The sequence below is a fragment of the Centruroides sculpturatus genome, unplaced genomic scaffold (genome assembly GCF_000671375.1).
Source record: "Centruroides sculpturatus isolate CEXI.00-Female unplaced genomic scaffold, Cexi_2.0 scaffold410, whole genome shotgun sequence".
Lineage (NCBI taxonomy): Eukaryota > Metazoa > Arthropoda > Arachnida > Scorpiones > Buthidae > Centruroides > Centruroides sculpturatus.
In genome coordinates, this window is record NW_019384648.1 from 164,238 (window position 1) to 236,326 (window position 72,089).

At 27.4% G+C, this 72,089-nt stretch overlaps 3 protein-coding genes across 7 annotated transcripts; 2 read left to right on the forward strand and 1 right to left on the reverse strand.

Annotated features, from left to right (window-relative positions):
- Positions 1-3,990: 3,990 nt before the first annotated feature.
- Positions 3,991-33,000, reverse strand: LOC111626245 (diuretic hormone receptor-like). The gene is made up of 13 exons (XM_023369554.1): positions 32,934-33,000; positions 25,143-25,370; positions 16,172-16,294; positions 15,265-15,362; positions 12,258-12,358; positions 9,522-9,642; positions 9,301-9,451; positions 6,170-6,257; positions 5,065-5,131; positions 4,902-4,987; positions 4,514-4,646; positions 4,395-4,436; positions 3,991-4,326 (listed from the first exon to the last, which is right to left on the reverse strand). The coding sequence occupies exons 2-13, from the start codon at positions 25,249-25,251 to the stop codon at positions 4,108-4,110; spliced, it is 1,338 nt and encodes a 445-aa protein (XP_023225322.1). The 5' UTR covers positions 25,252-25,370; positions 32,934-33,000; the 3' UTR covers positions 3,991-4,107.
- Positions 33,001-34,849: 1,849 nt separating this feature from the next.
- Positions 34,850-37,788, forward strand: LOC111626246 (sorting nexin-2-like). 3 transcript variants are annotated; one of them, XM_023369555.1, is made up of 6 exons: positions 34,850-34,972; positions 36,137-36,184; positions 36,271-36,502; positions 36,775-37,040; positions 37,110-37,203; positions 37,350-37,788. In XM_023369555.1, exons 2-6 carry the CDS (start codon positions 36,149-36,151, stop codon positions 37,568-37,570), a joined length of 849 nt encoding a protein of 282 aa, XP_023225323.1. In that variant the 5' UTR covers positions 34,850-34,972; positions 36,137-36,148; the 3' UTR covers positions 37,571-37,788. The 3 variants fall into 3 exon arrangements, with proteins under 3 accessions (XP_023225323.1, XP_023225325.1, XP_023225324.1); XM_023369557.1 differs by lacking the exon at positions 34,850-34,972 and adding an exon at positions 35,072-35,094; XM_023369556.1 differs by lacking the exon at positions 34,850-34,972 and adding an exon at positions 35,888-35,980.
- Positions 37,789-43,347: 5,559 nt separating this feature from the next.
- Positions 43,348-47,162, forward strand: LOC111626227 (sorting nexin-2-like). Of its 3 annotated transcripts, none has more exons than XM_023369530.1 (9): positions 43,348-43,470; positions 44,635-44,682; positions 44,769-45,000; positions 45,273-45,538; positions 45,608-45,701; positions 45,848-46,053; positions 46,458-46,604; positions 46,674-46,826; positions 46,965-47,162. In XM_023369530.1, exons 2-9 carry the CDS (start codon positions 44,647-44,649, stop codon positions 47,025-47,027), a joined length of 1,197 nt encoding a protein of 398 aa, XP_023225298.1. In that variant the 5' UTR covers positions 43,348-43,470; positions 44,635-44,646; the 3' UTR covers positions 47,028-47,162. The 3 variants fall into 3 exon arrangements, with proteins under 3 accessions (XP_023225298.1, XP_023225301.1, XP_023225300.1); XM_023369533.1 differs by lacking the exon at positions 43,348-43,470 and adding an exon at positions 43,573-43,592; XM_023369532.1 differs by lacking the exon at positions 43,348-43,470 and adding an exon at positions 44,389-44,478.
- The last annotated feature ends 24,927 nt before the right edge of the window (positions 47,163-72,089 follow it).

Sequence of the window (72,089 nt, forward strand, 5' to 3'; positions counted from 1 at the left end):
TGCAGTAGACATGTTGATTTTAGTACAAAATGTTATATTTATTCTATACGTTATCGTAGGAGAACATTACAAGACTTGGGAGTATTGCAGTAACATTACTATAGACAATCTTGTAAATTATTATTGAGATGCTGAACACGATTTCAATTCAGTAACTGTTATATATGCTATAGAAGTAAGCTATATAACTACAGTAGATGTTTATACTTCTGTAGTAACATAAAAATCTGTTTCAGAGTAGAATTTTTTATACATTTTATTACTTTATCTTATGGATATTTTATTTTTTAATTCATTGCCGGGGTCATTCTTGTATATTTGTATGTATTAAACTCTCTAGACTTACATTAGTGTTATAGAAGGAATACTTTATACTTTTATTTGGGATAAATTAGTAATATAGTAGCGTATATTAATGTTATAGAGCTATCGTGCTCTTTCTGCTTGCTATATTGTAGTGGAAATTTTCTACATTAATAGAAATTGAAACTTAAATAATACGAGCAATTATTTAATGTCGTATCGTCACAATGCCGGAATGAAATTATAATAATTTTTTAATTTTAAAAAATCACGTGATTTTCGATTTGGTCTGGACGTTCATATATAGTTGATCGGGTCTCTGGCCCCTAAACCTTCCGTATCTAGTCTGGATTTTAATGGTTTTACCCCTATACATCATACTTCTGATAACAATCCAGTTATGCCGGTCATTTATCTTACTCCATCTTTGAAAAAAATTTGAATTGAAATCCGGTCTAGTCTGGAAGTTAGTATGTATAGGCCTATAGTTAATCGGACCCTCCGTCCCCTAAGCCTATGTAATCTTGAAACGGAAAGCTGAGGACAGACAGAAAGACAATAGGAATGTACTGATCTGCAATTTGAAAATTTCAGCCAAATAATAATAAAACTCATATACTCTAAAATTTATTAGCCGTATAGTATATCCCATAAGCCACCCCTCAAACCCCAGCAGCTTCGTGTAGCGTAATGTAACAGATTTTTGATTCTTTGTGCGATAAGCGAGCCTATGAAAGACCTACACGTAGACAGACTTTCAACTTATTGTGTCCTTTGCGTATGAACAGATCCAGTCCTTATTTATTTGAAGAACGTAAGCATACAGACATTATATCAAAGTCAGGCCTTCACCCATGATATCTTTCGAGGTTGGATCACTCATGTGAATCTCTGTGTGCAACAGAATGGCAGTTGCATATATATGTTACCGCTAAAGCTCGAAAGTTGTTAATGTGTACATTACCTAGCTAATCTGCAGATTAACTAGGGGGATCCGTTAAAGTTGCTAAAATTGTTCTATTTCTCAAATTACCTAGGTAATGTGCAGATTATCTAGGTAATCTGCAAATTACCTACTACGCACTCGGTAAAGTGAAAATAAGATCTTTGCTGGAACAACAGCAACGTTTCTATACACTTAAATTAACATAATGTTCTTTATTTAATTTTCGATATCTAAAGAATCAAGTTAATACAATCAAACAATCAACAAATTAGTTGATAGAATCAATCATCAACCAATTAAAAAACGTACAAAAAATCAAACGGTTTAAAATATTAATACAATTAGGGGAATTATTATATAGATAACCACATATGGAATTTCGGGACTTTGAGTATCTATATGAACTGAGAGGACCGAGACGACTTCAACGATACCCTACTTTTGGATCGGAGACGAAAAATAATAAAGTTATCATACTTTTTCTGGTGATTGCATGATATAATTGTGCAGTTAATGCATTCTAATAAATTACCATAATTATTACCAACCAAATTATTAGAATAGGTTAGGTTAGGTTAGAATATGCGTCCCCACTGTTTCCTTTCTCATTTTACTCACCATAGGTAACATTATCCAATTGTGCTTACTTATTAGTGCAGTCTAAAGATTGGTGACACTTTGAATTTCGTAGCAATTGGTTTTTGCGACAAGCACACCTATTTGTGGTACATTTATTTGTGGCAAAGATCTTATTTTCACTTTACCTAATGTCTAGTAGGTAATGTGCGGATTACCTAGATACTCTGCATATTATCTAGGTAATTTGAGAAATGGAACAATTTTCACAACTTTAACGAATCACCCTAGTTAATCTGCAGATTAGCTAGGTAATGTACACATTAACGACTTTCGAGCTTTAGCGGTAACATATATATATTTCCTATGGTGAGTGGCACTTTATACCATTAAATTAATAAAATGTTTTTTCTATTATAGTAACATTGCAGTTAACACATAAATTATATAATAATAATGATAATATTCTGTAATATATTATTTAAAAAAACCCTTATAAAACAGTTGAATATAGAATGTCTCAACAGTTACAGATCAAAAGCAGAAGAATTTGACTAAAGGTAAATAAAACTTCAGATTGCTTTATACATTTGAATTGCATTCATTTGTTGGACTGCAATTTTTAAATTGCAGACATATAAATTCCCACTGTCTGTTTCTCTATCCTTCTTTAATCTCGAGGAGTTAGATAGTAATTAAGACCAGATATGGGAAACCTTAGGAGCAAGAGGTCTCGATTAACTATATACGAACTTCCAGTCGACATCTGAAGTCACATGACTTCAATTCAAAAATATTCTCCAGAACAGAGTTAGATAGATGAAAGGCATGCTCTTCTGTTAACAGGAAGATGTACAGTACAGGGGCAAGATACTACTAAACTCGAAAGCATATATTTTAAATAAAATAAAATAAATGTAATTAACAAACGACAAAACTAGTTTAGGCACTATCGCTCAATGATGCTATGCAGAAAGATTTAAAAAAAATTTTTTTTCCTTTACTTGTTAAACTTTATCAGCGCAAATAATGATGTAACTCCGACAAATATTTTCTTGTATTGCTACAAAAATATTTTGTTGCTCTATAAACAAGTATAAAACTAATAATANACAATTAAGGGAAGTCATTAAGTTTAGTCGATAGGACGGACAATCGTGTTTATCATTATTAGTAGATGAATTAATTAATAATTTTCCGTTTCTATACTGATAATAGAGACGTCAAAATTATATTTTATCTAAATTAAAATTAAATAAATTGCCGTATAAAACAATTTATTTATTTTTATTGATATTTTTTAATATTTACAAATAAAAATCAAAGAACAAATCATTAAAATAGTTTAGAATATTTCCAATCGTTATACTTCTCTGCAATTCTCTTAATAACTCATTTAAAATGCAATAAAAAATAAACAAAATTAGTCTCCATTCTTATTATCTTTAAAAATATAATTTTTTTTTTAAATTTCAGTGAATATTTTTATCAAAAACTCGCATAAATTTAAAGAATATATTCATTTGTAATTATCAGCATCTTCGTCTTTTTCGGATAAGTGATGCTGCATCTCTACTCTTCCGCATCGTTTAACACTAAAACTTTCGATTCGACGTTCATTATAAAGTGTAATATTCCATAAAATATTTCTAAAATTTAGTAAACGTTTATTATACAACAGAAATATTACTTATTTCTTCTGGGAATATGTCCTCTCATGAGTTTATCACATTTACACGAATTACGCGAGCAGTAATTAGTTTCTAATTTATAAATTATATAACTCTAACCTTGAAAACTTGTAAAAAAGAGTAATATTTTCAATATTTTGAATATTTGAGTTAATAATTCTATATTTGTAGAATATATAACTAAATCCTTCAAAGGTTATTGAAGGATTTATAGTGATGCTATGCACGTCGTGTGGTAATTTATCTTCTAAACAAACGTTGTAATGTCAAGGTTTGTTCGATTTATAATTACTCTAGAATATTCAAAATAGGAAAATCAGTTAAAGTTAATTATTCAAAATGTCTCAAACTGTTCGATTTTTAATTAATTTTTTTCCTTATAACTTAATGCTCTTCTCTTTTACTCATTCAGAAGATAAAGAGATGGTTAAAAATAAATAAATAAATCGATTTTTAAAGACTGTAGGAGGCAAAAATACTTTAATACAACGACATAATTTACATTTATAAAGATTACAGATGACAAAGGGACTTTGTTCATAAACGTGAGCAATTATCTTCAGAGAAAAATGGGATGAATCGAGATGATATTCAAATTTCTGGTAGGTATCTTTGACAATTACTGACACTTGTAGTTGTAGTGAAGCTGATACAGCTATCCCTGTTGTGTATAGCACGATTTCTGTATAGTTTCGTATTCTCGCTTCCGTAATGAGAAGAACGATATGTCATAGAATATCGTTGAGAGCCAGCTCTAGCAGAGTGTCCCGTCGTCCACTTTTTCCACAGATATCTAAGGGATTTCTGCACCTAGAAGTGAGACATATTTCATAACAAACGTGCAAACAATTTAATATTAAATATTAGCTTCGTGTTACCTCTCCATTCAAGAAACAATAAAGAACTGCCACAGTGAAACCCTGTTAGAAGAAATTATATAAATAAGATGTTATTGATAATTTGCGTGTTAATATATAAAAAGAAACCAGATAATTGCCTGGCTTGAAAGTAAAGCTGCTTGTATATAAGTGAAAACAACTCGTGCTGTTCTGTGGCTAGGTGTAACCAATACTAAAATATAGGTGACTCCAAGAAGGGGTATCAACACCAATAGTGCTTTAGCAGCCTTCCTATAAAATATACAGTTTCTACAGTTAAATTTTATAATAAAATAATAATAATTCTTTATATTTTATACCTCAAAACTAAGAATAAAAATTTTTTTCTACTGGTAAGTAGTAGAAATCAATACAACTCATCACAAATTCTAACAATTTTTTATGCAGATAATCATACTTAAATTTGTTTATATGATCTTTTCTGTTTACCTAAGCATTTTTTAAAGCCAACTTTCCTATATTCTTACTCATAAAATATAAAAATACCTGTACTGTTTTGACTCTGCAGACGTTGCAGATCTTAATTTAGTGATGAGAACCCACATAATTTGTCCCAAAAAGAAGACATTCACCTAGAAAAAAGAAGAAAAATTTAATTCAGAAGTGTATTAGGTAATTAGAAAAGTGTTTTTCTTATCATGTAACTTACCAGTAAAACGATAATTATGGGACAAACGAAGATATATTCGTAATTATCTCGCATCCTCCATGGACATCTGTAAATTAGAATATCAAATTGTACTACATTTTATACACTTAAAGCTCTTTATGGATAAATTTTATCTTTAATTTTTTATAATGTCCCATCTTAATTACTGTTTTTAATAGTTTTCATTATAGTTAAATGTTATTTTTCCCTGCAAACTAAGCATCTACAACAGCTTCTCATCCATCACTGGATCGATAAACCACAAGTATCGACACATTTTCTGCATGTTTTTTAATCTTAAAAATAGATTAAACTCTCTCTAAAACTCAATAAAATATGTTCAAGTTCACAAAATATATAAATTATTCAATGTAACTAAAGTTGGAAAAATTTTAAACCGTACAGAAGGGTAAAAAATACAAGTTGAAAGTGGAGAGTAAAACTTGTAACATGTCACTTTAATGTTGCTTAGATTAATATTTAAAGGTTGAAATTCGAGAAATTCTGTAGATTTTTTAAAGCTTTCGCTACTTTTTATGATGTGGAAGATAATTTATGTCCTTTCTGATAGAAAATATTATATATTTTCTGGAAAGAGTTCTAAAAAGGTATTACTTGAAATGATTTCTTAGCAATTAACATTAAATCTTACTGTAATATTAATAAATTAATTTAATTTTACGTTTTAATAACAGTTATAAAGTTAAAAACTGTAAAAATTTGAAGAATTTTCTGGCAAATTTATCAAATTTCGAACATTTTTATAAGAGTTTTTGTTATATTTTCACACGTTCTTATGTAGAATTTCTTTATGCTGTTTCCCTTATCACTGTTTACCAAAACTCGAGTTATTTTAAACATTTTTGTAAAGATATATTCAATGGAAACGGATAGATCTACACACTTGAAACGTAAATCGTTCAAGCTTCCATTATTGATACATCAAGCATGTTCGCAGAAAATGCCAAAAGGTATAGATTATATCTTAAAGGAATGCTGTAACATAGAATAATTTTTTGAATGTTGCTTAATATTTCAAAAACTTGATCGTTTCCAGGCATTTTCGATGGTTTCTAACATTAGGAAATATTGAAATTTTACTTACTCTTCCAAAATGAACATGTCTGGGTTATTATTTCCTGAAACGTAGGCTTTAACAGTGGCCCATATGGCCACAAACAAACCTGGTAGACCTGAATAAAGAAAGAAATATATATATATATATATATATATAATATTAATTACTTTTCTAGTAAATAATTTGTTATCAGATGTAATTTTATAGATTCTGCTCTTCACTTCAGTATAATTGGGAAATAGCCTACTCAAAAGTCTAGGAGGAAGAAAGGGAAAAGTGTGTGGAGATGAGAAAGAGGAGAGAAGTAGGGCCACCTTCCAAGAACGGTTACTACTAAACTTTTCAGGAAGGTTTCCTTTTGAAATTCTTTAAAAACCTCCAAACAATGGCCGTTTTTACGTGGCTGTTGTTCAGAGTAATGTAAAAAGCAAAAGCAATGATTGCTTCCCATTGAAAAATGAGATAAAAATCATCCTTGAAATATTGATTTTAAATCTAAGAATTAAATTATTTAAGCTATAAAATATGACGAAATATTTGATCAAACGTACTTTAAATAATAAAAATATACTTTCAGATATTAAATTTTAATATTTATTTACAAAAAAAGTTTTTGAAAAGTAAAGTTTAGCAAAAATCAATTATATAATAATCATAATTCAAAATAAATCTTATAATTTCTTATGTTCCTTAAAAATAAATATTTTTGTAAGATTTTTACTGATCTTTCATTGTATTTTAAGCAAAATTTATTCAATAAATATCTTTATTCTTTGTCTGATATATTATATAAATTATTTAAAAAATATATAAACCTAGAGAAACACCATCTTAACATTATTTATTATTAATATTATTTAATTTTATAAAATTTCATATATTTTTAATATATATTACTAAATTTAACATAAAATATTTTAATATTTTTCGTTAAACTTGATAAATTTGATAAATGAAACGAAGGATTATTAGAGGTTGAGAAGCTGATAAGTATAATGCAATTTATTATATTCTCAATGTATAGATCGCGAACCCTTAATTGTTTCCAACTGTTTTCTTTTGTTGTGTTTTTTAATATAATGTTATGACGAAATTAACAATTAAAACAATGTTGCAAAAGTCAGATTTACACAGCTAAAAAATAATATTTTCAGATAAAAAGCAACAACACATTGAAAAATTGAAAAATCTAGTTAATGTGTGCAGTGTATAAAGATAAGATACGAATGTTTATCGATTTTTATTTTTCAGCGATAATAAAGATTGTAAAGAGAATTTATTCGAGTCAGTCCCGTTTAAAATAGAAAAATATACCAAATCATTGTAAAGATGCTGCTTCACATTCTTATCTGACATCCAATATACTGATTCTATTCTCGACATTTGCATCTGAATATTTCAAAAACCTTAAAAATATCGAAGGATTTTTTCCCTTGTCAATAAAGTTTATTGAATTGTATAATAATGCAGCACGACATAAAGCGTACAAGATGTTTAAGAGGTCAAGGACCCAATTTTTGATGCATTTCCCACGCTTCCGCATCGATGTAGCAAGAGTGAAGCATCATTTTTTTATAAGGAAATTTGGGAAAACAGTTAAAATTCTGGTAGAATGATTTGAATTATGTAAGAAGGAAGTCTTATGTTGTAATTCTTTAACAGAAAGTACTCTTGCCATTTCTAAAAATGTAATAAAGAGAGTAGTTAGCCACATAAGTTTGTTTTTTTGTTGTGTTTTCAGTAAAATTCGTTGAACGAGAGTTTGAAAACTGTTAGAAAACAGAAGTAGAAAGTAGTAAATCGATAAGAGCAAGATATACAACGGCGATTTGAGTAGATGACAAATATTTGTATGGCAAACTGTTGGTAGTAAAGCATTCATTTTGTGCTTCGTGGTTGAAATGCCATGCAAAATGCTTTAGTTTAATGCGGTTTAAATTAACATTTCTCCTATTAATTATAATTTTACATTATATATTTTATAAATATATATTTCATATATTTTATAAATTTTTCTAAATTTATCTAAAAAGTGTTATATAATAACCAAAGAGAGACAATAAATCTTTAAGTTGTAACGTCATTCAAATAGCAAGTCATACTTTTCCTGATTTTCTCGTAAATTTTTACGTCCTCTTTCATTGGAGAGAGGCATTTTAAATCAATTTTATCATGGTTTCTTAAGAATAAATTGTACAAAATAAAGTTTTAGCCAGTGTAGATTCCATTGTAGAGGAGATAATTGGCAATTTCATTTCAAGAGTTATTCTCGAAAATGAAAGAAAACTATTCAACCAGTTGCCATATGTTAGAATTTAGAAGATAAACTAAAAAAGTATTCCCACAAAAATCAATCAAGTTTCCATTAAGAAGTATTTTTTACATATGTTTTAATATATTATTTATAACTAACTGCTTAAACGATTTCACAACGCTTCAAACATTTAACGACATTTCTATCTGCTTAGCGTTATTTAATTCTTATTATTTTACTTATCGATCTACAGGAAAGGTTCCATGATAATAAACAACGTTATAAAAAATTATATTAATTCTAAGATATTTTTGGCCATACATTAAGCTTTTTAATGATGGTTTTAAGAGTTAAATGCTAGATTTAAATATAATTAATTTTATACTTTTATCATTCTGATGAAAATTACTATATTTAACATCTTACTATAAAGAATCGATTAGAAAATTTTCAAGATTCCATTCCTAACGTTTTTTTTAATTAATATTCCTATTAATTTTTATAATATCAAGTCTTCAGAGCAATAACAGTCTTCATTAAGAAATATTTTATTATCATTTTTATAGAACTTGTAAATAAGAAGCATCAGGATGCTAAAGATGAGAATTTGATCCCTCAGCATCCGTTCGAATTGTATACACTTTTTGAGAGTTTAGAGTTAATGTTAACAATAAAAACTATCTTAAGACATTTTATCATAATTTTTGACAAAATCAGAAGTTATAACCTCATAATCAAGAGTTATAATCTCGACGATTATAAGCTCAGGATGCTGAAGATGAAAATCTGATCTCCAGCATCTCACTACAAAAATCATCTTAAAAATTAGTTTTACTTATCCTACACATATAATTTGATCCTTAGTTAATTTTATTTATCCTAGATAAATAAAAACCATACTTACCCCACCCTATAAATGCGTAAACGTGTATCCTGACTACTTCTATAGAAAATGTCTTCACAGCTAGAATATATAAATATAGACCCTCTACGAACATCCAGAAAAAGTTTGTTCCCAATAAATAAGTTAATAATAAGATGAGGATACAAGTTACCTAAGAATTATGAAATTTAATATTTAATTATATTTAAATTATGTGATTAATTTATAAGATAATTGTGTACCTCGTTAGCAGCATAGGAATGGCTACTTTGTATTGTTGCTGTTATAATCCAAGTAATATCAATCAGTAAGTAGGTGAGCATCAAATTTGTGTGAATGGCGTTACGAAGACATCTGAGATTCCTGAAATATTATGATTTAATCAAAATTCTAATCTATAAGAAATATATAAGTAAAAAAGGGATTCGAATCCACGCTTCGTCCTAAAAACTCGTTAAATTTAAAGTAATTTTGGATTTATGTAAGCAAGAAACGTTAAAAAATTCTTACAAATATAACTTAAATATATAAATTTCTCGAGCAATTTTCTTAAGTTTTAATCTCATTTTGCTCATTATTCAATCAAATTTTTTAAGGTTTTGAGAAATTTTACAGTCAGACGTGCAGAACAACAAGCAAATAACACGAATATAAAAATAACACATTTCTATAACGTTTAGTTTTCGAGAAATATTACGAACAGACACACAAACACACGAAACAAATACATAACAGTCATTTTTATTTAATAGAAATAGTTTTATAACTAATAAAGTATTTAATAATTATTGATAAAATAATTTTTTTAAATATTTTTATGATGTGAATAATAAAATATATACATACAAACATTATATTATATATATTTAATCCATATATGTAATATAATGTCTCTGTCTGTTTCCTATGCACTTCTAAACCCTTCATCGATCTTCACCAAATTTTTCAGCTACTCTTTAGGATCCTGAGGAAAATATAGGCTACCTTGAAACCTGGATACCCCGATTTCACCCCCTATAACTCCTAAATCCTTTGATTAATATTCGCCCAATCGTTCAAACATTCTCTGAGATCCTCCAGAAAATCTAGACTACCATAAAACCGTGAAACGCTGATTTTATTCCCCTATAACTCCTAAAATCTTTAACCAATCTTCACCAAATTTTTAACGTTTACTCTCTGAATTCCTGTACAAAATATAAGCTGCCATGAAACATCTATACCCCCATTATTCCCTATTTGTATGGCAAACTGTTGGTAGTAAAGCATTCATTTTGTGCTTCGTGGTTGAAATGCCATGCAAAATGCTTTAGTTTAATGCGGTTTAAATTAACATTTCTCCTATTAATTATAATTTTACATTATATATTTTATAAATATATATTTCATATATTTTATAAATTTTTCTAAATTTATCTAAAAAGTGTTATATAATAACCAAAGAGAGACAATAAATCTTTAAGTTGTAACGTCATTCAAATAGCAAGTCATACTTTTCCTGATTTTCTCGTAAATTTTTACGTCCTCTTTCATTGGAGAGAGGCATTTTAAATCAATTTTATCATGGTTTCTTAAGAATAAATTGTACAAAATAAAGTTTTAGCCAGTGTAGATTCCATTGTAGAGGAGATAATTGGCAATTTCATTTCAAGAGTTATTCTCGAAAATGAAAGAAAACTATTCAACCAGTTGCCATATGTTAGAATTTAGAAGATAAACTAAAAAAGTATTCCCACAAAAATCAATCAAGTTTCCATTAAGAAGTATTTTTTACATATGTTTTAATATATTATTTATAACTAACTGCTTAAACGATTTCACAACGCTTCAAACATTTAACGACATTTCTATCTGCTTAGCGTTATTTAATTCTTATTATTTTACTTATCGATCTACAGGAAAGGTTCCATGATAATAAACAACGTTATAAAAAATTATATTAATTCTAAGATATTTTTGGCCATACATTAAGCTTTTTAATGATGGTTTTAAGAGTTAAATGCTAGATTTAAATATAATTAATTTTATACTTTTATCATTCTGATGAAAATTACTATATTTAACATCTTACTATAAAGAATCGATTAGAAAATTTTCAAGATTCCATTCCTAACGTTTTTTTTAATTAATATTCCTATTAATTTTTATAATATCAAGTCTTCAGAGCAATAACAGTCTTCATTAAGAAATATTTTATTATCATTTTTATAGAACTTGTAAATAAGAAGCATCAGGATGCTAAAGATGAGAATTTGATCCCTCAGCATCCGTTCGAATTGTATACACTTTTTGAGAGTTTAGAGTTAATGTTAACAATAAAAACTATCTTAAGACATTTTATCATAATTTTTGACAAAATCAGAAGTTATAACCTCATAATCAAGAGTTATAATCTCGACGATTATAAGCTCAGGATGCTGAAGATGAAAATCTGATCTCCAGCATCTCACTACAAAAATCATCTTAAAAATTAGTTTTACTTATCCTACACATATAATTTGATCCTTAGTTAATTTTATTTATCCTAGATAAATAAAAACCATACTTACCCCACCCTATAAATGCGTAAACGTGTATCCTGACTACTTCTATAGAAAATGTCTTCACAGCTAGAATATATAAATATAGACCCTCTACGAACATCCAGAAAAAGTTTGTTCCCAATAAATAAGTTAATAATAAGATGAGGATACAAGTTACCTAAGAATTATGAAATTTAATATTTAATTATATTTAAATTANGTTTTAATTACAATTACCTTTCAGAAGAATTTTAATTAAATTATATTTAATTATCTTGAAAATAATTTACAATTTATCCAATATTTTACTTGATAAATCAATAATATCAACGGATATCACGCTGTAAAATTTGCATAAGAATGAAGGAAGATGCAAACACATTTATTCTTCCTTAATATAACTTAAATTAAATATATTTGAAGATTAATTAAACCTTCTATCATCATTCTACTTACTTAAAGTGAAGAAATATCCCAAGAGCTACAATAACAGCCAGAAGCGAGATGCTATAACCTACAAAATATATAGTGGATGCCTCTTTCACGTCCCACAATCCCTGAAAGATAATTAAGTACATAAATATAACAATAGTATTTTATTTTTATTGATTATCCTGGAGAAGCCAACGGCATAAATAAACTTTCTCTTACAAATATATCACATTTATTCTAACATAAATTATTTTATCGATTGATTTCTCCTGTGATCAACGATGCTCTTTGTGTGCCATTCTTTATCTTACACGATAATCCACCTTCATAAGAGAGATTATTTGAATTAAATATCGTTGATCTGAAGTGAATAAATAAGAAATTTACCTCCCAGTTTGATTAGATTTAAATAAATCTTTGTTTTATTTATATCAAAATGGCGATACGAGGCCCACATTTTCAGTTATTTAACAATATAATCCACCTCTTTTCACTTTTTGTGAGGTAATTGTCAATATCATTGTTCTATTTTTGTTATCCTTTCACGGAGACAAAGTATAGAGCATCAACAAAATCCATTATTTGTTAGAAAATCAATAACAGAAACTGTCTTTTGGATCTCAGCCTAGGGAATGTATTAAAAATATTAATTAACTGTGGATAAAAGAACAAAAAAAAAAGTTATGTCGCGTGTAAAGATGTGAACGTTTTTTATATGTAAATTAAGGCTTTTAGCTCATTTCTTTCCCTTTTTTCTTAATTTAATAACGTTTATTGTTTCTTGTTGTATAGATCGAGGTAAAGCAAGACATGTTGCTTCATTTTACCTCGATTTAAGTGTTTAGCTCTTTTTACCTCACTTTAAGAACGTCTTTGTTGCTTAGTTAACTCATTTTATTTCAATTGAAAAATATTTGTTTGATTTTACCTCAATTTAAAAATGTTTAAATCATTTTACCCCATTTTAAGAACGTTTTTTGTTTCTCTCACTTTACTTCAATTAAGGAACATTTATTTCATTTTACCTCGAATTAAGAACGTTTAACTGATTTTACCTCAATTTAAAAACGTTTTTGTAGTTTATTTACATCAATTTCCATTTAAAAATAACAAAATGTATTTCAATTATAGTAAATTAGTAACTGTAAATGATGTTTAAGAACCTTATCATGATGTAAAACAGACATTTTAATCTGCTACTACAACTATCTTCCTTAATAAATAATGAGGTCGAGTCAAATGCAGATTGATACTTCTCTTGATGGGTCTTTTATGGTTAATGATATGGAAGGGAGATTGAAAAATGTTAAATGATAGTTTTCAACTACAATTCTCCAACCTCCGAATAGCGGACACCATGGAGACAGCAGTTTATCCTCATTGATCTGTTAATGGAGGTTTCACTGTATTAAAATTCTTAAAAATTTATTACTTTTAAAGTAGTATTGTAAAATCTGTGTAAATCGACCGGTTTAGGCAGGTTTATTTTCTTTATTATTAAGCATTTTATGACTGTTAGACGTAATTTTCTATACGGATTATATGTTTTGGTTTACTGTTTTTTATGTTTGTTTGCGTTTATTTTAGTCATTACCATTAAATTACTTTGCTTGGTAAAATGTTTAGCACTACACTCGATTTAGTGCCAATATTAGACACAAACAAATGGTAACACTAAATCGAGGTAGACTGTAGTGACTTTACTACTTCATAATATACAAAATAGCAAGCTAAACTCTATTATATTTTGTTAATTAAAGCCAAAACTTTAATATTTTTATTTAAAAAATAATAATTCGGAATAATTTCACGTATGATAATGCTCAAATTTGAGCTATTGAGTAACGATAGGTACAGTACTTTAATTGTGTTTAAAATTTAATCATATATCTTAACAATGATTAAAAAATGAATTATTTTATTACGCTTAATTAATTAATATAAAAAATAATAAATTCTTCCAGTGATAACTGACTTGATTTTTATGGCGTAAACATCAAGCAGCAATTAAAAATCCATCGAATAAGTGATTACAATTAAGTCACTTGCAACTTTTAAAAAATTAAATTAGGCTTTAAATTATTAAAAATAATCGTTAATTAATTAATTATAATATTTTTTGCGCGATTTTAATTAAGTACACTTAAAGAACTCGTGCATTCAGAATGTTCTTCGTACAAGGATGTTACGAGCGTATTTACTGTTACGTAACTTTTCTCATTATCAAATTGCTTAATGCTTATACAAATATATGAATTTTGTACACGTAAAAGTATACTTTAACTTGCCATGTTTTACTAAATAGTAGATTTGAATGAGTAAATTGAAAAATCATCAAAGATTTAACAGTTTATCTGATGCAGATACCTCGATTATAATGTATTGTACATTTGTAAAGGTACTTAAATTCCTAAACATTTTACTTTATCTCTAGAACAACATTAAGTAGGAGGAGTAGATAAATATTTGATATGTACAGGATATTATTCTTTAATGTTCTTCTTAGATAAGTACAAGCTGAAAATTTAAAATTCTCTGCACGCCAAAATGCGTTTATCTGATGAGTGAATATTTACTTTAGGAGGAGGAGCACTTCACTAAACATATTATTAATGTAAAGAAATAAAAAGTAAATATCTACTAAAATTAAGAAAACAAAATAATCTCTTTTCTGTTAATTAGAATATATTTTATAAGTTATATTTATGAAAGTTTCGAGGATTCATTAATATCAAATTGAAAAATCTTTTCTATATTATCCAATTAAAGCTTATTCCCTTTTTTAATATATATAGAAGTTGATTAAGATAATTCTAGAGATAATAGAAAGTCTTGAGAGCGATTTCTTTAATTTTATTCCAGCTGAAGTGGAATTATCATCATCCGAATCATTCGGATGCTGCAGCATCCATTTATCTCATCTTTTGATGCGATCTCTAGAGGATGATTATAAAGTGCAATTTCCAAACAGAAAATAAGGATAAATGTTTAAAGAATAAGTTAAAAATGAATTATTTAATGATAAACTTACCTGAAAAATTCCTTCTTCTATCAGGAGAGGTATGCAACTAGAATAGTCGGATTTTTCTTCCCAAGTTCCATTACTATAACAACCTCTACTGGCATTTTCTGTGTAGAGAAATAGTAAAATATCCATGATTTTGATAAATATATACAGGATAAACATATAAAGTAAATTAAATTTATAAAAATTTATATAAAAATTATTTTAATTAGTTGCACTTATAAATGTTTAATACATTTCTAATCTACAAGTTTTGGTTTATATATTTTCTCTCTTGACAGGAAGATTAAATTAAGAAATTTTCCTTTTCATCTATTTTTCAAGATGATTTAAAAGCTTTATTTTCTTTTAAAAAAAGATTTATGATTCTTTTTAAAAGCTTTACTTTTATCCAAATGTAAATAAAAAAGTAAACATTAAATCTGAATTCATGTCTTGATTCTGCAAAGAACACGTTTGTAGAAAGCATCCCAATAATTTTATAAGATTTTCTAGGATCAAATTTTGGAGAAAACCTGAATGTAATTGTTTATTATCAATAAAAAATTCGACTTTCTTTTAGAAGAAAGAAGAATTTTCTGATATTCAATTGAATTTTAATCATTCATACTTTCTTCTAGAAGCATGGATGATACCAACTCTTTAATGATTTAATCAACTAGAAAAGAATTATACAGCTAAATTTGCATCACTGCAACACCATAATAAGAGAATATTTTATGGTAGTTACTCTCTTTTACCTCTATATCAAGAATTTTTCCATTAATGAAAAGATTCCATTGTCGATTTAGATCACTAGGAGATGTATCTTTTTTTTTTTTTTTTGCAACTCTCCTTAACTTAATTCCGTTGTTATTTATAGCTAAATTAAAAGATTATTATTAATATTTTTGTGTAATTAATGTATACTCACGTGTTGTATCGTATAAAACTCCATTTAGTTCAGGGAAACAAGATATAGTACTTATAGCATTAGCCGCTGTAGCTGGCCAACAGGAAAGTCCGTCCCAAGTAGCATTACAGAAATGATGTTGGTCTAGAAACATCCAAAAATTGAGGGTTAATAAAATTTTATACAATGTTTGTTATTTTTCTCCTATAAAATATAATGTAACGATTCTTTTGATAAGTTGAAGACGTATGGTAAGTTGATAGGAGAGAAGAAAAATGGTGTAAAAGTTGGCAATGAGCGGAGAGGACGAAGAAAATATTTTCTTTCGAAATGAACTTTGCCAATTCTTCACGAAAATAAAAAAAAGTATATTTTCGAAGCATGGATCTATAATAAATGTTATTCAATTTCTTGCAGTGGAAAGTGTCTGACAATCGAATATTGCAGTTGCATCTGTCTGTTCAATAAATTTACGAAGACAGATTTATCAGGAGTTCTATCTGATTGATGCACTTCAACTGCCAATCGGATAAAATTGAACATTTTTTAAAATATCTTTAATGGTTTGCACGGGAGAGAAATTACTATTTATTTATCAAATTTAGTGTTAATTATTTTAAGGAAATTTCTTTCAATAATAATATTAATTATAATTATGTATAAATGTGTTTGTGTATGCTTATGTTTCTATTTGTTTACGTGTTTGTGTTTAATGTTTATGTGATATTTACACGTGTTTTGTGCGCCGTTTATGTGCTATTTATGCATATTTTTTGAGTATTATTTCTATATTTACGTTTGTTTCGGTACAGGTCTGTAATTTTTCTTTTAAAAAATTAAATTAGCTACTAAACTTTTGTTAAAGATCATACGCTCACTAATAAAAAAACAACTTCAATGAATTTGTTAAAGTTTCTTATTATATCTTAAATATACAGCATTAATACTATGCATTTACTTTACTTTATTAAATCAATATTTACATAATTAATTCGAGGATTATTTTTATGGCACTTTATTTAGTTCTGAGAAGAAAAAAATGGCCAAAATGTTAAATTTCAGAACATTTTAAATAGGTTTATTAAATATACTCTAACAAATAATAAGAATAATCTCTACATAATAATTTGTCGTGATAAATTAGTTTACTGCTCTTCTCAAATTTTAAAATAATTTAAATATTTAAATTTTTTTATCCAATTTACTACAATTTCTCATTCATCTAATTATATTTATCTCCTAGAAATTTATTTATTTATTTATTTATTAACAAAACTATGCTTAAACTTCAAAATATATCATTAAAAATAATACATTGAAATATCCAACATTCTATATTTATAACAAACAATAAATGTGTAAATAAAATTAATAAAATATTGTAATTTTAAATATTATAAGAATAGTTTTATATAGCGCGAGAGTAAACTTATTTTTATTTATTTATTTCCGAAATTTTATTAATTCAAAGACTATACCATCATATTGACGCCATATTGATTACGTATGCAATAGTCATTGTATTTTCTTGAGTAGGTTGTAAATTTTATCAAAATTANAAAATGTGAGTATGGCAATCGGTCAAAACATGACCCCCCAAAATTTTCCCTTCCTTTTGTCGAAAATTTCTAAAATTTTGCAGGGAGGTTTATGTATTAGAGGTATTAATGCTAATAAATTTTGGTGGTTAAAGGTTGAGGGACTGGGGAGATAGAGGAGGTTACATGTCATATCTCCGGTGGGATCATAATCCAACTTTTTTCTTGTTATTAGCATTTACAATTTTTTTTATAAAACTTGTCTCTACCCTCAAAATGAAGCTTTTTGCTATGTTCTAATAATTAATAATATAAAAAGTTTTTGAATAAAATATCATAACAGATGGCGCCACACGCTATTTTAAATTTTTTTGCCAGAATGTTAATTAACTCATTGCTGGTTTAGAGACGGGATATACAATTTCGACCAATTTTTAAATTAATAATTACAGTTAATTTATTCTAAATATTAATTATTTACAAATTACATTTTTATAATGTTTATATATCCTGAAAATTACTAATTTATATTAAAATAATGATTTTATAATTATAAATCCTAACTCAATTAAAAGGTATTTATGTTATTTAAAATTCTTCATTGCGAACAAATTTAAGGCTAATGACAAAAATTTTTGCTCCTAATTACGTTATTAAATATATTTTTTAAAACTCTAATTTAATTTAATTTAAACGTCTGAACGTTTCTTTGTTCAAACATTGAAATATTTGAACGAAAGAGAACGTTCGAACCTTTGTACCCCTGAACGTTTGAATGTTTGAAGGCTTAACTGTATCAGAACGTTTGAACATTGAACCCAGAAGAATGTTTGAATGAAGAGCGTTTTGTAACGTTCTTACATATTACATACACAGGACATTGAATTATTAATTTATCTAATTTCTAAAATTAATTAAAAGTTGTAAAAGCGCGAGATTCTGCATCGTTTCATCCTTACGTAAATTCTTAACATAACTATTCCAATTATGGAAATTATTCTATTCACAAATTTAAATTGCTTTTGATCCGTATGAATTTCTTGATTGCTTCTGGTAATGTATTCATCTTTTTTCTATACAAATATCCCAGAAAAAACAAATAAAAATCTCATCAAACGTGTTTGAAATAATGCATCAAATGAAAAATAAATCTAGAATAATGTTTATATTTTTCAATCAAGATATAAATCTTCAACAAATACATCATTTTGCAATTTCCATAAGGAAACAATCCATTTTAAGAATTATATGTTTGATTTTTTTTTGTATTTTTACTTCTATTTTATATTCAAATATTAATGTTTGAAATTCATAATAGCAGTAAGTGTATAGAGTAATATAGGGTGGCACAAAAGTCAGTAAACCATTGTAAAGATTAAATTGCTGTTTTAATTACGTTTAATTACTGTTATAAAATATTGTTTACACCAATTTTATAACAAAAAAATACTTTGTTGTTAGGCGTAGTTTACTATTTATATTTACAAGTAAGGATACAACACTGAAATTAAATACAGTTAACAGACTTTTAGGCATCCTATATATCTATATATGCCTACGATTAACTGCCAACAGGTGTATCTATTTATGCATGCATATATGTATTGTGTATATATAAAGAGAGACCAAAAGTCAGTTACCCAAAGCAAAGACTAGTCACATAAAGTCAAACCTGTAAACGACGGCCAATTATGGGAAATTAAAAAATGTCCGTTGTTTGGAGATGGCCATTATTGGCGGAGATTCGATTGTTCTTATATTTTTTCAATTGTGTTTCCATCAATTTCGTAAAAGAAATGCGTTGTTTTAAAACTGAGTTTACGATTTACATTCCTAAATTTACTGTATATTGGAAGACATGACATGCGGTTAACTGACTTTTTAATCATCCTATATTTTTAAAAATGCATGTTATGTGCCTGTAATTTCATAATTATATCATAAACGTACAGAAAATCGATATATCAATTACTAATTGTGAAAATTTATTAATATTTGCGTATATTTAACCAAGATACATATAAAAACATACAGTAAAACCTGTCTAAAACGGAATCCGAATGAAAATGAAATCTGTCTAAACGGAAAAAATTCTTCGAAACAAAAGGTTTTTCTATGTTAAAAAAGAACCTGTTTAAAACGGTAACTTGACAAACCGGCAAAAAATTCGGTACTGTGAGATTCCGTTTTACACAGGTTTTATTGTAATTTTTAAATATAACTTATACTGTAATTTTATGAGTTATTAACATAGAATTAATCCTTAGTTTCGAATGGATTATTTTCTTACTAGTGTGTTTGTAATAAAGATTATGTCCAAAATATTGAGATATTTCGAGATCTATACATATTTATTTTATTTATTAACATCTTTATGAAGTGGAAATCATATTTACAACGAGTTATTTGTATATTTCACATAAGAATCAAAGAGAATTCATATCCTGATAATCATCGTTCATGTTTTATAAGTGATTTTTTCGTGTATATGCCATAATTAAATTAATAAAAAATTAATTATTCTTAAATATTGATTCAGCAATAGCTGTTGGAAGTATGGCTTAAACTTTTGATGCTTCTATTTTTTATAAAAATGTAAAAATAAATACTTCTTTCCACACGTCCCTTGCAGAATAGTAATGTAAACAATTTGTCATCTCGGTTATTCTGAAGAAATCCTTTCCACTTTCTACGTTATTTTTTTGAATTCAATCACGAAACTGTTGCATCTTTTTTCTATTTTTATACATTGAAAATTCAATTTAATGCTTACATGGAAAAAAGCTTAACGATGGATTCAATTATTTGAAGTCCCTTTAGCATAGAAAAGCATTTATCTTACTCTAAAAATATCATAAGTTAAACAATAAAATGAATAATATTTTCATAAATATTTTATTTTCCATCAAATTTTTATTGAACAAGTTACCTGATAAACTTGAACGTCAGAAAGATATTTGATACACATAAGAATTACTAAAGTTCGAATTTACATTGAAAGTAATTGGAAAAGTATGCTTAACGTTTGTTTATCTCATAAAAAGTATTTTCGTGAGCTAAAGCAGATATCAGATTTTCTTAATTCTATCCAAGACATTGTAACCTTCAATGGAGTATAGCATAAAAAGAGGGAGATGAAACGGAAACAATGCTTTGGCAGTTGAGGTTGATATCCATAAACATTTCAGACATCTTCTATTCTACTGAATTCTTTTGTATTTTTACATGCTATTAATGCCTAAACAAATACTTTTACAATTTTTTATCTTGATTTTATAAGATTTTTTACGTACTTTTTTTAGTTTTCTTGTTAAGCAAAGCTATCTCTGGAATGATATAAATTCGAATTTTTACATTTTACAAATTCACAGTTATTTGTAAGAAAAAAAATTATATATTTTTATATGAAAATAATTGGAATTTCTGCTTTTATGTCTCTTCCATTCGAACAGTTGTCATTTTAATTAAAGTCTTCGTGTCCATGACATCTATTCATCTTCATCTTCCCACTCCAAGAGAGAGAGTTTTTTTTTCTGTATGCCTTCAAACTATTTTGACAGCTGAGAGCAATACAAAGGCATTCAATAGAAGATATCTAAGTAGAAAAGTGTCGTGTAACTAAATCAAATATTTTAACAAAGAAGAAATAATATTAAATAATGTTTTCCCTGCAAAAAATAATAAAAAAAATAAAAAATTTTGTAGAAAACTGGATAGAAAAATGTACAGTTTTTCACATATCATCGCACTCAGATCCCGATTTTTCTCACTTAGTTCTTAAGATGTATTGAAGAAAAGTTAATTTTTTTTATTGTTATAACACAAAATATATTTTTCTCTTCAAATTTTAATTTTTTTTTTCAAAAATATTTTTCGTGTAAGATGTTAAATTTTAAAATAAGATTAAATTATTAATATGTACATTAAAATTTACAAAAGATTAATAAAATAAAAGTAATATTTTATTATAAAATAAAGATTAAATTTCAATAATTAGATTAATATGGGCTTAAAATTTCAAAAAGTTTTCATTTTCAAATATTCTAAACAAATCTTATTAAAATTCTTGATGAGTTTTTAATTAATAAAGTATATTCTTTATCAGATAATCTACTTTAATATAATTAATTTCTTCAATTTATAATATATTAATTGAGATTAAATTTTTTTCCTTCTTCTTCATTCTCCTCTACTTATCAATCTTCATCAACTCCTCTTACCATATTAAAAATATAATAAAATGATTGATGGCTGAGAGATCCACTCGAAAAATCTTTGCTATAAGTTAAAAAGATCCTTCTTAAAATTAATTATAATAAAGTGCACTCTTATAATTTCTTTATTAATCCAAATTTCTTAAAATAATTAAAGTTTTATCTTTCTTATTAAACATGGAAGTGTAAGGTTTATTTTTATGGAATATTTATTTTTTTGCTTATAATCTTAAGAAAGAATATTAAACTTTCTTTGTGCTTATTTAGTAACAAGATAGTTATTCCCTATGGAGCATCCTCAGTTTTTTTAATTTTTTAAAGTTTGTCAGAGATTGATGTTTGCTCACTTACTGCTCATTAAATAATTACATGTATTAAATTTCTATTTTGAATTTTGTTCAATACTTTTTCTGAACTTTCTTTTATTTATAATTGTAATTTAATTTTGTTTTTGATTTATTTTATATAGAAAATGTCCGCATCTCTTTCTTAAAATATCGATGTCTACAATACATTTTTATTTTCTACTACTTCCCATTTGTCAATTCTTATAAAATTCTGACTTGCTATATCACATTTGACCTCTTATTTCTTTATAAAATCTTTCTACAAGCTTTCGCTTCTTTTATTTTTATTTTTCTTCTTCTTCCTCTTCCATTTTGGGGAAAAAATTATATTACTTTCAATAAGCTTATTGTGCGATTTTTCTTCGATTTCGAATATAAAAGTGTAGATAATATTTAAAATATTTACTTAAAAATTTAATGATATAGACTTCTCTACAGTAGAGGTGTACGTTTGTCTGTTTGCTTCAATAATTATAAATTTTTTCATTAATTTATGAAATAATGGCGTCATTTTTAAAATTTCTCTGCAAATTAATGAATATAAACGTAAAAAATTAAATATGAATCAAAATCATGCTGATCTAAAGAAGAAATTACATAATTTATGGCGTTTAAATGCGGAAACGGTAGAATTTTACAATGAATGTCGGTCTCTAAAGGATTTTTTTTATAAATATCAAAATATTCTTATGTATTTTTTTATATTTTATAATGAAAAGCAATAATATAAAGGGGTTATTACGAACAATTTAGAGATGTCGCGTCGCATCGCATACGCCACGCGAAGCGATTTCATTAAAAATTAATATATAAATTTTTATTTTAAAGAACAAATTAAAACAATGTTTAGAATAATATACAGTATTTCATTAATAATAAACATATTAAGTTGTAATCAATTCTTGTTGTCTATCGAGTAATTTTGTTGTCATCTACAAGTGCGAAAGATTTTTTATATAACTGTAGAGGATATACGACTATCTATCAATACAACACGTTTCTAACAACTGTGGGAGTTTAGGAGCAAGCATTTATAAAACGTTTCTTATAATTGTGAAAAATATAAGATCGTTTGAAAAAAAATTTATTACATTTTTGGAAGATTTAGAGATCAAAATAATAATTTTTATAAACGTGGAAGAATCAGGATCACATTAAAATGATTTATTGTAACTGTGGACGGATCACATCGCCTATGAAAGATTTTCTTTATTTATTTGTCTGTCTGTCTAAACAAAGCAATTCAACTTTTATTCACTACCTAATTTTTTATTTACTTGAAACTGCATGCATGTGTATTCCCGATGACAATATACTTTTTCACATTTTGTAAATAATTTTAGCAATTAACAAAAAACTTAGCGAAAAATTAAAATTTGCAAATAAAATCTAATAACAGATAGAGCTACACGTAGCTATGCGGTGCTGTCTATATAAAACCTTGTAACTCAATTTTCATCCATTATCCAATTAAATATTAAATCAAGTGTTCCATATATAAAACTAAAAAGTAGAAAATAAAAATTATGTAAAAAAGTTTAAAGGAACGATTTTTATTTGTATAAAAATGGTAAAAATAATAATCGTTTTTATTTATAACTATGGAGGGGCACGTCGTCTAAAATAGGTTATTTTATAATTGTGAAAGAATCACGTCTACAAAAGGTTTCTTTTAACTAAAAGTATGGCGACTGCAACAGGTTTCTTACATTTATGGGAGATTTAGTCATGTACAAAACGTTATTTTTATAACTGTGAAAAGATTACAACTATGTACAGTACAAAAGGTTTGTTGTACTGTAGTTTTGAAGAAATACAACTATTTTCAATAGGTTCCTTACAATTATGAAAGATTTATGATCTACAAAAAGTTTTTTTATGGCTATGGATGGATCAGGGTCACTTAGAAAAGGTGTCTTACAAGTGTGAAAAATGTAGAATTATCTGTAATGGTCGTTTTACAATTATGGAATATTTATAATTATTTATAAAAAGTTTAACTGTAAAGAATAGAACCATATAAAACAGTAAATAGTTTATGGCCATTTACTGTTTTCCTACAACTATAGAAAGTTTAGGAGAATCTATAGAAAAGGTTTTTCCACTGTATAAAGCTATCTGTAGAAAGTTTCTGGGCTGCAATTTTCAAAATTGAAGACCTATATATTTCCACGGTTGTCCGTCTTTCTGTCTGTCCTTCGTTAATCTCGAGAACGGAGTTAGATAGATGAAATCAAGAACGGGATTTGAAAAGCTTAGAATTATGTACGAACTTCTGGTCTGGACCGAAGATCATGTGATTTTTTAAATTAAAATATAATTAAACATTGTAGATGAATTAATAAAGGCCATTGTTATTCTATAATTGCAGAGAAAATCATCTATAAAATTTCTTTACAACAATCTTCAGTCAATGACATTAATTTTAGACATAAATAAATAGAATATCTAATTATAAATAAATAATTATGTTTAATAACAAATATTATTTACAATCTAAGAGAGAATATTTGCAATTTAAGATAGAAAATATATTAATAATTAAATTATTTTATATCAAGTTTTATAAGCTTAAATAAAATTAAAATTATTTATATATAAAATGAGATACATTATATATTAATTATAATTAATCTATTAACTTTTATAAATTATTTTAAATTATTTAATTATTTAAAAATGTTTAATAATATTCAAATTGGCACTATTTAATTATAAAAATATCTAAAAATTAATTCATAAAAATTTTTATCGAAGATAATTAACTTTAAATAGCGTTGTAAAAATATATTTTTGTCATTATAAGCTTATTATTTAATTATTTTAGCCATTAAATGTGTTGCGAATTTGGTTTTATGAATCTTATGATATATAGAAAGAGTAGAAAACTAACCTTTAAAAAATGATCGATTGACTTCTCTTAGTGTGCATTCCAGTTCCGAAGATGTAGTGTTGGAAAATTTATCGTAAAAATGATTATAATTTTCAGAAATGAGAGTCATTACTAAAATTCAAAGTTTGTTCACAGTTATGAATTGAATATGGCGTCAGAAGTGTTGAAAGTAGTTAACTTCCTGGAGAAAATTGATGCTTCCTCCATCTTCCTTTCTTCGCATATATTCTATAAAATTAAACCTTGTTAAAGAAAATATTTTCATGTGAATTTGTGTTGATTTTGTTTTAATTTATTTCAAACTTTTTTATTAAATTTAGGCCTATACTTTAATTAGGAAATTGATTATCTCTGTTTCAAGGACCCACTAGTAGGCTTTGTGGCTAAAACTCTTGAATACTGTTTTTGGGTTCGTGCCTAACCAACAGGCTGGTCGCGTGTTTTCTGAGTTTTCTTCGCGTGTCTAAACACCTAAATAGGAACTAGTTTCACACAGAAAATCCTTTGGCAGATTGCCCATGTGTTGAGTTGCCTCATTCCATCAAGCTAATCCAATCCTACTGCATTAATGTGCATTGCTTATATAAATCTCAATGTTAAAATCTATTTTAGTAAAGATAAAAATGTAAATATGCAATTATACTTTCAAATTTATCAATGTTTTACGTTACTTTTCTTTTAGTTTCACTTAAATTTTCATCCTTTCATTCAAAAATATCACGGTCTTTATTGAAGGATTTAAATGTACTGTACAAATCCTTTCATAATGTTAAATTTAGAAACTTTTCCTCTAATTTCTTTTATCTTCTAATTGAGTATTAACAAAAAAGTTTATTTAAAATCTATTTAAAAATCATATTGGAAAATGTAAATTTGAGCAATCCATTTATAATATGTTAAAGAATAGGTTATAAGCAGTGGAAGAGTAAATTATACACTAATTAGTTTATATATAATCTCAGGATTATGTATAAATTAATTATTATTAAACTCGGGATTAAACATTATTTGAATATGCTGAGTAATAACAGTATAATTTTGAATCTAACCTGAGAATTTGCATTTACAAATATGAAAGGTTATGTAAAGATTTATAAGATAGTTTATGAAAATAGAATAAAAACAAAATAAAAATTCTATTTATCATTTATAAATTAAAAATTTATAAGTAAATTAATTAAAATTTTTATTTTCGTATTCTATTGCATTGTTATTATACAGTAAACCCGCTTTAGTGGCATAAGCGAATTCTGAAAAATCGACGTAAAGCGAACCGTCATTTTTCCATTATCTCAGTTACATAAATTGAGATTATGTTCTTAGAAATAGTTTTAATTATATAACATCACATTTAAATGACTTACAGACTGGTCCAAAAGTCAGATAACCACTTTTTATCTGTTTTAAATACATTTATAAAGGTATAATTAAGTATTTAAACTACAGGAATTTACGCTTTACATCAGTTAAATGACTTTTGGGACACTTCAATACCGCAGTCAATACAAAAATTAAATTAGTCGTAAATGCAGGAATCGTAAAACTAGCTGCCGTAAAGCAGAGGTTATGTACTTCATTCAGGTCCGGATTTGCACATAAACTAAACAGGTTGCAGCTTAGGACCTCGCATTATGTCTTCAGAATTGGAACTCCGAGCCTCACACTTTTTCATGTATTATTATTTGATACAGAAAAATGGATTATCTTATGTTATAGCTTAGTGCAACAACAAGCCTAACTATTAAGTCAAGTCCTAAATGCATTTTATAAGTTAAAAGAAGAAATTCTTTTAATAATGATCTTATCTCGTGAAATTGATCGATACCATAAAATCAAAGAAGAAATTCTAATATTGATTTATTCTTATTTGCTTATCACAAACTTTTGTATCAATATATAAAAATAAATTTACTCTAGAATAAATTATCGAATTTTAAATTTAAACCTTATCAGATTTAAGAAATTACAAAGTAAATAAATCAATATAAACCTTTAATCAATTCTTAAAAAAATAATTTTAAACTATTTTTTATGAGGTATTAATTAATCCAGTTTTTCCTTTATACAATCAGTGTCATGTACTGTACGTCATACTTTGAACGTCTTCACTATAAAATAATTCATTAAATTAATATAAATTTGTACGAATTTTTCAATTAATTAAGTCGCATTTTTACTTTATTTATTGCTGTTTAAATAAAAAATAAAATTTATTTAATAGACATTTTATATTTCTGTACAACTTTCAGGAAAGATCGATTTTTGTTTCTGTCTTATGTATTATTTTTACGTACATAAAATAAGATTCTAAAACTTAAAAATAAATTCTTCTGAAGACAAATTCGTAAATAAAACCTTAATATAAAATATGAAGCAAATGCAACATCATAAATTCTTATAAGAAATTCTGTTTATAGATCTATAAATTCTCCAAAAATACATTATTTTATATTTTTGTAATCAGTAAAATAATATTTAAAAAATAGATTTAAATTATGATATACGTATGTTTACATAACTTTTATTAAGTCTATTATTTGTTAAACATTCTTTAAATATAATTAAATAAATTCTATATAATAATTTTTCACTCCGAATTAAAGAATATGCAAGTTTATTCTTATTACCATAAGAGTGCACGCATTGGAGTTAGATTAATAAAGAGTAAACAATCAACTGCACTGTACATTCGCATTGTTTTTAATAATAACGAAATTATTTTAAATGCTTTTCGAAGTTTGTGAGTTTTTTATTATATAGACTTTACATGTGTATACAGTGTACGTATGCTCTTTTGCTTTAATTTTCTTCGAAAATCTTCAGAGAATATTAATGCAAAGGAAGAATTTTCAGAGTTTAACTAAAGATATTTCTGAAATTTACTTGGTACATGTCTTCAACTACGTCAATTACTTTTACAAGCATTTAGAATTCCCAGAAACATCGATTCTTTTCTTTTTCTTTTCCAAAGTACAACTAGAAGAGCAGAAGGAACAAATCTAGTAACATTACTACTTTTAGGAAGTTAGCAGTGCGATGTTAAATGTCAGAGAAGCTATAATTCACTCTTAAAACCGCCCATCTGTTGAATTATATTCTCTCTTTTACGCTACTGTTTTACTTAAACAAAAATTGAATTTCTTCAATGACAACTTTTTATATAATTGTATCATTTAGGAAACGATATTGCTTTATGATTTTTAAACAGATTATATTAATAATTTACAAAATAAATAAAAAAAAATTTCAGTAATAAAACCATTGCCAAACAACTACCCACCATCTGTTAGATAGGATCCATTGATCAAAAGGAAACAAAAGCAATTTTTTTTTTTTTTTGTAGAGAATCGTTTCTTTCTTTCCAGTCAGTGATGGATTATTTTTATTGCTAAAACTTCAAAAATTGTTCATGTAGTAGCTACAATATTGTAAATTTAAAATTTTTTATAATGTATCTTATAATATACTCAGGTAGGACACTAATAAACACTATGTTTTTTTAATCGAAAATAAACGAAAATAGCATTAAAAATTTATATAAATTATAAAATTATAAATATTATTTATTAAATATTGCATGTTATTCTTTTTATAACTTGTAGAAAAAAATGTAATCTATTATTTACTATTACAGAAATTGATCTAGAGGTTGCAAGATACTATCAATTGATTCCTGGAATTTTTGATATAGAAGCTATTTTTATTTAGATTTTTTCTTTAAATGAGTTTATTTTTCTATAAATATCAAAAACATCTTTTTAAAAACATTATTTTTCACTTTATCTGATCACTAAATCTAGTTTTATATCCAATATAGCTCTCTTGTTATTTACCTAGAATGCATCATTTTTTATGTATTTTTGGTAAGTTATACCTTAATAATTTTATTTCCGAATAAATACAGAATATGTAGATTATATAAGAAATATGTTTAAGTTTGTTAGCATTGTTCTAACGTTAAAAAATGCATTTAAAAAAATAACAAAGTTCAACTCCTGTAGATAATATAAACAGTTTTTCATTCATGCAGCTTCACTTTCTAGAGATTTGAAAGATTTTATAGAATTTTTGACTTTCAAAGAAACGTCCTATACAAATCTGGAAACTATATTTTGCAAAAAGAAATTTTTTTCATTCTGTTCGTATCTCTAGAGGTATGCACTGAATAAAATATCTCCATCCTCTTATTATACTGTATATTTTTTTACCTTAATAAAATTACAAGTAATAAAATTACAATTAAATATTTAGCATTAANAGAAACAACCTATTCAGAGGCATTCCCTATAGATTTGCTATAGAAAAGTAAATTCACCTTAAATCTTACAAGATGCGGAAGGAGGATTAACATAATTTTAGCTGATTTTGTTGGAAGAAATCCAGAAAAATAAAATAAATTTACTATTAAAGTTTAGCTTGATGAATATATTTAACATTAAAAAGTATAAGTTTTTTCTTTCTTTTGCTTGCTAAATTAAGCAATTTAAATATTATTTATAATCGGAATTATACATTACAATAACGCTCTCGCTGCCGTAAAAATATTTTTTGGGGGTGTAAAAAATAAAATAAAATATGAATTTGGAAATCTACCAATAAATGATCCTTGAAAAATTCTTCAACAATAAGAAAATAAAGATAAAAAATACATTTATTAGTAGTCGTTCGCTTCGTTTATAATTCAGGAAGCTATATAAAACAATATATATAACATTTTTAAAGTTGAATGAATTGTAATGTTTCTCTTAAAATAACTTTCTTTAAAGTTTTTATCATAGATAAAAAAAATATCGTATGATCATTAATATATAAATGTGCAGCTGACATCTCATATAGATATGCAACTGACTACTTACATACTCGTAGATATGCAATTGATGGAGATAAACAATTGAGTATGTACATATGAATCTGGCAAATATATCGATTATGTTATAGATTTTATAATCGTTATTCGTCATATATACTTGAATATTATAGTTTGATTCAATAATTTGTTAGATATTTATAAAAGCAAGTAACTGAAGGAAGCGTGGAAAACATATTGTATTGTCTCCTGTAATTCTATACATTTATACAATTTATTATATAATTTTAAACCTATAATCTAAGAAATATAATTCTGCAAGTTACAAACTTATAGTTTAGTCAGGAGTGAAAAGTTGAGATAGAGTACACCCTCTTCGAAAGCTTTAAAAATGTATAAATAAAATTAATATATCGTGTTTTTAATATTATAAACTTTAATTTATAACACTTTTATATTATGTTTTTTACATAAAAGACTAAATTATTTGTCAAATAACCCAGCTGATAACCCTTCATATTAGTTTGAGTGTAGAGATATATCTAGAAATGAAAACTTCATACTATAAATATATATATTTTTTCTTTGGTATCTCATTAATTTTAACGGATCTACATTAAAACAGAAGAAGAAATTAAAAATTCAATTCATTATACAGTATTATTAATCTAACAAAAAGAAATTAATTAACCGAACAGAAAAATTAAGCACCAGTTGATAAGAAAAAATTCAATTAAAAATTAAATTTCTGATAAATATAAATAAATTTGAGCTGAAGAAATGCAGACATATTAAAATATTCAATTAAAAAAAATATAAAAAATATAATTTCAAACATCCTAAATGATTATGATTAAAGCATTAAAAAATTACGATATACAAAGTATAAAATAAAAACTTTTTTGGTTAATTAGATGTATGATACTCAATTGATCCTCCTCGCCAAGAATATTGTACTTTAGGATGATGCCAGCCCTTAAAACAAAAAATTTACGTGGCTTACCATGATTAAAGCTATTGATTTCATTTGGTTAATACTTCTACTGATAAGAGTTGGTTAAGTTAAATTAATTCTAGTAAAAGTTTAATATATTGATCACTGTCTAAGCGATAATCACTCAGATTATTCTACTGATACATAATATCTACAGGAAAAAAACAAAGAATTTGGAGCAAAAAAATATTTTGTATTGAATTTACTCGAGATAATGTTTTATAATTTTATGTAAAAAAATGTTTACAAGCTCAAAAGTAGTTAGAAAAATATAAAAATTATTTTTTCTGAGAAGAGTTAGCCTATATGACTTTACTTACTGCTTTCATGTAAAGATAGTGAATAAAATATAAATATACATAAAAAGTTATATATTTTACGAGCTTAAAAGTATAAAAACAATAAATAAATTCTGTTTAAAAACCATTATTGTGAATATTTCTTTTATTTTCATTTTTTCTTGCATTTATAACTTGTTGAAAATAAATTTTGCTTATAAAATAACATGTCACAGCATTTGCATATAGTTCTATTTTTATCTTTATCTTAAAAGTTGTTATGTATTTATTGCTCTAACTTTTAATATTTAAATATTTAGAATATATACTTTATATTTTTCTTCTAAATTTATTCAAGATAATTTATATCATTTTTTAAAGTTTTAACTCTGTTAAATTAAGAAAATTACTTAAACACACATATAATTTAATATTAATAAGAATAGTCAATATTTACTAATTTATAAATTACAGGATTTTAGTCTATTTTAGAATATAAGTTTATTTTTTCTAAATAATAAGCGAGAATAAAACGATCTTATCTTTATAAATTGCCTTTGAAACCGTCCTATTCTAAATTTATATTAATATTTATTTATATAATATTATATTATAGAATATTAGCTATTTGTAATTCAGTAAATTATAAAAAAAATTCTATTATTAATTCTAAAAATAGATTACTTATGAAGGTAAGTAATTCCCTAGATCCGTTCTAACCACATTCAGTTAACAACCTCTGTCCATCTCTTGTCAGAATTGTTAAGATAAAAATTGGATTGGCTGACAGCAAATTAAATATAAATCTGCTTATCTTCTTCTCACTTCAATTTTTTATCCTAAAATTTCTATAAATGTAAGTAGTTTTGTGCAGTTATAAACTTTATTCTGTGCCCATGTTTTATGTAATGACAATTAGGAAAGATAGTCTATTGAGACGTTGAGTCTTTTTACGAAAATTGAAAGAAGATCTAAAATAATTCACTCAGTTTCTATAAAATCAAGTTAATTGATTACTCTTCGTCATTAACAGCATAAAATAATATAAGATAGCTATGAATTTAACAAAAGGAAAATTGATAAAAATATCCCTTATCCTGGAAGATAAACTTTTCATCATCTTTGTATATAAATAATATAAAATTCTACATCAAAAATTGATAAATTAAGTTCTAATTTTTTTCAAAATATATTAAATTATAAAAGTTTTAAGTTTTTTTTTTCTGAGTTTTCAGCAATTTTCCATCATTCAATATATTTAATAAAACATATTTTCATACTTGTAAACTTATAATAATTATTGACATGAAGATATTTTCATAAATTTAATATACATTTTTATAAATATAAACGAAGATAATCATCATTATCATCATCCCTAACAAAATTTTATAAGTTGAATTTAGGTTAACACAACTTGATTGACGTTAATAGCATTAAAACAGTTCCGCCAGATATTAAGGAAGGAAAATATCAATCACATTATCATTCTGGCGATTAATATCCTGTCTAATGAATTATTTATCGCGTAAACAATATTAGAAAATAAAATAATCTTAATATTATAACACCAAAGCGTTAACACGAAACGAAGAAGTGTATATACAATTTTTTTAATAGTAAAAAAATTTTTTTTCAATTTTAAACGGTTGAAAAATTCTCTTTTATACTTTGTTTGTCTTAATTTGTATATAGGAAGATGGAGATCTTACCTGATAAAGGAGAAGAGATCGGAGGAGGTTGTATCTTAGCAATCCTACTGCTACTGAAAGAGCTGCATTACCCTTTCCTCTGGAGGTGTCCTCTAACGGTGAATGATGCAAACGTTTATAAAACTTTGCAAACTTTTGCAAGAAAAAAAATATGATTTATTTATTTAATAAAAAATAAATGGTGAAATTAACACAATTTCTTATTAAATTCTACAAAAAATAATCCGTTATAAGCTTCTTCAAAAGTATATATAGGAAGAGTTTATTCAGCTGCGTTGTTGTTGGTGTGTGATATTTAATTTTAAATTCTTCCGTTTAATTTATCGAAAAATTTTCTTATACTTTCTCAAAAGTATTTGTAGATTAATTATCTGTAAAATTTTTTTAAATTATCATAAAATAAATTCAAGTCGTAAAAGACATATTGAATTTTAAGTGTTCATTACTCAAATCTTCTGCTGCCATCTAGTGGGTGTGATATAAATAAATATCTATAAATTTTACTATAATTTTTCTATAATTAATTGATTATCAAGATCACATTTTTAAAAATATTTACTTTATTAATGAAAATTTTTTTCACTATAAAAGAGAATATAAATTCACTTTTTTTCTTATATTTTTCCTTGTAACTTTTTTAAACAAAAAATACTTTTAAAGGGAAAATTCTATCAATAGATGTTTTTAATTTAATAATTTTTACATCTTTGCCAATAATTAGTTTATAAAGCAAATAATGTTTTGCTCTAACAAACTAATTAACATTAAAATTTTCTGTTCTTTAATTTGCGTGATAATCAACAGCCAATTTAATTTTTAAAAATGTTTACGTGTATTTTCAGTGCATATTTTTAGCGCAGAAAAGTTTTTATCTGCTTTATATTTATCTCAAAAATTCCTATCTAAACTTTTATGTACAACATAAAATTTAAAAAGCTTTTAAAATATACAAATTAATAAAAATTCTAACAACTTTTAACAAAATTTTTAGATTTAAATATTTAATTTCATATTTATAACAATTTTTTAAAAATTGTTTTATATAATTATAAATAAGAGCCGGAATTATATGCGTTTAAAATCGATATATGGGCATGCATATTCATATAAAAATGCCACATATATGCATTATGCATATTAAGTGTCAATAATAAACACTAAAATTTGTAGCTTGAAATGCATGTACTTTTCTGCCAGCAAATCTTACTAACGTCTATTACGTCACACTTTTTAGGAGGCAAGCACGCGACAATAGTGACAATCATGACGTCACAAAACACGTATTAGCATAATGTTTCGTGTAGGAGGTACGAAATCAAATTAATTACGAATAAAAATTACATGTTTAATAAAATTTTATAACTTTCTACGCTATCGATCATTATTGAATTAAATTTCAAATATTTAAATTTCGCGCGCTCATCTGTAATTGGAATTTTCTTACAGGAACTGCACATGCGCAAAAATGATTTACTGCGTAGATAATTTAAATATTGCATCATCTATGAATTTTAATGTGCTGTAAGAATGATTCTTTTTATTATGTTACATGATGATTTAGACCTTCAAAATTTCAAATATTTAAATTTCGCGCGCTCATCTGTAATTGGAATTTTCTTACAGGAACTGCACATGCGCAAAAATGATTTACTGCGTAGATAGAAGAAATGAGCTATAAATTATTTGAAAAAAATAGCACTTGCAATCCTGCAAACATGTTAAGAAGTTTATAAAACACTTATTTACTCCCGAAAATGATGCAAAATAAAATATACAGTAAAATAAATATAAAGTATGCTTTATCGGAATAATCCTTAATTTGATCTACTTGGACTCAAATCGTGTTTATATCGAGGTTTTAACATTTAAGGAAAACATGCACGTGCATACAAATCCTGCTTTTAATTATAAAATTACGTTTACGTATCCTGTCGCCATCTGTTGAATAAAATTTAAATTATTTATTTCAGCACGTGATCGATACATGATGAAAGTATAGTGTTACCGAAATCTATCTATATCTGTATACTTTAATACGGGTAGGTGTAGGAGTTTATATTCTCTTTAATATTATTATTATTATTATTATTTCTTTTCGTACTGTTAAGTGTTTGTATCTAAAGAATGTTTACTGTACTTCTTACGTGTTAATATTTGACAGGTGACTACGACGTTTTATTGTTTATACAAACTAAAAGTTTGCCCTCTTATTAAAGTTTGCTTTATTAACTTTGGTAAAGATAATTCTAAAGTAAAGTTTGCTTATAAAATTGAAGTAAATATTGTGTTTTTTGTGATTATTTAAGTCTTTTTTATGTACAGAATAACTTTTCACAGCTCATTTTAGTAAGTCAAATGTGTATACACCTTATTTACAGGTTAATTTTTAAGTAGTATTTTATATTCTTCACTGCTTTAGAATAAATTTTATATTTTTATTATATGTTTTCGTTTTTCTGTTCGTTTCCTGTTGAAGTAGACGTCCTTGAATGTAAGAGGAAACAAAAAATATTTTTATACAAAGTTTTTAATGACGATTAGGTACACAATTAAATGAATATTTTAAGTGGTATAACATACAAGTTTTATATATTAAACTTGCTTCTCATCTTTACTTTGACGTCAAACTGACAGTTAACATGACGTTTTCTCGTGATATATAAATAACACCCCCTTTTAAAATTATCCCTCTATCTAGAACTTATATCTTAAGATATAAAAATTAAATATTTAATCTATAGCGTATGAAAATTTAATTAAATTATTTATTTATTATGAAAGAGTAAATAGCGAGTATATAATTAAACATGGAACATCTACGTAATCATGTGACTATGTATTGTTTAATTAATAGAGATCAGAAATCCTGTTGCATGAGATTTGTTCAGCTTCACTAAGCAACAGAATGATAAAAAAAATAGAATAGAATAAATGACAAAATTTTATTCTATCTGTTTTTAGTTGCTAGGGTGACTTATCATAAACATTGAACTCTAGATATTATCATATACAAGTACTGTACTTCATGATCGATAAATCTTTATTGCGTATGTTTATTTACCTGTTTGTTATGCTTAATGTGTAGTTTATTATTTATTTTAAACTTTTAAATAAATAAACACTCATTTTAACTTTCAAATCCTTTAAAACGACGTTTTAAATTTATATATTTTTGTTGATGTTACGCCGTTTCTACTTTTCAGTATTGTGAAATTATGGAAGGTGACGTTTCTGCTAACGAAATCGATATTGTAAGTAACTATTATTATACTTGAAATGGTAATTTTAATGTCGATTTTTTTTATTATTATTAATAAAATTCAATTATGTGTCATAGAATACTTTTAACCATCCTGTGAGGATAACTGTAACCAATCCTCAGAAAATTGGATCTTTTATTACTTCTTATGTCACTTATCGCATCACTACTACATCAAATGTGAATAATAACCAAACCACTTCTGTGACTAGAAGATTTAACGATTTTATGCTACTTTATCAAAAATTACATTACAAATATGCTCACGTTGGACGTATAATCCCTCCTCCTCCAGAGAAAGATTTTGGTGGTAAGATTCGATTTTAAGTAATCGTATCGTCACTTAAATGCTGAAATCTTTAATGTACTAAATTAATGTAACTTTTCGACCATATAAATACTTTGTATCTTTTGTATTTTTCAAAATTCCTGAAAGTTGCAACTTGGGGCTTTCAACAATGATAGAAGTTAGTAGTATTGCAATATACCAACGCAGCTTTGTAGTTTTATCAATAGCATGTCGTAATAAGAAAAGAATGTCTTCACATAGCTGAGAAAATAATAATTATACTTATATTGCAGGTATGTTATCTGTTATGATCAAAAATGAAGCCGAGATATCACGAATGGAATTTATCGAAATTCGAAGAGCAGCATTAGAAAGATTTCTATTTCGTATTGCATCTCATTTGGTATTAAGAGATGATGTCTTCTTCAAGCTCTTCCTATACTCCAAAACAAATTACAAGAAAACAATAAGAAATATTCATAACAGAGATAATGTAGGACCAGCCATCCATGGACTTGGAAGAGGATTCTTCCTATCTGTAGTTGATAATGACGATACTGTGAGATTTATAATTCGTATATTTTTTAATTACTCATTGATACTAATAAGAATTTTTAATCTAATTTAGTGGTTCGAAAGAAAAGCTGATCATTTACAAACTTATCAAGACATGTTAAAGGTATTTTCAGAAGCACTGCACGAATTCGCTGTTAAAAAGAAAAGTAGGAATATATTTTTGCATCTATTAAGTAAATTAAATAAAACGAAATGTAATCGATTGGTTCATGTATATTTTTATAATAAGAGATAAGTTTATAATATAATTGATGAGAGTTATAGAAGATAACATTAATTTAATTTTCTAAAGATATAAGTGAAGCCATAGGATACCTAGCAAGAAGAGTCAGAGTGGTTAGCAGTTTAGAAGAAGATCAGCAATTTTCAAATTTGTTGTATAAAATAGCGGAAGGTCATAAAGATTTACAAAGTGTCTATGAGACTCAGTCAGAAAAGGAATGCGTGATGTTATCTGATGTCATTAGAGATTATATGAAGTTTACTATTCAAGCTGTGGTAAGATTCAAGTAAATTCAAGCAATTATGTTACTGCTCTATACTAGTTCTTTACAATCCATGTCAATAATGAATGGACATTGAATAGAATTAATCTTTCTTCATATCCTTTGGTCTACTGAATCCATTTTTCATTTTTCACTCTTTCTATCTAGCAAATAATAAGATGGCTTTATTTCCATGCCCATCGTGGGTTAGGCCAAGCCCATAATGGGTGAAAGTAAATGCTGAGATATGGGNAATTTATCTCAATGTAAAGAAGCTTAAAATATATATATAAAAAAATATAAAATAAATGAAATCTGTACCTTGTTTTAAATTACTGATCATCTGTATTTCTACAACTTGTAAAACTTTTTAAGTAAAGCACCGCGTGTTTAAAATTCAGTAAGTAAAAAAAGGACTATGTAAACCTCAATGTAATTTCTGAGAGGATAGAAACAACCTATTCAGAGGCATTCCCTATAGATTTGCTATAGAAAAGTAAATTCACCTTAAATCTTACAAGATGCGGAAGGAGGATTAACATAATTTTAGCTGATTTTGTTGGAAGAAATCCAGAAAAATAAAATAAAATAAAATAAATTTACTATTAAAGTTTAGCTTGATGAATATATTTAACATTAAAAAGTATAAGTTTTTTCTTTCTTTTGCTTGCTAAATTAAGCAATTTAAATATTATTTATAATCGGAATTATACATTACAATAACGCTCTCGCTGCCGTAAAAATATTTTTTGGGGGTGTAAAAAATAAAATAAAATATGAATTTGGAAATCTACCAATAAATGATCCTTGAAAAATTCTTCAACAATAAGAAAATAAAGATAAAAAATACATTTATTAGTAGTCGTTCGCTTCGTTTATAATTCAGGAAGCTATATAAAACAATATATATAACATTTTTAAAGTTGAATGAATTGTAATGTTTCTCTTAAAATAACTTTCTTTAAAGTTTTTATCATAGATAAAAAAAATATCGTATGATCATTAATATATAAATGTGCAGCTGACATCTCATATAGATATGCAACTGACTACTTACATACTCGTAGATATGCAATTGATGGAGATAAACAATTGAGTATGTACATATGAATCTGGCAAATATATCGATTATGTTATAGATTTTATAATCGTTATTCGTCATATATACTTGAATATTATAGTTTGATTCAATAATTTGTTAGATATTTATAAAAGCAAGTAACTGAAGGAAGCGTGGAAAACATATTGTATTGTCTCCTGTAATTCTATACATTTATACAATTTATTATATAATTTTAAACCTATAATCTAAGAAATATAATTCTGCAAGTTACAAACTTATAGTTTAGTCAGGAGTGAAAAGTTGAGATAGAGTACACCCTCTTCGAAAGCTTTAAAAATGTATAAATAAAATTAATATATCGTGTTTTTAATATTATAAACTTTAATTTATAACACTTTTATATTATGTTTTTTACATAAAAGACTAAATTATTTGTCAAATAACCCAGCTGATAACCCTTCATATTAGTTTGAGTGTAGAGATATATCTAGAAATGAAAACTTCATACTATAAATATATATATTTTTTCTTTGGTATCTCATTAATTTTAACGGATCTACATTAAAACAGAAGAAGAAATTAAAAATTCAATTCATTATACAGTATTATTAATCTAACAAAAAGAAATTAATTAACCGAACAGAAAAATTAAGCACCAGTTGATAAGAAAAAATTCAATTAAAAATTAAATTTCTGATAAATATAAATAAATTTGAGCTGAAGAAATGCAGACATATTAAAATATTCAATTAAAAAAAATATAAAAAATATAATTTCAAACATCCTAAATGATTATGATTAAAGCATTAAAAAATTACGATATACAAAGTATAAAATAAAAACTTTTTTGGTTAATTAGATGTATGATACTCAATTGATCCTCCTCGCCAAGAATATTGTACTTTAGGATGATGCCAGCCCTTAAAACAAAAAATTTACGTGGCTTACCATGATTAAAGCTATTGATTTCATTTGGTTAATACTTCTACTGATAAGAGTTGGTTAAGTTAAATTAATTCTAGTAAAAGTTTAATATATTGATCACTGTCTAAGCGATAATCACTCAGATTATTCTACTGATACATAATATCTACAGGAAAAAAACAAAGAATTTGGAGCAAAAAAATATTTTGTATTGAATTTACTCGAGATAATGTTTTATAATTTTATGTAAAAAAATGTTTACAAGCTCAAAAGTAGTTAGAAAAATATAAAAATTATTTTTTCTGAGAAGAGTTAGCCTATATGACTTTACTTACTGCTTTCATGTAAAGATAGTGAATAAAATATAAATATACATAAAAAGTTATATATTTTACGAGCTTAAAAGTATAAAAACAATAAATAAATTCTGTTTAAAAACCATTATTGTGAATATTTCTTTTATTTTCATTTTTTCTTGCATTTATAACTTGTTGAAAATAAATTTTGCTTATAAAATAACATGTCACAGCATTTGCATATAGTTCTATTTTTATCTTTATCTTAAAAGTTGTTATGTATTTATTGCTCTAACTTTTAATATTTAAATATTTAGAATATATACTTTATATTTTTCTTCTAAATTTATTCAAGATAATTTATATCATTTTTTAAAGTTTTAACTCTGTTAAATTAAGAAAATTACTTAAACACACATATAATTTAATATTAATAAGAATAGTCAATATTTACTAATTTATAAATTACAGGATTTTAGTCTATTTTAGAATATAAGTTTATTTTTTCTAAATAATAAGCGAGAATAAAACGATCTTATCTTTATAAATTGCCTTTGAAACCGTCCTATTCTAAATTTATATTAATATTTATTTATATAATATTATATTATAGAATATTAGCTATTTGTAATTCAGTAAATTATAAAAAAAATTCTATTATTAATTCTAAAAATAGATTACTTATGAAGGTAAGTAATTCCCTAGATCCGTTCTAACCACATTCAGTTAACAACCTCTGTCCATCTCTTGTCAGAATTGTTAAGATAAAAATTGGATTGGCTGACAGCAAATTAAATATAAATCTGCTTATCTTCTTCTCACTTCAATTTTTTATCCTAAAATTTCTATAAATGTAAGTAGTTTTGTGCAGTTATAAACTTTATTCTGTGCCCATGTTTTATGTAATGACAATTAGGAAAGATAGTCTATTGAGACGTTGAGTCTTTTTACGAAAATTGAAAGAAGATCTAAAATAATTCACTCAGTTTCTATAAAATCAAGTTAATTGATTACTCTTCGTCATTAACAGCATAAAATAATATAAGATAGCTATGAATTTAACAAAAGGAAAATTGATAAAAATATCCCTTATCCTGGAAGATAAACTTTTCATCATCTTTGTATATAAATAATATAAAATTCTACATCAAAAATTGATAAATTAAGTTCTAATTTTTTTCAAAATATATTAAATTATAAAAGTTTTAAGTTTTTTTTTTCTGAGTTTTCAGCAATTTTCCATCATTCAATATATTTAATAAAACATATTTTCATACTTGTAAACTTATAATAATTATTGACATGAAGATATTTTCATAAATTTAATATACATTTTTATAAATATAAACGAAGATAATCATCATTATCATCATCCCTAACAAAATTTTATAAGTTGAATTTAGGTTAACACAACTTGATTGACGTTAATAGCATTAAAACAGTTCCGCCAGATATTAAGGAAGGAAAATATCAATCACATTATCATTCTGGCGATTAATATCCTGTCTAATGAATTATTTATCGCGTAAACAATATTAGAAAATAAAATAATCTTAATATTATAACACCAAAGCGTTAACACGAAACGAAGAAGTGTATATACAATTTTTTTAATAGTAAAAAAATTTTTTTTCAATTTTAAACGGTTGAAAAATTCTCTTTTATACTTTGTTTGTCTTAATTTGTATATAGGAAGATGGAGATCTTACCTGATAAAGGAGAAGAGATCGGAGGAGGTTGTATCTTAGCAATCCTACTGCTACTGAAAGAGCTGCATTACCCTTTCCTCTGGAGGTGTCCTCTAACGGTGAATGATGCAAACGTTTATAAAACTTTGCAAACTTTTGCAAGAAAAAAAATATGATTTATTTATTTAATAAAAAATAAATGGTGAAATTAACACAATTTCTTATTAAATTCTACAAAAAATAATCCGTTATAAGCTTCTTCAAAAGTATATATAGGAAGAGTTTATTCAGCTGCGTTGTTGTTGGTGTGTGATATTTAATTTTAAATTCTTCCGTTTAATTTATCGAAAAATTTTCTTATACTTTCTCAAAAGTATTTGTAGATTAATTATCTGTAAAATTTTTTTAAATTATCATAAAATAAATTCAAGTCGTAAAAGACATATTGAATTTTAAGTGTTCATTACTCAAATCTTCTGCTGCCATCTAGTGGGTGTGATATAAATAAATATCTATAAATTTTACTATAATTTTTCTATAATTAATTGATTATCAAGATCACATTTTTAAAAATATTTACTTTATTAATGAAAATTTTTTTCACTATAAAAGAGAATATAAATTCACTTTTTTTCTTATATTTTTCCTTGTAACTTTTTTAAACAAAAAATACTTTTAAAGGGAAAATTCTATCAATAGATGTTTTTAATTTAATAATTTTTACATCTTTGCCAATAATTAGTTTATAAAGCAAATAATGTTTTGCTCTAACAAACTAATTAACATTAAAATTTTCTGTTCTTTAATTTGCGTGATAATCAACAGCCAATTTAATTTTTAAAAATGTTTACGTGTATTTTCAGTGCATATTTTTAGCGCAGAAAAGTTTTTATCTGCTTTATATTTATCTCAAAAATTCCTATCTAAACTTTTATGTACAACATAAAATTTAAAAAGCTTTTAAAATATACAAATTAATAAAAATTCTAACAACTTTTAACAAAATTTTTAGATTTAAATATTTAATTTCATATTTATAACAATTTTTTAAAAATTGTTTTATATAATTATAAATAAGAGCCGGAATTATATGCGTTTAAAATCGATATATGGGCATGCATATTCATATAAAAATGCCACATATATGCATTATGCATATTAAGTGTCAATAATAAACACTAAAATTTGTAGCTTGAAATGCATGTACTTTTCTGCCAGCAAATCTTACTAACGTCTATTACGTCACACTTTTTAGGAGGCAAGCACGCGAGAATAGTGACAATCATGACGTCACAAAACACGTATTAGCATAATGTTTCGTGTAGGAGGTACGAAATCAAATTAATTACGAATAAAAATTACATGTTTAATAAAATTTTATAACTTTCTACGCTATCGATCATTATTGAATTTAGTTATATATATATATATATATATATGCAATTGTTTACAAGATATTTGATGATGATTGTGATTTAGACCTTCAAAATTTCAAATATTTAAATTTCGCGCGCTCATCTGTAATTGGAATTTTCTTACAGGAACTGCACATGCGCAAAAATGATTTACTGCGTAGATAGAAGAAATGAGCTATAAATTATTTGAAAAAAATAGCACTTGCAATCCTGCAAACATGTTAAGAAGTTTATAAAACACTTATTTACTCCCGAAAATGATGCAAAATAAAATATACAGTAAAATAAATATAAAGTATGCTTTATCGGAATAATCCTTAATTTGATCTACTTGGACTCAAATCGTGTTTATATCGAGGTTTTAACATTTAAGGAAAACATGCACGTGCATACAAATCCTGCTTTTAATTATAAAATTACGTTTACGTATCCTGTCGCCATCTGTTGAATAAAATTTAAATTATTTATTTCAGCACGTGATCGATACATGATGAAAGTATAGTGTTACCGAAATCTATCTATATCTGTATACTTTAATACGGGTAGGTGTAGGAGTTTATATTCTCTTTAATATTATTATTATTATTATTATTTCTTTTCGTACTGTTAAGTGTTTGTATCTAAAGAATGTTTACTGTACTTCTTACGTGTTAATATTTGACAGGTGACTACGACGTTTTATTGTTTATACAAACTAAAAGTTTGCCCTCTTATTAAAGTTTGCTTTATTAACTTTGGTAAAGATAATTCTAAAGTAAAGTTTGCTTATAAAATTGAAGTAAATATTGTGTTTTTTGTGATTATTTAAGTCTTTTTTATGTACAGAATAACTTTTCACAGCTCATTTTAGTAAGTCAAATGTGTATACACCTTATTTACAGGTTAATTTTTAAGTAGTATTTTATATTCTTCACTGCTTTAGAATAAATTTTATATTTTTATTATATGTTTTCGTTTTTCTGTTCGTTTCCTGTTGAAGTAGACGTCCTTGAATGTAAGAGGAAACAAAAAATATTTTTATACAAAGTTTTTAATGACGATTAGGTACACAATTAAATGAATATTTTAAGTGGTATAACATACAAGTTTTATATATTAAACTTGCTTGTCATCTTTACTTTGACGTCAAACTGACAGTTAACATGACGTTTTCTCGTGATATATAAATAACACCCCCTTTTAAAATTATCCCTCTATCTAGAACTTATATCTTAAGATATAAAAATTAAATATTTAATCTATAGCGTATGAAAATTTAATTAAATTATTTATTTATTATGAAAGAGTAAATAGCGAGTATATAATTAAACATGGAACATCTACGTAATCATGTGACTATGTATTGTTTAATTAATAGAGATCAGAAATCCTGTTGCATGAGATTTGTTCAGCTTCACTAAGCAACAGAATGATAAAAAAAATAGAATAGAATAAATGACAAAATTTTATTCTATCTGTTTTTAGTTGCTAGGGTGACTTATCATAAACATTGAACTCTAGATATTATCATATACAAGTACTGTACTTCATGATCGATAAATCTTTATTGCGTATGTTTATTTACCTGTTTGTTATGCTTAATGTGTAGTTTATTATTTATTTTAAACTTTTAAATAAATAAACACTCATTTTAACTTTCAAATCCTTTAAAACGACGTTTTAAATTTATATATTTTTGTTGATGTTACGCCGTTTCTACTTTTCAGTATTGTGAAATTATGGAAGGTGACGTTTCTGCTAACGAAATCGATATTGTAAGTAACTATTATTATACTTGAAATGGTAATTTTAATGTCGATTTTTTTTATTATTATTAATAAAATTCAATTATGTGTCATAGAATACTTTTAACCATCCTGTGAGGATAACTGTAACCAATCCTCAGAAAATTGGATCTTTTATTACTTCTTATGTCACTTATCGCATCACTACTACATCAAATGTGAATAATAACCAAACCACTTCTGTGACTAGAAGATTTAACGATTTTATGCTACTTTATCAAAAATTACATTACAAATATGCTCACGTTGGACGTATAATCCCTCCTCCTCCAGAGAAAGATTTTGGTGGTAAGATTCGATTTTAAGTAATCGTATCGTCACTTAAATGCTGAAATCTTTAATGTACTAAATTAATGTAACTTTTCGACCATATAAATACTTTGTATCTTTTGTATTTTTCAAAATTCCTGAAAGTTGCAACTTGGGGCTTTCAACAATGATAGAAGTTAGTAGTATTGCAATATACCAACGCAGCTTTGTAGTTTTATCAATAGCATGTCGTAATAAGAAAAGAATGTCTTCACATAGCTGAGAAAATAATAATTATACTTATATTGCAGGTATGTTATCTGTTATGATCAAAAATGAAGCCGAGATATCACGAATGGAATTTATCGAAATTCGAAGAGCAGCATTAGAAAGATTTCTATTTCGTATTGCATCTCATTTGGTATTAAGAGATGATGTCTTCTTCAAGCTCTTCCTATACTCCAAAACAAATTACAAGAAAACAATAAGAAATATTCATAACAGAGATAATGTAGGACCAGCCATCCATGGACTTGGAAGAGGATTCTTCCTATCTGTAGTTGATAATGACGATACTGTGAGATTTATAATTCGTATATTTTTTAATTACTCATTGATACTAATAAGAATTTTTAATCTAATTTAGTGGTTCGAAAGAAAAGCTGATCATTTACAAACTTATCAAGACATGTTAAAGGTATTTTCAGAAGCACTGCACGAATTCGCTGTTAAAAAGAAAAGTAGGAATATATTTTTGCATCTATTAAGTAAATTAAATAAAACGAAATGTAATCGATTGGTTCATGTATATTTTTATAATAAGAGATAAGTTTATAATATAATTGATGAGAGTTATAGAAGATAACATTAATTTAATTTTCTAAAGATATAAGTGAAGCCATAGGATACCTAGCAAGAAGAGTCAGAGTGGTTAGCAGTTTAGAAGAAGATCAGCAATTTTCAAATTTGTTGTATAAAATAGCGGAAGGTCATAAAGATTTACAAAGTGTCTATGAGACTCAGTCAGAAAAGGAATGCGTGATGTTATCTGATGTCATTAGAGATTATATGAAGTTTACTATTCAAGCTGTGGTAAGATTCAAGTAAATTCAAGCAATTATGTTACTGCTCTATACTAGTTCTTTACAATCCATGTCAATAATGAATGGACATTGAATAGAATTAATCTTTCTTCATATCCTTTGGTCTACTGAATCCATTTTTCATTTTTCACTCTTTCTATCTAGCAAATAATAAGATGGCTTTATTTCCATGCCCATCGTGGGTTAGGCCAAGCCCATAATGGGTGAAAGTAAATGCTGAGATATGGGACTTGATAGGCCAACCAATGAAAAATTTCTAGGGTTGCTTGCCCGGATTCGATCCTGGTTTCTCAGAGCAGTGGGCTAACTGGCGCCTTAACTGCTTGGTACTGAAGTTTTGCCAAAATATCCAACAACGACAACAGTAACAGTAAACTCTTTTACATTTTTTAGGCAATTTTTGACGTGAGGATCAAAGCACGTAGAGATATCGAACAAATAGAAAAAGACTTAGAACATAAAAGACAGAGAGAAGTAGACATCATAAACAATAAGAAAAGTACTGCTACAATGAATAAATTCAGGAGTATAAGAGAACAGGTATTAAAGATGGTTTCGATGTGCAACAATAAGTTTAAACAAATTTAATTCATAAATCTTATTTTACAGGCTGAAGAACGTTTAGAAAGATATATGCAAATTTATACAGAAATTTCAAGAAATGTAATGGAAGAAGTTAAACACTTCGAACACCTAAGAGTGATTGAACTGAAAGCCGCCATTCGACAATGGATCTTCAATTCCCAGAACACTCATGAGCAGGTCTGTTATGTGCCGCCATCTAGGAATGGAGTTTGTTTAAATAAAATCAAATAATCATTTTTTTAAAATTTACTTTTAAAACTAAAATAAAATTATAGTTATAAGTACGTTCCTAATTTTATTCTTTCATTTTTACAGATAATAAATATATTCAAGGACTATTTAAGACAAGAAGAAGGCTCAAGTAATGCTTCAGTATAATTAATTAATTATATTTTTAAAGCATTCATATTTAAGAAAAGTAATAATTTTTTAAAGTTTAATAAACTTTTATAATGAATATATAAGTGTTTTGAAAGGGTTATCAAAAGATGGCGCCACACTTATAACGTTACATGTGTATTTTTTATACGTGTCGAAAAAGTTAAAATATAAATATTTTCTATATAATTTCATGTAGTTATAGCCAATAATTAATATTTGATAATTTTGATTTGATCGATAGTAACGTCGCTTCATCCATGTAATGCGGTAATTAATTTTCGCGATGATTCTATTTCGGGTCACGTGACATTCGTACCGATGCCAATTAAGCAAGCATAAATCCCTTCAACGTATCAGCAATTCTATAAATGTCACGCTAGATTAAATTTTAAGAAGCTTAAAACGTGTATAGCATAATTATTACTTCATTAATCGATTAATAAGGTTATTCGCTTCATAAAATATCATTTTCTACATTTTCTTACATACTGGAAATAGTAAAATATGTAAATGAATTTAGCATCTAATTTTATGAAAATTATTTATTCAAGAATTTGGTTTCTCTTCCATATTACAGAAGATTTTCGCTAAAATTTATTCAATTTTTATATATTTTTTCTTTTTAGATAGTTTTCTGAAGTTTAAAAACGTGATCAAACTGGTCGCCATTTTGAAAATGGGTTTTTTGAGATTATTTTCAAATTTGCATATTGTATTTTTTATTGTTACAGTAAATTTTGACGAAAATCTAGTTACAGAATACAATTTTATGGACACACAATAAACTACGCCTGCATCAATCAAAATAGCGACCTGTTTGGACGCCATTTTGAGTATCGTGTATTTTTGGCTTCAGGAAACGCTTTTAATTAAAAATACAGTAAATTTTTTATTTTAAAATTTGCAATCGTTTCTTGAAGCCAGAAAAATGTTGTCAAGAAAAAATGCAGATATTATTTTGAAAATTTATTTATTTATTTATTTATTTATTTTAAGATATTTTAGTTTTCTGAAATCTGTAAATGGTCAAACGCCATTTTGATAGCAGATTATTGCACGATCATCTTCAAATTTGCACATTGTTTTCTTTACTGTTATGTTAACTAGTCGAATATATAAAGGTATACATTTCCAATATAATATAAATGTTTCACTTAATTCAGGAAATATTTCATAGAATGAAAATAATATCCATTTGTCAAAATGTCAGAATTGTCAAAATGCAAAATGAATAACGGCTAAGCACCATGAGAATTTCGTAGAGCACTTAATGTATTCTGCTTTACGTGTTGAGAGAATTCAATATAACTGAAGGGAAAATTCTTTTACCAAATATAGTAGTCACTACTTTGTAAACTCATTCATCACGTTAATATATATATATTTTTTCATTAATTTGGAATTGTTTTTTATTTAAACTATTTAACTTTTAGTTACATAAATCTGACATATACAGTATATCAGATTCATGAAATTCAGTAATAGCTTTATTTATTCGGTAAATATTTACGTTTATTTATATATAAAATAATGATGTTTACATATAGTGAATAAAGGATTTTAATCAAAAGCATTTTGAATTTAAATCAAAGAAAATAGTAGATGTGAATATAAAGATTATAGTCAAATAAGTCATTGCTATGACATATATGTGTTTATTTATTTGCAATTGGCTTTTCGAGTCCTCTTTGATTTAGGTAACTTTTTCCATTTCTCACTCTGTCCTGTGGATGTAGAGAGACTTTTTTCAACCCATCGCGGGTTCGGCCTGTCCACAATGGGGACGGTTGTATGGTAAGAGCCGTGGGATGATATATCTGGTAAAGACCTCTCATGAAAATTTGTGGTTGCTCGTTCGAATTCGATTTCAAATTCCCAGAGCGACAGGCTGACTTTTTTACCGCCATGCCATTCGGCTGTCGATTTAGGTTACCTACATTAATCATTTTATCCTTCCCCCATGTTTTATTTTAACAACCTTTTTTTGAGCTTTTTTGTACTTTTATACTCGAATCCTCTTCATTAGGAGCAGATCCTGTCGTAATTCAATATGACAATGCCATCTAAATTTATGTCCTTGCATATTCTGTTTAATGTTAACGTTCAACTTCCTTAAGATTTTAAGATGGGATTGGTGGGATAAGATAATGCAACACGCGCGATATACGAAGGGGATGCCATCCGGGAGGACCTCCTATGGGAACTGGTCATATTTAGGCCGCTTGGAGTTTTCTGTGTCTATGTAAGACACGTGAAGAAAATCAAAAAACTTTACGTGGCCAGCCCGTTGACGAAGCGCGAACCCACGACCAACCAGAGTTCACTTTGCCAATGTAACTAAAATTCGGATAACATTTAAATTACTTAAACAGATAAAAGATTCAGTTTAAAAACTAGTAATTTTTTCTTCTGTTGTCTTTCAAGCTTAATCTTTGATCTGTTTAAGATACATTTTACTAAAATGTTAATTTCTCCTGGAATATATCAGAAATTTGAATGTTAAGATCAAATAGAAAAATCATATGTTTAGATAGCTGAATTATACTGAATTATGGCAAGGCTTAGTTTTAACGAAGAGGATAAAAACGGCTGAGAATTGTTTTAAAGAAAAAGAAAAATAAATAAATAAATAAATCCAAAAGGATAAACTAAACTAAAACACGGAGGAGGATAGAATATTTTTCTAATTTCAATATTTTACAGCGGAATTTATTCAATACGGTTACGTACAGTACAGTACTTTCTCGACATTAACGTAACTAGAACCCAATTTTAGGGGGATACGAATTACAACGAGCAAACCTATATTCACCCTAGTACCATTTTGGATGTAACCACTAGCGCTATGACTCACTAGTGGCGAGATGAAACCACCGAACACTACTAGTTAGTGGTGGGTTCGCGCATGGCCAAAGGGCTGACCACATGGAGTTTTCCGCGTTTTCTTCACATTTGTAAATACCTAAATTCCGAGTGGCATTTCCCTTCGTATAACGTTGCCGTAACCAAATAAACCAACCAACTAAAGTCATGGATGAAGAATAAATTCTTAGATATTGTGTGTACATCGTATAAGTGCGTTCATTACATTTTAAATCTTTTCCCTGTACGTATACAGGGAAATTTTTTCTGAATTTATATATTTGCAAAGATTTGCACTCCTTGATTACACTACTCATTCACGAATACAGGCATCCAAACAATGTAAGATACAAAGACACTGTTTTCATACTACACCGGAAGTTTCATAATTACGCATTCACAAAATTTTCTAAAATAGTTTCAAGTATTTCAGTAGTAATTTGTATGCGTGTCAAAAATAGTCGAAAATCGAATTTAAAACAAAATTAACATTAACATTTGATTCTTGAAGCATTAAGCCCTTTAAGAACTGAAAGATTTCCTTTTTCAAAGGTGTAAAGACTTCAAAAAAAGAAAATCTTGTGTACGTCTGCTGCATAGAAATCTTTTCTTGTGTTTCATTCTTTAGTTGAACTGTATAAAGGAAAGACTTCCCGAAGGAATAGCTACAGTAAAGGCGAGAAGGGGAGATTTACACAGTGACGCTTTTTCTATAGTCATTAAACCATTGGAAGATGATCGTTAAAGTACTAACGTTCGACATTACAACAGTGTACGTCTTCTTACGTTGACTGAGGAACACTTGGCCAACCGATTTAATAGCCGCATACGTATGCAATAAAGTGTAGTGCAAGGACGTGTTCGCAATTTCTCGGACGGTTAAATAAGCCCTTAGTTCGCTTGATTTCCCCGACACTAGATGGCGACACCTAAACAATAAGGGATTACCATCGAATAATATTAATAAATTTTAATAAAAGTAAATTTTTAAGTGCTAATAAAATTTAATTCGGGCATACATATATATAATTTCTTAGAATTCATTTTATATTTAGAAATTTTAATATTTAATTTTAATATGGATCTCGATTAACATTAACTCCGTAAATAGCCGGTGTAACTGATGAGTTTGGTATTTATAATTCTCGATAATATCTTAGGTTTTACACTTCATACTTTTGCTAATTTAATCGCGGTTATAGATGAATGGCGTCTTAAATAGCGAGGCAACGTTAATTTAACGGGATTAAAGAACGTGACATAATAAAATATTTTCCATCCTCTTTATTATTTTTCCCATTATAAATTAATTTGTAGAGTTAATCTCATTATAAACCGAGCTAAACTCTTTAAATAAAAAAGAAAAAAAATACGCTAATTATCCTCTCTTCTTTGCATTTTTCTATCGAATTTACATTCAAAAATATTGTAAATTTAGAAAAAAAAATTAATAATAATAAATAGAAAAACATGGGGAATGGTTTTAAATGTTATTTAAACCTTTCTTATTTTCTCGTTTACTTGTGATCAGTTGAATTGAAATGCAAACGAAGCTAAATGCTGAGTGTAAAATGCTATTTTGCATTTAAATTTGAAGCTTACTCTAACTTCAATAGTTGGATTTTTATTTAAAAATAAATCAATTCAAAGAAGACGACAGGGAAAGAAGAAAAAAATTGAGACAGGAAGGAGGAGGAGAAGGAGGGAAAAACAGAAAATAATAATATTGTTGTTTTATAAAACTATTAAAAAAATACACAGTTTAAATGAAATTTTCAACAAAATAATTATGAAAATTGTACATCATTTGGGAATTGTCATAAATATTTAAATCTCTTTATTAAAAAATAATGCTGATCAATTTAATAAATACACATCTTTCATCCCGTTTCCTGTTATAGATGTTCGCTTAATAGAGCATTAAATTATTCGAAATTTTTAATAAATAATAATTTTTAAGTTATTTTTAAAAATAAATATTGCACTTTTAATTTCAGATAAGAGTGTGAAGGCTTCTTGTATATTGCATAGCTTGTTTTCTACTGCAGATATTCACTTAACACTGTAAACTGTAGAAAATAAAAATTATTTATTGTAATAAATAGTTTAAAAATTGTAATTTTTTCAATAAAATGTTATAGTTTTAATTTTAGTAAAATACAGCAAAGTTTTAAGGTAAGGAATTGATTAAAATCTAGAAATGTATCTTGTTTCCTATTATAGATTTTACATAATAATGCATTAAATTACAGGAAATGAAATTATTTGCTGTAAAAAAATAATAATAAATATTTTAAAAATATATTTTTAAATAAAAATTAAAGTTTTAATTCTAGAAAAGATCAGTGAAGCTTTTAATTGTATTTTTCTAAAAAGAAATAATTAAATTCTAGAAATAAACAATGAGATTCTTAAATGTATATTTCACTAGAAATGCCTTTAAATTCTAAAAAATATAATAATAAATTTATCGAATGTATATTTCATTACAGAAAAAACATAATCAATGTTCTAGAGTAGAAGCAATAAAATTTTTAAATTTACATTTTATTGTAACAGTCACAGTTTTATTTTCTATTTTTTGTTTATTTTTATATCTAGAAAAGATTGCTTTACTATCCTTTTTTTATTATAAAGGAAATACTGCATGAAGTTGTATTTCTTATAATAAAGTGCACATTCAATAAGCTTTGTTGTCGTCTTTTATTATAAAAATAGCTCAAATAAAAGTCAAGTGCACTATTAATGGAACTTAACTTTTTTTTGGAGGAAGCTTAAGATGAATTCTGGAAGATGGCAATAAAAAGTTAGTGAATATTCATTTTTTTGGAGAGAGGAATATTGCTACAGAAAATAATGAAAGCTTTATTAGTGATTAATGTAAAAATAGATGAAAAAAATATTGATTATAACAACATATTCATGAAGAAACTTCAATTAATCTCTATATTTTTATTATTTTTATCATAAAAATATTACAGTAACAGTGAATTTTCTAGTAAATGCTTAGAATTTCTTTATGGATTATATATATATAAGTAAATATAATTTATTAGAGCTAAAAAAAGAAGTTTAAAATATGTTTTTATTGTATAAAATTGGAAAAAGTGACAAAATTAAATTAAATTTCTATAGATGATTGGCATTTATTAGAAAATTGTGGAGTGGAATATGAGGTTATACATGGATCTTCGTAAAGAATTAAACGGAGAACATTAGCAAACTGAGTAGAAAATATTGTTTATTACACGCATCATTCGACGATAAAAATGTAATTCGCAATAAGAAAAACACATTCAATCACAGTTGTAATACAGCATTCGATCTAAGAAGTTAAGCAGCGATTGCACTTTGCTGTATTTTGTCAGCCAGAGTGTCACATGTGTCTGTCACATCTTTTGACACGGTGGTTCACGTCGACCCCGTTAATGTTGCGTGAAATTATTTGTGACGTCTTATCTCCTCATGTGGAACCATTTTCTACACGTTGCATCACGTGATTAGCAGCCCTTAATAATAATTCTGTCGGATCGAAAAGTACTTTAAAGTAATTATATTTAAAATCCTTTTATATAATACAATTCAAATGACTACATCAAGTATAAGATCTATTATTAGAGTCGATATATCAATTCTCTAATTGTCCTCTACATTTTGCGTGCATTATCATTCATGTGAACTGTCACCATTTGACAGTTCATTCACTCTATAATTATTCTCATTGGAATATTAAGATGGAAGAAATTTTCGTATAACTTCATTCGATACTTTAATCTTCCAAGTTATGTTTCCTAGAGAACGAAAGGAGAATAGGAGAAAAGTTTTTCATACAAGGGTTATAAATGAGCCAAGCGAATCGATGCATCACTTCATTATCAACGCTAAAGAGAACGAATTTGATTTTTAGCGAACTCCTTGGGTTATTTAGCATATCCAATTCTTAAATGCAAAATATTCTCCTTGTAGCAGCATGACATTACTGTCGTTATTCCCTAATATAACAAATGCTGTACTTCGTTAATGGACTCCTTTAATGAATAACAGTTATCTCTCTCTACCGATTGTCTCTCTCGAATTAATTTTCTAATTTCTGCACCTATTACTTATTAAAGTTCTATAATAGCTTACAGGATCGTTAATATAAATTTCATAATTTTCATTCGAAAATTTTCTTGGTTAAATTTTAATTCCATATTACATCTTTTAATGTTTGAGTTAGCGTTTTAGAATCTTACTACAAATTTGATCCGCATCATTTAAAAAGGAAATTTTCGAATTTTAAAAGATAGTCCAACTCCCATTCTAAGTTTCCTTTCCTTTAGCATCTAATTTTGATGCCTTAAATTAAAATTAATTATTAAGACAAAGTTAAATATTGTTACACAACCCAGCCCATCTATATCAAGCTCCTCGACCTATCTAAATAGCGATAGCCATGCAAATAGGTTTACAATTCATTAATTCTCGCAAATGCTACAAAATTTTCATTCCCCTTTTCTAGATTATCCGCATCTAGTCTCTATTAACACTTAGCAATGAAGTCGGCGATAACACATTGAGATAACGTTATCGCCGTGTTTAATATTCAGTGAAGCAAAGGTGTGCGCAGATATTACGATTATATTTCTCCGTCTGACCTACTTTACCCCGTTCTCTTATTAATCTTGATTGCTTCTAGTCGTTAATGTTCTTCTGTTTTACTACAACAGCCTATTTCTATGAGCTTCACCTTAATTCATTGTTTTAAAAAGAGTCATTCGGTCTTTTCTAAATTGGAGCCATGCAGTGAAGCCCACCTTGCAAAATTTTCAACAATGTTTCTCTTTATATTCTTTCCATAACAGAATAAAAAAAGGAAGAAAATCTTTACTCTAATAGAATAGGATTGTGTTGTTGTCTTTCAAAACTAAGTTTTTCTACTCATAAACTCATAACTCTTCGTCCTTTAATGTGTTTTATGACTGAATTGTTCTTAAGTGTCTACCTGCGTGGTATATGTGTATTTTTTTAAAAAATTCATTATCTTCCCTTCTAAAAATTTTATAGTTTACATTATGCCTGAATACATAAACAAAACTTTCTTTACAAAAATCAAATTTTAAGATTTTATTTCTCTTTTAGGAATTTTTAAACTACATTAACGCGCGTAAACAGTGTTATAATGTAAGCTACTGTATTAAAAAAAGAGAGGAGAGAGAGAGAGAGAGAAAAGAGAGGACAGGACAGAATCAGTTTAATTAATTTTCCGACCAGTTCCTTCACATAAGCATATGGTCTCTATTCACCTTCTCAAATGAAATATTATTTTACTCGATACGAAACTTGTTTTATCTTCTTCCGCCGTACTTTTTAAATTAAAAAAAGTCTTCTGTAAACATAATATATTTACTCAAGTATTACAGACAAGACGTTTAGCATACACAATGGTTGAACTGTTTGCTTTATACAGTGTTTTGACAGTGGGAATCTAATAAAGCTGCCATGCATACTGATAGAATATTTAGGCCACATCTGGAAGTGGCACCAGCTGATGCCGACAGCATGACGAAGGAACGACGTTTTGTTCGAGCCAATTGATCAATGATCGAAGTCAGTCGTGGCCGATTGTGGCTTGCCCGAGGGAGAAAGCAAAGCAGTTTGCTGTTGACAGTCTCCAAAATCGAGTAGACCGATACCAAATCGGTCCTGTTGCTCGCGATTTAATGATCGATTTTTCTTATTATTAATTACTTCTAACACTAATTTATTATAAGTATACACTAGCTGAAAGATAATATTTCACTATACACTTTAAAATTTTCGAATAAGTTAAAAATTTAATGATTTATCTACGTAAAATCACCGCCAGTAGATCGTTAAGTGTCGTCGTAGTCGCTGCGTTATTTTACTTCCTGTTGCGATATGTCTTTATAATGCTTTCTGTAAATAACAGAGTTTATCAGCAATATGATTTTATTAATGTTAAAGAGATATCTTTATACTAAACTCGGTTACGTACAGTACAATGAATAAAGATGATCACGATAGATCACTGATGATAATTTCTGATATTTTCCTACAAGACTTACAATTTATTTTGGTTTCTGAAGGGATATAAGTCTACCCGCATTAAGATTTATTAACATTCAGATTACATCACACTCGAAAATGTCGATATAGTAATAAGGAGAGATGAAGAAAGATAGTAGGATAGGACATAGCAGAGAAGGACTTCTCAATTAAAGTATAGTGCAGAGAGCTTAGATTTATGTTTAAGCAAACCCTTGATTGGTATATAAGATAGATCTCTTCTTCCTCTTGGGCGATTATAGAAGACAGGACTCTTTACAACCTCGTTGGATTAAAAGGCCGATTGGGGAGAGAGAAAGAGAAGAAACGAATAGGTCTCCACTTGTCAAACTGAGACAAGAGTGAAAAATGATGTTCAGTACTGTCAAATTGCCCCCGAGGTGGTGGCAACACTGTTCGATAACCCGTAAACTTTGTCTTTGGAAGTTGATTCGACAGCATTTTTAGAAACTGAGAAGACCAGGATAAAGAAAAAGGATGAAGAAGGGAGGAAGGGAAAGAAATAACGTAGAGAGAATGCGGCATTGTTTAACTGTAATAGTATATTATGCCAACAAATTTCTTTATAAATAAATTTTACAAGATATAAAAGCAATGTAATTGTTAATATTTACATGAAGACTTATGTAAACAAAACTGTGAATGTGTAAATTTAAAGAGATAAGGAGGGAAAGCGTGTTTTACTATCTGTAAACAATGACGGACGGAATTAATTGAAACTTAAATTAAATTACTTCCTTATAAATAACGCTCAGAGAATTTGTTTTCCTTTCTTTTTTTATATTCTAGTAAAATACTGTACGATAAATTAACTATTTATCTCATTTTTTTCTGCGTTACAGCTGATATATTTGTTATTATTTCGGTAATAGCATTTTCGCGTATTACAAAAGAGTAAAATTTAAAAAAAGTACGATTATAAAGGAGAAAAATTAAATAAATTTTGCAACATTTATCGTTGCAAAATTTACTTTATTAAATATTAAAATAAAGAAAAATATACGCGTGTAGAAAGGCATAAAATTCGCTTGAAAAAAATGTATATATATATATATAATAAAACTATTAATAAGTCACTCCACTTATTTGATAATTTCTCGCTACTCGATGAACAAAACATCATCCCCATTGTGAATAAATATTTAAACTAAATGCACTCCTTATCTCCTACCGAAAATTACGTTTTATTTTATTTTTTAAAAAAGGAAAGAAAGGCGAAATTTTTTATACAATCAAAGTGGGGGAGATCAAGCAAATGGGAGTACGTAAGTCGTCTCAATTCTCAACAGTCCAAAAACCATTCATCTTCAATTCTCCCTGAGAATATATAGAATGTGCATCTTTTTCTTATTCGCTTTTCAGACACATAAATGGCGTGGAGTAACTGGGATGGGATTTTTTTTTCTCCTCCTCCTCCTTGCTTAAAAACACTGATAAGGAGCTAAGTGGGAGCATGTTGATGACCACTTATCTGAGTGGCAAGACAATCGGAAAACGTAAGAGACGACAATATAGCTAAGGTAATGCAATTTAGACTTGATCCATCCTATCCCTTGAGTACTACTCCGTGCCTTTTCCGACTCGGTGTATCCCCCGGGCCCCACTAGGCCTACGTGCTAACAGCGATAAGGCGATGACACACTTTATTTATGGCCCTTCTCAGTCCTCTGTTGCTTTTTTCTACTTCTGATACTTTACGTGCCAACTGCCGAGCATTTCCTGCCGTGATCAGAATACTTATACATCCGGGAAAAAAGTGGATAAAAAAAAGAGAAAACAAATAAATTTCTCTTCCTTTATCTATAAGAGATTTTTGTAATTTTATCGTCTAATTAAGTTCATGGACAGATTTTTCATCTCGTTCTAATTCGTTTCAGCAAGAAGAAATTATATAGAACGAGCAAAAATTATCGTGACATCGTCACAATGCCAAGCTGCAATTTTGATCATATTTTCAATCTGTTTAATATAAAATATATGCTCTCGATCTCAAACTAATAGTGTCTTGCCACTATATTCATACTTTTCCTGTTAGCAGGAAATCGGTAAATAACGTGACTTCCTGTGTAAATCGAAAATTCATATATAGTTAATCGGGGCCTCCTGCTCCTAAACTTTTCATATCTGGTCTCGACTTTAATCTGTCTAATACCTTCTCGACATTAAGGAAGGGCAAACAGTGGAAATTTATGTCTACAATTTTTTTTCAAATTGCAGCCCAATCATTTGTAAACGCTCTTATAATATTTTTTCCTTGCTTTAGTATACAGAAAACTGCCGATTAGGCCTATAAACTGAATATAAGGCATGGAAAGAATTTTACATGTAAAATTATTAAAATTAGTGAGAATTTTGGCATATATAAATTCGTGAAAAATCTAAAATTAAGCAAGCAGCAACTCCTTCCTCGTTAACTGTGAGCTATTATTATCGTCTTAAAAATAAATGTTGTGAGCTAAATTTTAAATTACTTAGCTTCTAAATAGAATTATAAGAATTTAAAATGTAATATTTATACGTAAATATTGAATTTATATAACATATATTTTTTTGAAAACCGCAAACTTTTATGGAAATTATAAGCATTGTTTTAATGAAAACTGCTTTAAATTTGTCAAAATTAATAGCCACGTGCCTGTAAATTGAAGAAAATTTGATGCAAAAAGTGAATTGGATTGATAAGATGACCATAATAGCAACACAAAACAGTAGCGCGTTACAGCTTCCTGGGACCCAAGCAAATTTGAATTAGGGAACCCCCATATACTGTACAGTGTTGACTTTAGGCATTATTCAGGGAAATTTTTTGGATGAAATATTTTCTTATTAAAGATTGGTTTGGGACCCCCTGCTGATGGGGGTCCCAGGCAATTGCCCTTTTTGCCCATAGGTTAACGCGCCACTGACACAAAATAAGTTACATACCCGTGTAATAGTTGATATAAAAGAAGCTAAAATCGATAAGAGAAACTAATTAAACCGTAAAAAATTTATTTTAAAATGTTTAAATTTAATTATATCTTTTCTAAAATACAAAATTGCTACAATTTGTAAATGTATTCTCGATATATTTACTTACAAAACCAGAATACAAGAGAAAGCTTGCTACTCCACTCCATTATTCTTTGTAGATGGGAGGAAAAGTTTAAAAAAAAGCAAACTAAAACTATGAAAAAATACCATTTCTTTTGAATTTATCAGCCAGGTTTTGTACAAAGAAAAAAAGAAATAACGACAGAAATTTTAATTTAGAAAAATGAATAATTGCACCAAGTGTCACGTAAATTGGAATCTTATTAAATCGAGCGACTTCAAAAATATTTTAAGATTAATCATCTTTTAAGCATTCTTCCTCTCGTTTATCTTTTAAGAGAAGAAGGAGACTCGAAAAATATACTAATCAGTTATACGTACAGAATATTTCTGTAATGTTTTATTTTTGAAGGAATCATGTCAGCTGGTCCGGTCAGTCAATGGATAAGGACACTAATTACGTCGACCCTATCCTAAGTTTGAACATTTATCACTTCTTAATGTGACATTGTCGTCAGAGACAGGGAAAAACTTTGTCAAAACGAAATTCTAAAGATAATGGATACGATCTCCACTACACGGACTAGTTATTATTAAATCTATAGACCACTTGATGTGAGTAACATGTTGCCAGACATCAAATATACGTAGAGCGCATCGATAGTTTTATCAAAGTTCTGTAACCCCCTCGAGTTTCGGATTTTAAGTTGATAGATCGAAGTTTAACAAAAGTTCCTGTGAGAATTTTAAATCCTGGCGGGTTGATAAAATTGATGAAGAGTGGTAGGATTTCTCGCTTAATTTATCAAACCCATACTGTATCCTCTGATTAAGTAATTGGATATTAAATCCCCTTGGAAGTATATAAGCCATAAAGAGTATTATCGAAAGTACTTGACGTTTAACTACTACGTTTATGGGGATATTTCCAGACGTGTCACTCGATAATGGCATTCTCACACCCAAACTAAAAATTCTCAATAAAGTACAAAACTCTGTCCTAATAGTTGGAAAGAGAAAAAATTAATACCAGGCTCGGTTATTGAGAGAGAGCAATAGTGATTCTGAGAAATGTAGCCAAGTTGATAGCCCATATAAACCGAGTATCAAAGACCACCCTTCTTTAGCACCCTTTCTCGGTGGTTTTGATCTGGACGTGTGCAGTGGGAAGTGGCAGATTGCCAAAAATCTGGCCGTTCCAATATACTTTCACTCGCTTGAGTTATGTCGCCGGTCGAAAGAGGTTTCCAAAGGTGCAGTAACCTGTTATCAACCGGTTCGGGGTTATTTCGAAGTTGTCACACGTGATCAATGCATCCATTGATAATAATACTCGACTTACATTAACGAGAGGCAGCAGCACTCTTGATGATTTTTATAAAGTTTAAAAGGGATGCTTTTACTTTATTTAGTTCCTTAGGCTACCCCCTTCTCTAAAAGCTGGCGTGAATGTGAATTATATGATAAAAATCCGATACGCTCCGTAGAGATTCTTTTAAAACTCCCCTAGAGACTCTCTTATTCTATGGTTGTTGTATAACAAGTAATTTGCATAACAGTGCACTCGTTCTATCGAACTGTTGCACATGACTAATTCTTCTTCGATCATTCAGCTACGCCATTATCTCCAGCTGATCCTCTTCGTTCATTATCGGCCCCTTTAATCGCCTTTAGACAGTTAGGGGGTCATAAGGTCTCTCGAGAGACGTCAATCTTAAACCTAGATTAGTTTCTGAAATGTGTAACGATTAGCCCTACTAATTATACATCAGAATGACATTCCACTTCGTAAAATAAATGGAAGGAGTTTTGAATTACTAGAAAAGAACTTTAATCCTTTATAACAGATATTTTTCTACTGAAAAATAATTTTAAATTTAATGAATTTTTTCATTGTTTCGATTATGTAAACAACAATTAATTCACGGCAATTTTTTTATTTTAGTTTTTATTTTTTACTTTTTAAATTATTTTTTCCTCTTCCATTCCCAACGGTATCATTCAAAAAGTCATGAAGTAAAAGATAATTAATTCTACAAAAGTTTCATTTACTTTGTAAATTAATTTATGACTTAGAATATTATCTAAAGATTAAAAAAAATGTTAAGAAGAGGGGAAAAAAGAATTAAATTAAACTTGATTGATAAATAAAATACGCTTTTTGATATTTTTTGATTTATAGTTCTGTCTGAAATGAAAGAAAGTACAAGAAGAATGTTATTTCACGAACAAGTGGATGATTTATTGTAAAATTTTTGTAATTTTTCTGTATATGCATGCGGGATAAACAACGAAATGAGTTCTATTTATGTTTGTTCTTCTCCTTTATATATATTTTGGCTACATGCCCTGAGGTTAGTAACTTCTCTTTTTGACATAATATTCCAAAAGGAATAGGAGTAAATTTAGTGAAATAATGAAAATGTTCTATTCTCCTATAGGATATAAAAATAAATTTATATTACAAGAGACGATAGAAAGAAAATTAATCACGTCTATGATACTAAATTAGCTATCGTAAACAGCGTATTGCACTTATAAAAAGACTGCTTAACCACAAATCATAGCCTTTAATAAATATATTGTCTAGTTTAGATTATTTAGATTCATCTAGAGCACTTTATTAAGCATTTTTTTATATAAATTTGTCAACATTTCTACTAATTTTTTACTCTTCTTCTTTTTCCTCCACTTTTTCTTCTGTTACACTTCTAAAAATATTTATTCCGGTTACTCTCTGAAGTCTCTCAAAACTTTGTATTCCCTTTGGCAAGTTTACAAGAATAAAAAAGATGAATTCTGTCATGAATAGGAAATATAGAGAGTAGAATATAACAGGATAAATATTTGAAAATATCATCTAACATATAGTTTTTATGTATGCTTGTTTGAAGGGGGAAAAAACAGAATTATTCAAAATGCAGGATGCTCCAAAAACTACATTTATGCAAGATGACAATTTAATATTTTTAATGGTTAACTGATATTTGGACCAACTTATATCGTATTCATATACTGGGTTGACCAAAAGTCAGTTAATTATAAATCTAAACACACTAATAAAATTAATAACTTGTAAGTTTTTCTTTAATTTGATCATTTTAAAATTTAGATTTTAATTTTACATGATAAAATTATCGAATTACTACAGTGGGTGTAAGTTACTCTGGAACATCCTCTCTGTATATATTGTGGATTTCCTGGTGTTTTTAACTAAAAACTCCTAATTTAAAGCTCGAAAATTTGAAGTTAATATGTTAAAGAAACTTATAAATTATTAAAGAAAAAAATATTTACTCTTACAACAATCAAAACACGTTTCAATGTTTAATTCTATCAAGGCACACTTCATTAATTAAATTGGTATCAAGCACTTCTGCAAAAGTCAATTGCTTTCCGATTAAATGATACATTGTATTAAGTTGATTGTTGTTCTCTGTGCCTGTCACTTCCCTTTCGACTTTTTTCCTCTTCTTGTCACAGCCTACTTTCTTCACTTGCTGTTGTTACAGAAGAAAGCCAAGAGAAATTGGATCAAATCATTAACTATCGGGTTTACTGTATAAACGTCATTTTTTATAAATTTATCCGTAGTATTAATAAAGAATTTGATCTTTCTTTTCACTAAACATGATTAAGTTTCCTTTATGTTTTTATCCACTAGAAAATAAAGTTAATTTTAATTCAGCGAGTCAGGCGAAGCATTTTAAATGCTCTTATGTAAATTAAGTTTATAGAGAGCAAGAAATGAAAATTTATAAATATCAGTTTTTGTTATTTTTTTTATATTCTTCTTTACTGTTTCATGAAAAATTCAATAATATTTATTAAATTATATTTTAGTTTTAAAATGCGTTATTTATTCTAATATATATATTTTTAATTAAAATTTTTCATGTCTGTCCGTTGAATTTATTATTAAAAAATTTTTATAATTCTTTAAGAATAATGTTTTATTCAAATAATGAAATATAATTATACATGCATTTAAATATAGAGTAACAATATTTAATCATAATAAATTATGTAAATATATTTAAATATTTTTATTTTATACATTCGAACGTAAGTATCAGATTTATATTCTGTTTTTTTTTTTTCCTTTTCTTTTTTCTTTTTCTTCTAAACTTTATTGAATCAACTTTTTGTTTTTATTTTAGACGAAATTCTAAATTAACCCCTTTGTACTCCACAAAATTTCAATCAATTCTTCTTACCCAAACACCGGATAATGATACCTTAAATATTCAGTTTCTATAATGGAAAAGTTTTAATCTGAACTTAAAGTTGTAATACTTAAACATTCAATTTCATTAATGAAAAAGATCTAAATTAAAACATTATAAATTTCGTAACTAAACAATCGAATTGTTTGCAGAAAGTCTTACGTTCTAAAACCACAGAAACGGGGATTCTCCTAAGGCAAAAAGAGCACTTTTGTACGTTATTGTCATATCACCAAAGAGGAAAAGAAGAAAAAAAAAATAATGTAGATTATTCCTCTAGTAACTTTATACCCTTTTTCCCACTTCTAATAGTAATATCTTTTGCCTGTATCATTCCCAAAGGGCGCGTCAGTCAATCCAAGCATGACATACAGTAAGCTGTAATTTTAACTGTACCTCGTTAGATTTAGCTACCTTTTACTCTAGGGACAGCACATCCTTCAAATTGTCAACCAGTATGTAGAGAACTATAATCGTTTAATCATAGGTATAAATCTCTCTTTGAGAATCGCACGCCTTCACTTAATTAATTAGCTAGCTCGTTAAGAAAACATCCCTCTCTTATGAGAAATGAATGCGAAAATGAACAAATTTGAACTTGTGCAGATGTAGGATTCTTCATCAGATTAACTCCGCTGAAAGGGCGTTGAGAGAATTACGCTAGCATCTTTCTCGGCTGTCTATCATACCAGAGATTTTCTTTAACAGTCCCTGATGGTTCCACTTCAATAAAACTAACACAGCTGTAAGTTTATACATGTATAAATAAAATTCTAAAATTGCATATGTAATACTTACATACTTGATTACATTCTTTAAAAATTGTTTTTTGAGGTAATTTTCAACATTATATCGATTTAGTTCAACCGTATTATAACAGGTTCAAATTTTTCCTATTATCTTTAACTGTATTCCATTCGGCGTATTAAATGGAAGGACGTTTTAATTTTCTTACTAATTACAAAGAAAATGATAAATTAAATTAAAATATAAATATACTTAGTCCAGATTCACACTTCTATTATAACTCTAATCAATTTTATTTAACGGAATATCGACTAATAATGTTTAACTTCTTGGATTCGACAACGAAAAAAAAAAATTTAAATTAATTTTAAAATATTAAAATTCTTATTTTCTACAATTGTATAATTATCTAAATCAATTAATAATATTAAATTACTTAATTTCAATAATGGAAAATAATTAAGCCAACCGGTATTATATGTGCTCGATTTCAATAATAAATTATTTAAATGATTTTGTAATAAAGTGCTCGGTTTCAACAATAAAAAAAATTAAACTAAACAATAACATAAAACTGTTCATTTCTATAATGTGATTTAAACCAACCAATAATATTAGTGTTCATTTTCAACAATGAGAAAGGCTAAGCTAACCAATTATATTAAAGCACCATGGAAACTAATTAAAATAAGTAATAAATGCTTATTATTTATTGTGGCATTATCACAATGCCGGGCTGCAATTTTTAATTATTTTTAAATTTATTTAATTTAAAATATATGCTTTCCATCTCAAATTAGTAGTGACTTGCCCATGTACTGCAGTACAGTACATCAAGCTTTTTCCGTTATCAATAGAGTCGTGCCGGTCATTTAACATATTCAGGGGAATATTTTGAATTAAAATAACGTAACGTTTCGGTTTTCGAAGTTCGTATATAATTAATCAGGGCCGTTTATCCCTGCGAATTCCATGTCTGGTCTCAGGTTTCATGTATCTAACGCCGTTATCGAGATTAAGGAAAGACAGACAGACGGAATAGAGTGGGAATTTATAGATCTACGATCTTTTTAAATTGCAGCCCAATTACATAAAAATACTCGATTTACATAATGTATTATTTAAACTAACCAATAATAATAACGAAGCGTTCAGTTTTAACAATGAAACGATTTAAATCAACCAATTACATAAAATTCTCAACTTAACGATTAAAAAAAATATATTTGAATTAACCAATAAAATAAAAGTGCTTAAATTTGCCAATTTCTGTGTAACAACTTTAAAAATATATATTAAATCACATCACATTCTAATTATTAATATTTAAAATACAATCGTTTGTTTAAAGAAAATTGCATGTTTTAAAAACAGGCTTTCTTCGAAACAAAAATGCAATTTTTCACGTTTATTTACTAGAATTAAATTTATGAAACGAAAAACGAATTTATATATATATATATATATCAAAGTTTGTATTTTTAAATCAGATTTTTTACATCTTAAACAAGTAAAAGCAATATTGAAAATATTATATATATAGTAAAATATACATGTATATGTATATAAATATAAAAAATTTCTATAGATAAAATAAAACAAAAATAAAGAAGAGAAAGAAGTGCAGAGTTGAAGCACAAACCTAGTTGATTTGTGAAATTTCTTACTCTATACTTTCAGTGAGAAATATGATTCTTTCTACGTCAATTTTTCACCAGTTGCGATTATAAATCAGGAAGCATTAGCATTTCTGTTCGAAATTCCTGTTGTTTTTTTTACTATTTTCTTTATTTTCTTTTAAAAAAAGAAGAAGAAACAGAAAGAAAGTAAGTTGAGTTTCTCGAAAATGTATAACCAAAATTTCATCTTTTTACCTGTTGATATATTGTAACTGGCTTAGGTATTTTACTGTTTTTTCCATGATGGATTTCGAATCAATATTTAAATATAGTATTCAGTTTGTATACTGANATGCTCTTGTAGAGATATAACGTCATAAAATTTATTTTAACTTGAATTTGGCTTGATAAATTTTTTTTCCTCTTCTTTAAAAGATAAAATGGCGAAGAAGAATTTTTAATATATAGAAGTTTATATATAGGTATTTTTAAATTATTTTTCATCATAATTAATATAATATTTCTGGAAAATAATAATAAAAAAAGAATATAATTTTTGAAACAAAGCTGACACTCGACATTAATTGCAAAATAATCATGTAAAGTGAAGCAGGAAGAGAGTTGCCTCCGGCCAATATGGTCTTTACCTTTAATTGGATCCGTCTCAAAATGATTCGATAGCAGAACTAACGAACTTCTATTTTAATGACATTTGTGTTAAGATATTAGAAAATTTACCTCTGTGCGAAGGAGCGTTAAGAAAATTTAATATAGTTTTAAATTTATAATTAAAATCTGCATCATATTTATTGATAAACTATTTTAAAAAATCACATTATATCAGAAGAAAATGCTGAAATTTTTACATCTATCAATAAATTGTAACACGTTTTATCAGTGTATATATTGGAAAGGATTTTTTTCGAAGATTTTAATTAATTAATTTGCTAAATGTATTAAATGTTGAACGTGCATATATGTGTGTGTAAATTAAGCAAGGAAGGATATTTTTTTTTCTTCGCTCATTTATTGAAAATTTGTTAACGTTTAGAGGATTTTCGTAGATTTTTTAATATAAAAAATTGTATAATTTTTCTACTTTTCGCGTCGTGGCTTAACACTTATCGAACTTTCATTAGAGGACCCTCTAGAACATTTCTCATCACACTCAACACGCGATATTCGGTGGCACTTTTACGCACGTGACAAATAAAATAGCAAAAGGAAAAAGACTCGAACGTTAAACATTACCCGGCACTTAAGATACTATTTACCTTGCAGGAGTGGAAACCATTGCAGCGTAAGTGCTCTAGTTCATAAAAATCTATCTCACATACAGCACGGAAGATACAGAGAATCACGCAAACGTTAAGGGGGAGAGAATGAGAGAGTTAGAGAGGGAGAAAAATAGATCTACAGTTTCAACCTTTTTCCATTTTGTGAAGTGAAGTGAGATATATGTAAAAATAGAAATGATCGGGAGTTTATGAGAATGCTGACAAAGCTAGGTGATTTTTTTCCCACTTTCTCCTTTAGTTTCTGAAACTTTTCTCAACATCTCAACTTTACACGGCTCTTCTGCTTCTACTGAGTAAAGTAGCCTTAGGACAGGTTAAGGAAGGACCGTTAGAAGTCATAAACCATTTTCCAGTACATTTCATCCAACCACCATTTTCGACTTGCAGCCAGACTCAGTTCGATATTAGTCCATCGTTCTTCAAAAATCGGTCCATTCTATAACACATTCTATATTTCTCTGGGATGGAGGAAAATCTTTCACTGATAAATTTTATTTTCGATAATAATTAAAGTAAATTTTTGAGGAAAATGGAAACGATGATGAAGTTCTAAGAGTCATTTATGAATAATAAAAGAGGATAGAAACGATACGTCAATGACAAAGAAGCAACCAAACAAAAATATAAACTACAGACTTGAATATGAATCTATAACGATCGATATGGGGTGTTTCTATGGAGACTTTCTAGACCAACATAACTTCCATTAACAATTGGGGAAGAAGGGGAGGTGGAAACTTTTGTTATTAATAAACAAACACGGATTTAAACTGTTCTTAAACAGTTTTGAAACTTGATAAATTATTAATGATTATCGATTGGTTTTCTTTCCTTCCTCAATCCTCGGCTCTTAAATGGTACAAATCTCGTTACAACAGTTAACTAATTAAGAAATGGATGTGTTAGCCCCGCCTTTTCTACTAATTTATGAGCTTTCAAATGATGCGATAACGATAAAAAATTTAACAAATCTAACCATCCGAAGTGGAACAAATATAATTAAACTACATTCCCCGTTTTAGAAAAGGACTTTTAGGAAAACGTTAAGGAAAAATACTAACCCGTCAGCTTGTTAGAATAATGAGAAGTGCGAACTACTTTCCTTCGTCCCTGTTTGCTCCTCCGGGGTGTTTTTGATTGAAAGTTAGACAAGGAAAGCACCATAACCTTAAACCCCTCATTATACATCTTGAGTGTTCTATCGGTCGATAATAACAATCCATTCTTTCTCCTCCTACAACGTGCTGTAAATTGCCAATAAATTCCCATTTCTTTGCCCTTATAAACATGGCACGCGAGTTTAATTTTTATTAAAATTAAACAAAATATTTTATGTGTTATTTACCCTAACTTAAACTTTCGTTCTGGGTCAATAGAAAGCAGAAAAATGCTCTCTCCATAGGGCTTTATTTAAATTCTAAAAACTATATCCTAACATTCGTATATACGTTTATCTCGTTTTCCCTTAATTACTTTCGTCATAAATAGGACTTTTAATTATAAATAATTATGCTGGTGTGTGTGTTAAAAGGTAAAAATTTCTTCAGCTGCACATGTGAGGTGTGATACGAGTAATCAGGTCCGAACCATTAACTTCACCATTAATTCCCGGACGAGTGGATGGTGATAATTAGTTCCCAGATTCTTGGTTCTTCTTTTTTTTCTTTCGACCTTTCCGAGTTTCTGAGCCATTTTTCATCTAAAAGTTGTTTTATAACGGGATCCTGTTTATCTAGAAAGCACCTGACTTTGACTCAGCCTCCTTGAAAATGTGCAACAACTGTATAAGGTCTCGTGACTGAAGTGCATAGTAAACGACAGAAGGGATTCGATATTCACACCGGTGGCTACTTTCGCAGCTGATCAATCTAAAAAATCTTGGGTGGACATCAATTTTTTCTATCTCGCTTATCGTCGTTGAGCTCGAATGAGCTATTTTCTGAGAGTGTGCTGAATTTTTACTTATCTCCTCAATCAATAACGCCAACTAAAAGCTATGCAATAAAGCGTGCTTGCTTAGAAAACATCATTTCTTAAACGTGTAGCGAAGAGAACGTATCTTCATTAAAGGGACTGTACTGTACTGTACGTACTGTACAATAAGATGCCCTGCAGCATGTGCAGCTGCTCTTCTTCTTCTCCAAGCTAGTTTTATTTAAACAATAATTAAAAAACCGAGGGGTTTAAAGCAAAACAATCAATAAAGTCTGAAAGAGAACGCATGCTCCAAAAATGTCCAGGGTGAATTATAGTGCAGGGGCGTGTTTTATGTCTCAGGAACTCTCCTGTTCTAGCAGGTGACGCACTCCCGAATTCCTCCATCAGTCCGGCAACATAACAGACATACCAATTGCTCCAATCAGTCTGTCCGAGATCGAATAAATGCTCCTAGTCAATCACAAAAATAAATGGGTTCCTACATGGCTCCTAATCTCAAATTATAATGCTCTTGTAGAGTACTTTTACAAGAACATCAAACTATATTTTACAAAGCTGCTATACAGCTTATGTTAAAATTTTTAAGTTGTATTTTGTTTTAATGCAACATTTACTTTTAGCAGACAGATAATTTATCATTTTATCATCAAAAATGTACTAGCTTCAAGAGGAGGAAGGATATAAGAGGGACAATTTAAAAATTTTTAGTTACGTTTTTAATTTGAAATTCTAGTTATAATTTTATTTTTTTTAGCTTTATTTGTTGTTGTGGGGCGAAGGTTTAATATCTGTAATTTTGGGAAAGTATCCAACCAATCGATGTCGAACAGTAAAGAAAGAAAAAATGCTTTAAGACTACCAATATTGTTGTCATGATTTACGTTATTTGTAGATGAAAAACGGGTTAAACGTCACTCTTTTTCTCCCTCCATTCATCAATCAGAGATTTTTCTGACACCGATCACCCGCTACAAGTTCTGGAGACAAATTAGCGACTGATCTTATTTCCGAATTGACGAAAGTGACAGCTTTTTCATTTCGTTTTCTTGTTTTGAAGCCCTAATGTCGAACCCAATGGATCAAACCTAGAAACAGCCAACTGTAAAAAAAGTAAAAAATATATATTTACGAGCATATTTCTAATAAATTCTTTAAAATATCCTACACAAACACTAAAAGAAATAAAAATATTCACGCTTTTTTTTATGCTTTAGATCCATTTGCATTAAGATGAAGAAGAGGAATGATAGAAAAATGTATGCAGTAAACTCGTCCTTCTTCGTTTACAATTAATCAACAAACTTTGATAGAAATATCAATTCGAGCTAAGAAACTGTTATAAAGAGTCACCAGCTCTATTTTTTCTTTGATTTACTGCAACAAAAATCCAGATGGATTTTATTACTGGAAATACCCGGTTCGATATCAAAAGCCAGATGAAATATCAACCTTCACAAAACAAATACTAGTGTTGTTGATACAGGAAAAAAACAAAATAAAAATAAAGGTAGAATAAAACTTTAATAATGCTGATAAATTTTAAATAATTGATACAACCTCTTTAACTTTTAATCTTATTAATGAATTAACTTACTTCATTCCTTTGTTCTTTTATTTTTCTAATACTTAAAACTTCTATCTTATTTTTTTTTTCTAGCTGTAGGTTATGCTATCGTGTAGTACACGAATCTTTCGACTGGTTCTAGATTAGTAGAATGAGAATTAATCGATGTAAAAATCGAAAAAGGGGGGTTGCTGGGGTGAGCCTTCTTTTTAAAATAATTTACATTTCGTCATTGGAATCGTAAGATTTCGATTAAATTAATGAGAGTTCATCAGAAAATTTAAAGGTTAATTCTTTGATGATGATCTTCTTGAGCAATTTTGCAGACATCAACTCTTCTTTATTATAGTTGAGATCATTAAAATAGAATGCGTTGTTTCCATCCTCAAATTAAATTGTCATTAGAATTAAGTGAAGGTACCATGCTAATAAAAACTCTTTAAGTAAAATTAGCCTCATTGGAAAGTATTCAAGCTTTTTAATCAATTGGAAAACTATTCTTTGTTTTTTTTTTCTTTAAGAAGATAAGTCGTTCGTCTAAGAAAAGGTAAAAATAGAGTTTCTCTCTCCCTTCTCTCTTTATCTGAATGATATACTTCAACTAAATAGTTCTCGTTTGAAACCATTGCATTTGGCATACTTAAATGCGGCTTTTTAATGATCTCAAAAAAGTTTTCTTGTTTTTTTTCTTTTATGAAAAAGTATCGAAACTTGTTTATGAAAAGTATTAATTAATGAAAATTCGGGTATAGGAATTACTCCTATACCCGAATTTTCATTGGGTATAGGATTGGGGATTTAAAATGCAGTAAAAATTTCTATAAAATCTACTATTAAGTTTCTATTTAAAATGTTGTAAAAATTATTTATAATCTAATAATTTTCAGATAAAATAATAATTTTTGAAAATTTAGTTATTGGGCTGCAATTTGAAAAATTGTAGACCTATAAATGCCCACTGTCGTCCGTACGTCTGTTCGTCTGTCCGTTCTTTAATCTCGAGAACGGAGTTAGATACATAAAAGTCAAGACGATATATAGAAAGCTCAGAGGCAGGAGATCCCGTTTAACTATATAAGAACTTCCGATGAAAATCGGAAGTCATGTGATTTCAATTGAAAATTTTTCCTCTGAAAGGACTTAGATGATCGACACGATTCCATCACTAACGTAAAATGATCTACAGGAACAAGACATTACAGTACTAATTTGAGGTGAAGAGCATAGATTTTAAATTGAATAAATTAATTTCTGAAATTTGATTGATAAAATTCAATTGGAGTTTTGAAAAATATGTGCAGGGTGGCCCAAAAATCATTTAAGTATTGTGCTGTAACGTCTTGCACCGTCTTGTTCTAGTACAGTGCATTCTCGTTAATCCGAATTCCTCGTAACCCAAGCCAAATTTGTTTATTTTTTCGCTAAAATTTTCAGTCAGAAATCACAAAATATTAAGATATGTACTAATACGAGGGCTATTTTTTAAATAAGGTATGTACCGCATATTTTAACAAAAATATATAAGCCTATACCAAATACGGTATAAATTTTTTAATGTACATATTTATCTGTAGTAATTTTCCTTCCTTTTCTTTATGTAAATAAATAACTCCTTTAATCCAAACAACTTACTACAATAACAGAGAGTGAATTGCACTATTTACACACGAACATGGTTAGCTGATTTTTGGGTCACCCTGTAT

What these genes read in the sequence shown, in the direction of transcription:
- LOC111626245 (XM_023369554.1), bottom strand. Translation starts at nt 25,251, where the DNA reads ATGACTCTCATTTCTGAAAATTATAATCATTTTTACGATAAATTTTCC. An exon ending in ATTCCTATGCTGCTAACGAG is followed by an intron (nt 9,452 to 9,521) that starts GTACACAATTAT and finishes CATAATTCTTAG; the next exon opens with GTAACTTGTATCCTCATCTT. An exon ending in GCAGAGTCAAAACAGTACAG is followed by an intron (nt 4,647 to 4,901) that starts GTATTTTTATAT and finishes TATATTTTATAG; the next exon opens with GAAGGCTGCTAAAGCACTAT.
- LOC111626246 (XM_023369555.1), top strand. Translation starts at nt 36,149, where the DNA reads ATGGAAGGTGACGTTTCTGCTAACGAAATCGATATT. An exon ending in CTGCTAACGAAATCGATATT is followed by an intron (nt 36,185 to 36,270) that starts GTAAGTAACTAT and finishes TATGTGTCATAG; the next exon opens with AATACTTTTAACCATCCTGT. An exon ending in ATTCGCTGTTAAAAAGAAAA is followed by an intron (nt 37,204 to 37,349) that starts GTAGGAATATAT and finishes AATTTTCTAAAG; the next exon opens with ATATAAGTGAAGCCATAGGA.
- LOC111626227 (XM_023369530.1), top strand. Translation starts at nt 44,647, where the DNA reads ATGGAAGGTGACGTTTCTGCTAACGAAATCGATATT. An exon ending in TCCAGAGAAAGATTTTGGTG is followed by an intron (nt 45,001 to 45,272) that starts GTAAGATTCGAT and finishes CTTATATTGCAG; the next exon opens with GTATGTTATCTGTTATGATC. An exon ending in TCAGGAGTATAAGAGAACAG is followed by an intron (nt 46,605 to 46,673) that starts GTATTAAAGATG and finishes CTTATTTTACAG; the next exon opens with GCTGAAGAACGTTTAGAAAG.